The sequence below is a fragment of the Myxine glutinosa genome, chromosome 1, assembly GCF_964187855.1.
Source record: "Myxine glutinosa chromosome 1, kmMyxGlut1.1, whole genome shotgun sequence".
In the NCBI taxonomy this organism is placed as follows: domain Eukaryota; kingdom Metazoa; phylum Chordata; class Myxini; order Myxiniformes; family Myxinidae; genus Myxine; species Myxine glutinosa.
In genome coordinates, this window is record NC_136261.1 from 92,045,936 (window position 1) to 92,118,024 (window position 72,089).

Genomic DNA, 72,089 nt, shown 5'->3' on the forward strand with positions numbered 1-72,089 from the left:
AATATTATGGTTTGGGGCAGCTTTGCTGCATCAGGGCCTGGGCAGCTCACCATCATATAATCCACTATGAATTCTTCATTGTACCAGAGGGTGCTTGAGGATAATGTGAGGCCATCTGTCGGAAAGTTGAAGCTCAACCGAAGGTGGACCTTGCAACATGACAATGACCCTGAACATACCAGTAAATCCACCAAGGAATAGCTGAAAAGAAATAAATGGGGGGTTTTGGAATGGCCAAGTCAAAGCCCGGATCTAAATCCCATTGAGATGTTGTGGGGGGATTTGAAACGAGCTGTGCATGCAAGAAACCCCTCAAACATCGCACAGCTGAAAGAATTCTGCATGGAGGAGTGGGCAAAAATTTCTCCCAGTTGATGTCAGTGACTGGAAGACAGTTATAAGAAACGCCTACTTGAGGTTGTTTCTGCCAAAGGGGGCGCTACCACCTATTAGAGCCAAGGGTGTACTTACTTTTTCCACATGTGAAATTTGCATTTATGTTCATTTAAATTATACAATGGACTACAAAATGTAAATGTTTCATGATATTTGTTATATTATATCACCTATATCTATCAATATTGTTGAAATGAAGATGAAATAGCTGTATGTTGAAATATGTTGAAAAAGTCAAAACTTTACATGGGGTGTACTTACTTTTTCCACATGCGATATTTGCATTTATGTTTATTTAAATTATACAATGGACTACAAATTGTAAATGTTTCATGATATTTGTTATATTATATCACCTTTATCTGTCAATATTGTTGAAATGAAGATGAAATAGCTGTTTGTTGAAATATGTTGAAAAAGTCAAAACTTTACATGGGGTGCACTTACTTTTCACGTGACTATATATTCTTGGGAAAAATGGCAGGGGCATAGAAAAGGCCTCTCTCTCCATATCGTATGTGCTATGTGGCAAAGTAGAGAAAAGAAGGAGCATTCCATAGTTTGTCGAAAACGCGAAACAATAGAAAATAAGTTACATTCAAAAAATCTCGTGTGCATGCTCGACTTTCCTTTTTCTTAGGAGGAACCAAGCACTGCTCTAGAAAAGTTCATATAAATGGGCGCCCCACATGTCCAGGTTAAAACCCATCAGTACGTAAAGTTTTCTGTGTACCTTGAAAACGAAAACGCGTCAGATAATGTGCATGTGTGTGATAAATTTGTTTAAAAAAACTTATAAATTTAGTATGTTTGTATGTACTATGTCCCAACCAATTTCAGACATGTTGGGTGTGATGTATTCTCTGGGACAAGTGTTGGACGAGCGCGATGTGTGTACACATAGGCAACAATTGGATTAGATGAAAGAATTGTAGGGTGCAGTGCGGCCTATTTTACCAATCCCTTTTGAACCATAATTGCACATTATATAAACTTGCAAGTGTTGACATTGCAGACATATTGGACAAACGTGATATGTGCATGATGAACACTGATAATAAGTAGAGATGATGGATGAATTGTATCTGGACACCTACTCTGTAATAGAACAGAAAATTTATATCATGTTTGGCATTTCAATTTTTTTTTTTTTACTGAAAAAGACCACGAAGAGGTTCCTTTGAAACCATGAGACTGTAAGTGCATTGAAAATACATTTACTTTTTCATATAGCTGTATGAATCAAATTGGCGCCGCTTTACATGAACTTTTTAGTGCAGTGCTTGGTTCCTCTGAAGAAAAAAGGGAGTCCAGCATGCACACAAGATTTATTGAATGTCCCTTCTTTTCTATTGTTTGACATTTCCGACCAGCGATGGAATGTGGCTTATTTTGTGTAGTTTACCACATGGCACATACCATATAAAGGGGTATTTTCTGTGCTCCTGCCATTTTTCCCAGGAATTGTGTAGATCATGCTCAATAAATTTAAAACTGATCGGACAAAGCATTGTACTTGTGAAATTATGACATCATAATTAGGGCACCAATGATATCATCATTAACACTTATTCTCCATGTTGAGTTATTTACAATGAGCCACGTTTCAATTTTTTCCATTGAGCGGTTTTGGAGATATAGAGGTGCAACGTTTTTTGTTTTTTTTCCATGATGGCGACTTCTACCACATGACATTTGACGTCGTACTTATTTAAAAATGATATTGAAGGAGGCAATCTGATGATGAAAATTTCCTGTTCTTCGGACCAACAGTGGCAGAGAAACAAAATTAATACTGAGTGGATCAAGCATTATACTTGTTGAATTATGACGTCACAATGAAGGCACTCGATGACATGATCATTAACATAGTATTGCCCATTGGGACTACTTGACAATGAGCCATGTTTAAATATTTTCCATTGAGCGGTTTGGGAGATATGGAGGGTCAAGTTTAGTGATGGACATTATATATATTTTTTTTGTAAAACATTTGAATACAAGGAGGGAATAACTCTCCGGATATGACGTAACAGATTACCGCTCCTCGGACAGGAAGTGCTTGACTGGGTGCCAGTTGGACGGTGACTGTGATGCAATTCAAAGAAAAGGTGGATGAATTCGATGTTTTGCGAACTGTTTATGGTAAGAGTTTCGTTTTTACCTCGTTGTAAATACCAAACGAGTAGAGATACTGTTGAAGGAAAAACTCAAGAATACATGCAAGTTCGACCCTTACAAGATTGAACTATTTATGACAAACTGAACCATGTGCACATAAACAGGAGATGCAAATCACAATGGAAATTCTGATCTGTTCTGACGATGTCTCTCAGCGCAGACTTTATACAGGATCATGACCGCAGGTGGGAGGAGTAGGTGATAAATATTGCTTCTGGGACACCTCCGTTTAACATGGGAAATCCCTATCTAATGTCATTTACCCCCTTGTCTTTTTCAAAAATCATAAACACCTCTATTTCTCCCTCTATGAACCTATAATCCTTCTCACCTTATGAACCTATAATCCTTCTCGCCTTATGAACCTATGATTTTCTTCCTTTATGAACCTATAATCCTTCTAGCCTTATGAACCTATGATTTTCTTCCTTTATGAACCTATAATCCTTCTAGCCTTATGAACCTATGATTTTCTTCCTTTATGAACCTATAATCCTTCTCACCTCCACTCTTTAGTCTGGCTCATACTTGGTTCTATCATTTATGGCGAAACATTGCATCATCTTTTGTTGAGCCAGTTGCCAACGTGGCACAGGAAATGACAGCCTTGCCAATGACTCAGCCTTGCCTATAAAGGCTCTAACCACACCTTGCTTTTTTAAACACACGTTATGTTTCTCTGGAGGATGGAGGATGGAGGATGAAGCTTTATCAGAAGACAGGTAAGTTTTTTTTTTTGTTCTCACGATTAATTATTCATTGTCTTATATGGAACATCATTAACAGCCTCTCAATAATTATTGTTTTTTCTCTTTTACAGTTTATCTTTATCAAAGCTTGTGATTGATGTTGAAAATGAAGTCAATGATTTTCACCAACAAAGGAAGGAGTTGAATGAAACGCTTACAGAATTCACTGAAGTTCGGAGGGGTCTTCATAATGAGATGGTTGAGTGTTTAGAAAGCCTCTCTCACCCGTTAATATTCTCCAAGGTTGTCTCAACAACAGAACCAATGACTGACAACGAATTAAACACCTTGTTTGAAATTCTATGCGAGAGGTAAGAGATATAATTAATTATTCACAAACTTCAATCCATTAATTTTCTCCTTTTTATCAAAGTTGGTGGTTGAATAACTGTGTGTTAAAGGAGCAGCTGGTTGCAAAGTGAGCTGTGTGTTATTTCCTTTAACTAACTGTTTGTTTTATTCCAGCATGAAAAACCAACCAAGCAACATGAAGTTTGATGAAACCCAGGGATTTCACAACGTCGACGACCGGAGGAGTGTCAACCCATTTCCTGCTCATGTGAGTTGTTTGGAAAAATGGAGTTTCTCATTTATGGTCCTAGACTGCCCTCATGTGGTTTTGGGATGACACAGCAGGCAAATACTGTGTTTGGTGAATTTAATTTAAAATCCCTTTTGTGCCTTGCAGACACAAAATAAATCAAACCCGGTGATTGATGTTGAAAATGAAGTCAATGATTTTCACCAACAAAGGAAGGAGTTGAATGAAACGCTTACAGAATTCACTGAAGTTCGGAGGGGTCTTCATAATGAGATGGTTGAATGTTTGGACAGCCTCTCTCACCCATTAATATTACCCAAAGCTGTCTCTACAAATGAACAAATGACTGACAACGAATTAAACACCTTGTTTGGGATGTTATGTGAGAGGTAAGATATATGATTAATTCTTCACAAACTTTGATACTGTGTGTATGTGTGTTATTAAACGGTTTGGTTGATACTTGGATACTGTCTTGCGATTTTGATATCACCAGTGAGTTGGTATTTAAATGTCAACTGTTTTATTTCAGCATTAAAAGCCAACCAAACAACATGAACTTTGACGATGAAACCAATGATTATCACCAACAAAGGGAGGATCTGAATGAACCCCTTACAGAATTACCTGGAGTTCCGAAGGATGATGATAGATCAATAGCAGAGATAATAGATGAGATCGATGACTTCATAAAGACCTGGGATTTGAGGTAAGATATATGATTAATTCTTCACAAACTTTGATACTGTGTGTATGTGTGTTATTAAACGGTTTGGTTGATACTTGGATACTTTCTTGCGATTTTGATATCACCAGTGAGTTGGTATTTGAATGTCAGCTGTTTGTTTTATTTCAGCATTAAAAGCCAACCAAACAACATGAACTTTGATGATGAAACCAATGATTATCACCAACAAAGGGAGGATCTGAATGAACCCCTTACAGAATTACCTGGAGTTCCGAAGGATGATGATAGATCAATAGCAGAGATGATAGTTGGGAGGAGTGTCAACTCATTTCCTGCCCATGTGAGTTTAAAATTTCCATCTTACAATGTGTGATTGTGTGTATGTGTGTGTATGTGTGTGTTTGGTGAATTATAGTAAGATACTGCTTCGATGTGATTTGATAATGATGATCTAACGGATTTGTGTGTGATATTTGGGATATGGGCGGGTACTGTTGTTAGTTGACTTAATTTAACATCCCTTTTGTGCCTTGCAGACACAACCAATGCAATTTTTATCACCATTGGCCAAACAGCCAATAGGTGTGAAGGTGTTGGTGAAGCCAACATGGGAGACAACATTCTGTTGGACTGCCTTGGAAGAAACTGTATTTATGGAAGATTATATTTGCTTTGTATACAATTTTTAAATTCTTAATTATAAAAAGAGAATAAAGGAAAAAAGATGGGAAGCTGCGTCCCCCACCCTTGATCCCCCCCTCATCCCACCCCTCCCCTCCCCTTGTGTGTGTGTGGGGAAGGTGGGGGTGGGATGAGGGGGGGATCAAGGATGGGGGTGCACAGGGGTGGGGGATGATGGGTGTGGTCTGTGTGGGTGTGGTCTGTGTGGGTGTGGTCTGTGTGGGCGGGGTCTGTGTGGGTGGGGTTTGTGGGTGGGGTCTGTGTGGGTGTGGCTTATGATTTTTATTTATTTATTTAATATTTTTTATTACTACTAATTAAATTAGGTAATCTGGGTGGATGAAAGTATGGATGGTTGTTTAATGAATTATCAGTTTTGTTTTTTGTAATTCTTGTGAGTAAAATGAACCCAAGATTTCTTCCCAATTCATATCATATAATTTGTAAGTCCAAGGCATTGTATCCATTACATCAACGATTTTGAATAATTCATTAGTCCATCTCTTTGTATAACCTTTCTCAAAATGACTTTTCCATCTGTATATTCTTACAATATCACCAACTTTGAACTTGGGCTTTCTCAAATTAATCTCCTTTTCATATTCTAATTTTGTAAATGTTTCTGATGGTTTTGATTTTGTTGATGAATGAACTGTATTATTGTAATTATCTACAATATCCTGAATAAAATACACCCATTTTTGGGAACCGAGTTGTGTGAATTTTTTATATAATTTCTCTTTTAAAGTACGATTCAAACGCTCAATAACAACTGCTTTTCCTTCATTAAAGGTGCTGTATAATTTAATACCCTCCCCCTTAAGAAATTTCATAAATATTTTGTTATAGAACTCTGTTCCCTCATCGGTCCACAGTTTCTTTGGTTTTCTTTTACTTTTATTAAATATCTGTTGGAAGGCTAACATCAGAGTATAACCTCTCTTGTTTTTCAAAGGAACAACCCAAGCAAATCTACTCCTCAAATCAATAACGGTTAAGGCATACTTGTATCCCTTATCATTTTTTAGTTCGATTAAATCAGCGGACCATATGTGGTCGGTGTATTTAGAATAAACTTTCCTTCTTTTAAACTTTGTGATTATAGGTTTATGTAATTCATCAGCCAAAAGCTCCTCAGTCTTGATGACATCATTAGAGCCTAATAGTTTTTTGAGGGTGAATAACCAAGGCCAAGTTTCAATTTAGCATTTATCAAATTTCTCACAATAAACCTATCAACCTTCTCTCTCAAGGTTGGATTTTGTATCAAAGACATATAATACAACATTTCTCTGTCGGCTTTATGTTTTTCAGTCAACGTAGTGGTTTTCCCATAAGCAATATCATGCTTCATACACACTTCGTCAACCCTATTTGTAGGTTTAGACCAAGGTTTAGGATTGTCAGCCTCATCTAATCTTTTATCCAGGTTTGTTCTAGGACCACAGAAAGAATATCCAGGTAGATGTAGTTCCCCTGGAATTCCAGTTGTTGTAAATTTACTTCCTGACAAAAACTTTTGTATGTCTCCTCCACTTTTAGGAGAGATGAATTGGCACTTTTTAGAGCCACACACTTGACATATTCCTTTTTGATAAACTCTATTATTTTTAGCTTTAACAAAGGAGATATTTTTAGATTTAGTTTTCTTTTTACATTTGAGACAATAACTCATATTTATTTATGAGAAAAAGTCCTACATAGTGCCAAAGCCTTTTGGGTTTTCAACATATACATTTCTATCTTGATTTTTAAAACATAAAGAATCCTTAGGAATGCCTTCACTCTCTCCTCCATTTATTTACAAATAAAACTAACTAAAGTCAATAACACCAACATCATCAACTATATGTTTTATATCTGCTCTCTGAATTTATTATAGCAAATTTAAAAACCAATATCTTCATAAGAGTCATTAGTTCTTTATTTTCCTCTTCGGTGCGTTGAGATTGATTTATTTGTCGTAATAACTTCAATCTTTCATTAATCTCAGGAATGGTCATATTTTTATATTTTTCCCCCCTCTCTCTTTCCTCCCTCTCCTCCTCCTCCTTTTTCTCCCTTTCCTCCCTCTCCTCCTTCTCCTTTTTCTCCCTTTCATCCTTCTCCTCCTTCTCCTTTTTCTCCCTCTCCTCCTTCTCCCTTTCCTCCTTCTCCTCCTTCTCTCTTTCCTCCTTCTCTTCTTCAACTCCTTCCTCCTTCTCTTCTTCAACTCCTTCCTCATCCCTTGCTACCCTTGAGCTTGAGCCCCAAAGAATATTATACATATACTCATCTGGATTTTGAGATATTCTTGTATCTATAATTATTTTTCTCATAATAGGATGCCAATAAGATTTGTTGACTATTTCTAAAAGAGTTTTATATTTCATAACTTTGAGAAGTTCATTTTTATTTAATATTTTAAACAAGTCTCTATTTGTGGGTTTAGCAATATCAGTATAAGGCCAGTTTTTAATGACAAAATTTCCATGTATATGCTCCAAATCATAAGGTATGTAATACCGAGCACCCTTTTCTTGTAGGTATCCCTGAATACAAAAATTATAATTCTCTTGTAGTCTTTTTCCTGCCATTTATGTATCAGAAATATATGTGAGATTAATATTATAACAGGTAATACCACCCCATCTTCCCACTACCAAATCGGTTTGTATTCCTCGGCTTTCTATCCTTATCTCATTACCTTCCTTCTTTGTCATGTTAACCATCGCTATACTATCATATATTTTTCTTTTCTTAAAATCATGTATTTGTTGTTTACTAATTGTACTTCCACATAAATCCTTATCCTCACCAAGCGGATAATATTCTTCTTTACGAGACTGATTCAAATCATGTAGGTCTTCTAAGTTTATTGAAAAATACCAATTATACCCTAAATCAGGCATATCATACCCCCATTTATTGATTCGCATATTAACTGTATGTCCTTCTTTATAAAATTCAATTGTAAGCAGATAGTTAAATTGAATGAGGAAAGGTGTATGGTCAGTATAACCGGGTGTTGTGGTTGTAAATTTTACTTGTTTAACAAAACGTGCTGTTTTATTTAAATATATATATTGTGATAAATCACAGAATCTAATTAAGTCATTCGCATCTGTAGGGTTTGGATAATTGATTAATTTAGAAGTATTCTTCATATTAATATTTTTACTCATACTATTGTTACGGTCCGCGGATTAGGATGTTATTTTTACCGAGCGGAGGTATAACAGCGGCCGAACTGTTCTTCCCCGATTCACCCGATTTACCCAAATGTTGGCCGTATCGCGCCACCGCTATTCAATCGGGAAAAGACTAAGACGATACGGATGTGAAGAAAAGGAAGACGAAGGCAAAGAAAGGTTTGAAATACGATTACTATTTATTACTATTTACAGGCTCAAAGTAACCAAGGAGAAGGAAAGATAATAAAATAATATACAGAAGCTTTTAGTGACACGGGGAAAATACTAGCTTATCTAACAGGCTTACTTACTACCCAGGACAGAACAAACGAAGACACAGACTCACGCGGGGAATTGCAAAGTGGATTGGCTGGAAGGAGGTGTGTGCCTGGAGGGGGAGGACGGCACGGAGCTGGCTGGAGCTTGATCCCGCACGGGACGCCGGGCTGGACCTCGACGGCCGCTGATGCCACCGATCCTGTCGTGTGCGCGGGATCACGGGTCGGAGCTGCTTGGTGGAGCCGACGCGCTGGTGGGGGGTCTGGCGTGACGGGTTCTCTCCTTTCTCTTTCTTGGTCCAACCACTCTTTCTCCACCGACAACTCAACGCAACCACTCAACGCAACCACTGACCACCCCTGACGACCAACTCAGCTCTTGTCATGGACCTCTCTACGCGCCCTGCTCAGCCTTTCAGCTCATCTCTTTCTTTTGTACCTCACCACGCAGCTCAGCTCAGCCTTTCAGCTCCTCTCTTGGACTCATCTGCTTGTCTCCTCGGGGAACGCCCCGCGGCGGGTTATATAGGCCCCGCCCCTCAACCTTTTCGAACCTCCCCCAAACGCTCTTCCTCCGCCCTCTCAAACCAAACCCCTCATGCTCGGTTGGTTGTTCGGGGCTGGCTCACTCCTCCCCTCTATGACGAGGTGGAGACACGCCCTTCTCCTCCGACCCTGCCTCGTGGTCAATGGCGGCAATTGGAGGGGATGTAATTGGCAATGGCAATTGAGGCCTGGCAATGACGAAAGGGGAAATGGAGGTTTTGGGAATGGGAATGAAGGGAATCTACTCTTATTTCACTCGATGCAATGGAGTATTTAACTTAATGGGAGACACAGCCTTACCCTAAGACACATAATAAGATATAAGCGACGGAACAAGGGTTTTATCGGGTCCTGCAATGTGGTGTTTATGGAATAACTACCGAGACGCCCTTTTTATCTTTACACAACTCCGGAGGCAGGAGGCGCAGAATAAACAATAATAATAATAAAGCACACAATAAAAAAATACAGTCCTCATATCTGCAACACTATATTTTTGTCGTTCAGCCTGTGCCTTTGTATAATAATTTGATAAATCAATATCCTGAAAGGATTTTCCAAAGATAGAACCATCTTTTCCAACATAAGTCATTTATATTAGATAAAAAATGATATCATAAAAATTTTCATTATTGTTGAGTTGAAATAATACATATAAACATAATTGACCACAACATTTAGAATTAATTTCTTGAACTTGAAATGTTTGATAAACACCATTCTGTAAGAATTGTATTACTTCAACAGGCGGTGGCATACCATAACTATCAAAATAATATTTATCCTGACTATTATGAATGCAAACCCAATGAGAACCATTCTGTGTGTCTAAATTCATAATAATATTCATTGTATTCTTGGACAACTTTTTTAATTCATCTCTCATACAAATAACCACATTATCAATTTTTAGTTTTTTACAATATTTAGTAAGTTCTATATTTGACGTTGTATTCTTTCCAAATTGTTTAAACCATTTATCCATTTATTTATGAGAAAGATATAACCCATTACCCCTTTTAGTTAGTTTAACACCCGCTTGAGCGATAGAGGAAAGCATATCTCCAACTAACAATCTAGCTTTATCAGGTAGACTTTCAAGTTTTTGAGCAAAATCCACAATTACACCACTTCCACTAATTTGTTTCTCCAACTCCTTGTTATGTCTTTCCAATTCTTTTTGAGCTTTTAGTTGTGCCTTCCTTTCGTTAGCAGTTTTTACCGCTGCTGAAATACCACCAGTCAATGCTCCCGCCGCACTTAAACCAGCAAATAAAGGAATTAGAAACGGGAGAAATCCTCCCTCTTGTATTGAATATTTCTTTAACATAGGTTTTGTCATTTTAATTTTAAGTGAACCAGCATCATTTAGTGTTTTTACCTGCTCTCTTGTGAGTAAAACATCAATTCTTCCTGCTCCTTTTCTTTGAATTGTATTAACGTTAATAATACAGGGCTTTTGATTTTGAATACAAGATGTTAATTTATTAAGATTGATTTGATTAACATATACCAGTTCTTTCCTACTCATTTATTTATGAGAAAAAACCTATGTGATATTAATCATAACACCATTATCTGTATTAATCTGTAATTCTGTTTCCTCCAAAAGCAAACATTAAGCATCAACTTCTTCATTCTCTCCTCTTTCAATGTATAGAGAAGTATCCACTCTATTAGACTTTATAGTTTCCTTTTGAGAACAGGTAAATTGCGTAGATTGTATAAAGTTTTTGAAACGCAACCATATCCAAAATAGGTTCATTTTTACCGTTGCTTTCACACACCTTTTGGTAAGACTTGTAGGCTTCCGCATAATCATTTTTTTCCCAATCAATTTCCAATCTATCTCACGGATAAAATGTTCCATCAAGAGAAACCCGAAGTTGTTTCACGTTAGCATTATCACTCAGCGCATTATTCTTATCAGTACCCTCCTCTCCATCTGGTTTCTTAAAAATGAGCCATAGGTATCGTGGCTTTCCTTCAAGAACACCCAAATTCCAAGTGTAGGTAGTGTGTTCCAGTTTAACGTGTTGACATCTTCTTTTAAGGTATGATACATTTAGCGGTTTCTTTGAGTTAAGTCTTCTATTTAACATCTCTTCCGTTTTAAGATTAGGAGTATATTCACTAATATACCAACACAAATCATTAATAACAAATTTATTATTGTCGCCAAAAGCCTTTTCAGCCCCAAAAAGCAATCTATTTACATTATCATTCCTTTGTAGTTGAAATCTAATTTTAAGACCATACAAAACTTTATCATAATCACAAAATCCAAATATACCTTTCAGAGGTACTGCTACGGTAAAACTATTCTCTGCTTTTGTATCATCATTATACATTGACTTCCTTTGACTATAACCAGGGTCAGCATTTGTTCCCGTTGACATATCAGGAATAAAACCTTCAACAGCTCCCTTACCCATTCTATCACTAAACGAATATAGTGTAAATTTCATCATTTCAGATATAGCAGAGACATAATCAACCGCTTCAACCTCTTGTGTTCCAATATACAGGCGGACACTATCAAACATTTTCCAGAAGAAATCATTTACGAGTGTAGCATTAGTATTATTCGCAGCCTTAGTGAATTTAAATTTACACAGCAAGAAACTATCAGCTATATTCAAGTAAGTTTGTTGATTATTTATTTCAAAACTTTTTGTTCCGTTTGAATTCCAGTCTGTTCCTGTTATAGCATTTACCTTAAAATAGTCTTCCTTTTTAGTAGAGTTTGAAATGATAATCGTATCATCCAAATCATAGATACTATCAATCGCTTCCATACTTGTATTTATATAGCATTAAAATCGTTGAAACCCTGACCCAAGTATTTTAATGATTTTTTGTCGTTCTTGTGAAGATAGTTGAGTTTTACCTTTTTTAATTTCTTTGATTGCTTGTAATTTATGAGACTCCTTTTGAGCATCTTTTATACTCTTTATAGCACCCGCAACTGAGCCCACGGCTGAAGCAGTTGAACCAATTAGGTCTTTATGTTTATGGATGGTTGAACCAATACCCATTAGAGTATCAATTATCCCATCTCCTTTATTTCTAAATTGATGTCCCACACCCCGTTGTCTCTTTGGTTTATAGTATCCTCTACCAAGAAACATACCTTCACCCTTATAGTATGGTGAAAGGAACATCCCATCCCCTGTAATTATTTTATATTTTCCCAACTCGTGTTTTCTCACAATAACCATTATTTATTTATTGAAAAACTTCACGTCGGTGAATTCTGATGGATATAATTTCATCATTAAAGGATATCATACGATTATCTTGGTCGGTTATCCAAAAATTTACTCTGTATATGGTTTTTCCTGACACAGGTAAATAGACAAGATTTTTTGGTTCCATATTAAATTTTTAACCAATCGGGGTTGAGTATGCACTGAATGAAAATATTGTATTTGTTCTTATTCCATCGTTATAAGCACCATCAATCAAATCACAATGAATTAATACTGAATTTATACCGGAGGATATTTGAATGAGATTATCACTGTAAGACGTCCCGTTAGTTTCAATCTTTTTAGAAGAGAAACCCAATAGCTCTCTGAACGAATTTTCAATCATGAAATCAACTTTATAATTATTTTTAAGTTTAATAGTTGATTTTGAAGTGTGTTTTTGAATATCTATTACAATATTTTTTGGTTCATCACCTTTTTCTTTCATAAGGCGAGAGACTTCTGAAGATATTTGAGAAATCTCGTAAGCACCGGGTGAAACGGTTATAGTTTTATATCCACTTCCTGGATTATAACTAAACTTGTTGTTTTTCTCTGTGATATTAAAAAGGGTATTGTAAGTCTCCATTGACAACAAAGAAGCCTCATATTCTTTTGTGGGGTCAAGTTGTAGTGGGTAAGGGAATGAAGCTGTGTAATCACTCGTTGTGAAATTAAAACTAAGAATTGTGCTTCTCATCTTATTTAATATCTAATAAAATATCTTTCTATTGACATTTATTAATTATTTTCATATTCATCAACTGATCTAAAATGGCGGATGCTTCATTAAAACAATTGTTGTTTCCAGCCTTCTTACTACCTAACAACAATAATAACCTATTAACTAATTGTGATGGGTCATTTGGAAGAAAACTAACACCCGAACCAAGCTTACTTAAAGCATCAATAATATGTTTCTCCTTCTCATTCTTCTTACTTTTACCAGCAACAGAAACTCCATAATCAAGTGCGTTTAGCAACTCAATATACTCTCTATCTTCCTCTCTTTCCATATCAAGCGGTTCATCAAAATAAGGTGAATTAGCATGTCCATCTTTTGTTAGAAGAAACATTAATCTTGGGTTTAATTCAACATTTGGTTGGTCAGAACTTAAGAACACCAATTTATCATTAAATATCAATAACTTTTCTTTCACAAGATGGAACTGTGCTGGTTCTTCTGTTGGAATGAGACCTGCTCTGGTTTTTGAACCCTTCAAATATTCATTGTTTTGAAGAGCTTCTACAATATAATTGGAAAGTTTATTTACCTTCTCAAGATGCCGAAATAATCCTTCATCATCATATTCTAATTCTCTAAGTTATTGCTCTGTCATTTGACTAAAATCTTTGAGCATTTGAAATTTTTTCGGAGTAAATTCTACCGTGGGAACTGTAGGTGAAATCGTTTGTTAAGTTTTTAAAAGTGGTTTAAAAAATTTCTCTTGTTTTCTTTCAAAGGCTTCTTCACCAGTTAGTTTCTGTCTCCTTTTCTTCTTTATGTCTTCCTGTTGCTTTACAACTTTTGAAACCAACTCTTGATGTTCTTTAAACTTTCTTACTCTTTCTTTGGTATTCATTTTCTGTGTTTATTTATTGAAAAATATCATTTAGTATCTCATCTTGTTTCACAACAATATATTTATATTTTCCAATCGTGTTTCATATTATTTTCAAATTCCTTCTTACTACATAATGTAGAACAATTATCTCTCCAAAAATTATTTGTATCTATTGAATTTAACTTAAATAAAATAAAAGTATTAGCATTGTTTCTTATTGAGCGCCGAGGGAGTTGAAAATATGACTGACTAAGATAAATACAATTACAAGAAGAATGTCTCCCTCTTGTATAGTAGCTATCCATTACTGTTTGGTTTCTCTCATTAACACAATCATCAAAGATAACGAGGTTCTTTTTTGATTTATCTAAATCTTGAGGTGAAGGTATATCATCCGTATTATCACTGAGAATACAAGTTATGGGTTTTGGTTTTGATTTTTATTTCTGTGTATCACAAAATAATTGTATTATATCATCAATATTATAATCATTTAGTTTGTTTTGAAGTTTAAATAAACCGATAATGTCTTCCTTTTTAAGACCCGCATTAAAACCCTGAGAGTAGTTGATACTCGGGTTGAAAACTTGACTTTGTAAAAATTATTAAATTATCATAAACTAAAAAATTAGGACTAAGGAGCATCTTTAAAAGTAAACAGGTTTTTCCACATCCGCTTGAACCGACTATTAGACATCTCAATGAATTTGGAAGATTTTTATGGTTATTAAATTTTATCTTATTTTCCCAAACGGGTAAAAAATCATTCATTTATATATTTGGAAAACAAGTCATCTAACTTTTTTTGAGTTTTTTGAGAAACTCTATATTTTATCCTGAGTTCAGGTTTAATTTCAAAATAATCCATTATTTTGTTTATATAGTATCTTGTATTAACATTTCCATTGAAATTATTTTGAATAATAAATATCATTAAACCCTTATACATTTCCTCAATACAAATAGTCTCTTCCCTTGTAAGAAATGGTGTATTATCACCATAATACTTAACATTCATCTCTCTTATTAATCTTGTAAAGTAATTCATTTTTGGTTCTAATTTAAAAGAGTTATATATTTTTCTATATTTTTTATTATCATTAATTAAAATTAAATCACAGAAAATACATTGTTTATATGAACCCTCATTATTAAGCCCTATTCTACCACAATGGTGGCAGATTTCTAATTTATCATATGGAGAGTCTGGAAATTCTAAATATCCTTCAGAATTTATCATATTTATAAAGTAAAATTATACTTAAAACAAAGTGCCTTTTTTAGAGGCTTTTTTAAAGATGAAACTGTGCTTAAAGTAAAACACAAAAGACAAATTTCAATCAATCTCTACTTCGGTGGAAGATATAGAAAAATATGTCAAAGATGTTAAATTGAACAAAGATAAATATGGAAATTTTTGGATTAAACCCATAATGGAGAATAACATGTGTCCTTTTATTAAATTTACGGGACAAGCTATGTTAATGAATAAATCTATTAAAGTAAATTTGACAAAAGTTTCTCCACTACTACTAACAATTTACTCAAAGCTTGAAAAGGTCATTGATAAAGAAGCTTTGAAAATGAATGATAAGACCATCAACGATTCTAGAGGAAACATTTGTATATTCTTTAATAGACCCAAAGATGTGGGTGAAATTAATAATATGAATATTAGTGGTGAACTATCATTCCGTACTCTGATTATTCGAGATTATTTGAAAATAACATTTAATGTAAAAAATATTGTGGTTATTAGTTCTAATGAAAGAAAATATATAGATATTGATGGAAGTTTAATGGTATGTAAATGAGTGATATTAACAGTCAATACTCTGAGAGTTATTATACTGAGAGTCTAGGATCTGAAGATAGTTATGATACTAATAGTTTGTGTTCAAATGATAGTTATGAGAGTAGCTTTATTGATGACTCAGATAGTGAAATTGAAATTGATGAACTAGAGTATCTAAACTTTCTGGCTAATACATAGACGCTTTACTTTAAGTAAAGTTATATACATAAAACGTGTTGAAAAGCTCAAAGGTGTTTTACTTTAAGTAAAGTTATATACATAAAACGAGTTGAAAAGCTCAAAGGTGTTTTACTTTAAGTAAAGTTATATAAATAAAACGAGTTGAAAAGCTCAAAGGTGTTTCACTTTAAGTAAAGTTATATACATAAAATGAGTTGAAAAGCTCAAAGGTGTTTTACTTTAAGTAAAGTTATATACATAAAACGAGTTGAAAAGCTCAAAGGTGTTTTACTTTAAGCACAGTTTCATCTTTTAAAAAGCCTCTAAAAAAGGCACTTTGTTTTAAGTATAATTTTACTATATAAATAAATATGATCAAAGCAACGTATTGCAACGTTTGTGAACACGAATATAAACAATACAAAAGACACCTTAAAACTAACAAACACACATTTAATCTACTTCACCTACTATCTCCTATTCAGAAGGAAACAAAACACTGTTCTGCATGTAATAAAAATATCCTCAAGAAAGGCTTCGAAATACATCTTAAAACAATTCTACATTTATCAAATTTTATCACAACTAAAGACTCTGATGGTGCATTCAAAGGACATATTAAAATAAGAATCTTTAACTTCAAACCTCCTGAACCAGAGTCTATAGTTGATGCTGTAGAAATAGTTAAACCTGCTGTTCAAACGTTGATTGAAAAAACACTAAAAGAAATGAAACCACTTAAATTTTATATGGGAGTAAAATTAGAAATGACAAAGGACGAAGGATTTATAGATACACCATACATGAGAACTGAGCCACACTTTATATCTTCATATCAAGATTTTAAAACATCAGGAGTCTATGATGAACTTATTAAACAAGAGCAAGATGTGGATAATTCAATCGTAGGAAGTGGATCCAATATAGGAAAAATTATTTACATAGACATTCATATTCTTAAATCAGATCCTCTAAAAGCTTCTTCCTACATTGATTTACCCAGTGTTATCAAAAATAGAAAAGCAGTTATCAATATCAAAAATAAAGACAATAAATGTTTTCTCTGGTCTATTCTAGCACACTTACATCCTCCACATTTTCATGATGAAAGAGTATCTCATTATAAAAAATATGAGAATACATTAAATACGAAAGATCTAAAGTTTCCTATGGCTTTAAATGATATTCCTAAATTTGAAAAGATAAATAATTTATCAGTTAATGTTTATGGTCTAACAGAAACAAACAGCATTCAGGTTTTAAAGCTTTCTGACAATTGTAAACAAACTCATATTAATCTTCTATATTTTAATTCAGAGGAAAATTCACATTATACATCCATTAAAGATATTGCTAAATTAATAAAACCACAAGTATGTAAAAGAACAAATAAAATATATATTTGTTTGCGTTGTCTTAACTTCTTCCATACACAAGAAAGATTAGATAAACATTCAAATTATTGTGGTGAACATAAATCAACGGTAAACAATATGCCTAAAGAAGGATCAAATATCACATTCAAAGATGAAAAGAAAAATATCAAACATCCATTTGTTATATATGCTGATTTTGAAAGTATTCCAGAAATAATAGATACTGCTTCTCCAGATCCAAAAGAATCATACACAAATAAATATCAAAAACATACTCCTTGCGGTTTTTGTTATTATATCAAATCATCCGTTGGTGATAAATATAACAAGTTAGAGGAGTATAGAGGCTCAAATACCCCAGAGGAGTTTGTGAAACGACTAGAAAAAGACTGTCCGATTAACCAAGATAATGAGAGAAACTAATAAACCAATGTCCTTGACGAGTGAACAGAAAAGGGAATTTAGAAAAAACAATGCTTGTCATATTTGTGAGGAAAAAATTGGTGAAGGTCTAAAGGTTAGAGATCATTGTCATCTCACTGGTAAATATAGAGGTCCAGCTCATCAAAGTTGTAATATTAATTATCAACTCCCCTCTTTCATTCCTGTCTTTCTTCATAACAACGCTCATTATGATACGCATCTATTTCTTAATGAACTTTCAAAGACATCTGGACACATTTCAGCAATTCCTAACACGGATCAGAAATACATTTCATTCACAAAAACAATTCACACATCTCCTATTACTCATATCAGATTTCTTGATACATTTAAATTCATGGCAAGTCCATTGGCTAACTTGGTTCAAAATCTAAAAGAGTTTCCATGTCTTTCAGAGTATTTTTCAGATAAAGATTTTCGAACACAAAAGGGAATTTACCCCTATGACTATATGGACTCATTTGAGAGATTCAATGAAACACAACTTCCTTTAAAAGAAAATTTCGATAACAAATTAAACAAGTCATATATCTGATAAAGATTATGTACACGCACAAAATGTTTGGGAAAAATATAACATCAAGAATCTTGGCGAGTATCACGATTTGTATCTCAAAACTGATGTGCTTTTATTGGCCAATGTATTTGAAGCCTTTAGATCTGTTTGTCGCACTGGATATGGATTGGATCCTGCTCACTACTACACAGCACCTGGATTGGCTTGGAGCGTGATGTTGAAAATGACAAAACAAGTTTGGATTTGATAACCGATGTCGATATGCTTTTGATGATTGAAAAGGCAAAAGGAGGTGGAATTTCACAAGTATGCTCGAGCAGCTACGCAAAAGCAAATAACAAATATCTTCCAAATTATGATTCAACGAAAGAGAGTTCTTACTTGATGTACTATGACGCAAACTACTTGTATGGCTGGGCAATGTCTCAAGCTCTTCCTTATGGGAAACTAAGATGGGTAAAGGAAAAAGACTACACAAAGGTTTTACAAGATGTATGTATCTCTACACAAAAAGAATTGGATGATTCAAAGGTTGGTTATTATTTTGAGGTCGATTTAAAATATCCTGAAGAACTTCATATCAAACATAAAGATCTTCCATTTGCTTGTGAGAAAGAAAGTCCAAAGAAAGAATGGTTGAGTGATTATCAACGATCGTTTGATATAGGTGAATCAACAGAAAAATTACTTACTACATTATATAACAAGAAAAATTATGTACTACACCAAAGAAATTTGCGACAATATTTATCAAAAGGTTTAAGAGTAGAGAAGATCCACAGGGTTCTAAAGTTCAATCAAAGTCATTGGTTAAAGGGGTACATTGATTTTAATACACAAAGAAGAACAGAGTCAAAAACAAATTTTGAGAAAGACTTTTATAAATTGATGAATAATGCGGTCTTTGGTAAGACCATGGAGAATGTGAGGAAAAGACAAAATATCAGACTAGCAACATCTTGGGAACAAGCATCAAAATTAATTAATAGACCGAGTTTTACTAGAGCTGAGGTCTTTACTGAGAAATTTTTGTGCGATCCATTTGGTTAAAGAGAGTATTGAAATGGACAAACCTATTTACATTGGAACATCAATTCTTGACTTGTCAAAGTCATTAATGTATGATTACTTTTATATTAATCTAAAATCAAAGTATAAGGATAATGTGTCATTGTTGTATATTGATACTGATAGTTTTATTTTGAAAATTAATACTGATGATGTTTATTCAGACATGAAAAAGGACATTAATATCTATGCTACAAGTAATTACAGTCCAGAGAGTGAGTTGTTCTCTTCTAAAAATAAAAAGGTGATTGGAAAGTTCAAGGATGAATTGGGAGGAAATGTTATGAGTGAATTTGTGGGATTGAGGTCGAAGGCTTATGCTTATAAATACATTGTGAATAACGTTGAAAAGACTGATAAGAAGTTAAAAGGTGTAAAGAAAAATGTCATTAAAGAAACAATAAACTTTAAGGATTATTATAACTGTTTAACAACAAAGAAAGAAGAGTTTAGAAAGATTAATGGAATAAGAAGTTATAAACATCAATTATATTCAGAAGAGGTGAATAAGAAAGCATTGGGGGCTTTTGATGATGAGGTTTATTTTAGAAAATGGAATTGATAGTCTCCCTTATGGTTATATAAGTATATAAGTGATAAGATATATAAGTGATAAGATATAAGTGATAAGATATATAAGTGATAAGATATATAATTGATAAGATATATATATAAGTGATAAGTTAAAAAGGGGGGTTAGGGATTTTAACGCGCTACTGCCACCTTTTTTACAATTATATAAATGATAGAACCAAGTATCAACCAGACTAAAGAGTGGAGGTGTAATCAACCTTGGTATATAAATGGAAAACATAACGAATGTGAAAAATTTCAGATTCAAGAGGTTGAGAGAATCACTGGTCAGAAGGTTCTCAAGACGGATAAACGTATTCATTTGTTAAGTGGGGTAATGGAGGGCGGGAAGAAAAATATATTAGAGTGGAGTGAGAACTTTAATGGTTATCAATCGGATAATAAATATTATAATTTTAAAATGGTATGTGGGGGAGGAGGAGGTCAAACAAGAACCCTCCGTGAAACATACCACTTTATACTTTCACAACAAAAGGTTAAGGAACCTGTATACTTTATAAATATACTTGATGGGGATGAGTTCTATAGGAGAATGGAACTCTTTAAAAAGTTAGAAAGAGATAATATATTTATAGGCTCATTAGTAGAGTGGTCTAAGGAACTACATTAAGGGGCTAGTGGGGGAATAGGGTAAAAATTACATGTAAGTGAGAAGGATCATAGGTTCATAAGGCTAGAAGGATTATAGGTTCATAAAGGAAGAAAATCATAGGTTCATAAGGCTAGAAGGATTATCGGTTCATAAAGGAAGAAAATCATAGGTTCATAAGGCTAGAAGGATTATATGTTCATAAAGGAAGAAAATCATAGGTTCATAAGGCGAGAAGGATTATAGGTTCATAAGGTGAGAAGGATTATAGGTTCATAGAGGGAGAAATAGAGGTGTTTATGATTTTTGAAAAAGACAAGGGGGCAAATGACATTAGATAGGGATTTCCCATGTTAAACGGAGGTGTCCCAGAAGCAACATTTATCACCTACTCCTCCCACCTGCGGTCATGATCCTGTATAAAGTCTGCGCTGAGAGACGTCGTCAGAACAGATCAGAATTTCCATTGTGATTTGCATCTCCTGTTTATGTGCACATGGTTCAGCTCGTCATAAATAGTTCAATCTTGTAAGGGTCGAACTTGCATGTATTCTTGAGTTTTTCCTTCAACAGTATCTCTACTCGTTTGGTATTTACAACGAGGTAAAAACGAAACTCTTACCATAAACAGTTCGCAAAACATCGAATTCATCCACCTTTTCTTTGAATTGCATCACAGTCACCGTCCAACTGGCACCCAGTCAAGCACTTCCTGTCCGAGGAGCGGTAATCTGTTACGTCATATCCGGAGAGTTATTCCCTCCTTGTATTCGAATGTTTTACAAAAAATATATATATAATGTCCATCACTAAACTTGACCCTCCATATCTCCCAAACCGCTCAATGGAAAATATTTAAACATGGCTCATTGTCAAGTAGTCCCAATGGGCAATACTATGTTAATGATCATGTCATCGAGTGCCTTCATTGTGACGTCATAATTCAACAAGTATAATGCTTGATCCACTCAGTATTAATTTTGTTTCTCTGCCACTGTTGGTCCGAAGAACAGGAAATTTTCATCATAAGATTGCCTCCTTCAATATCATTTTTAAATAAGTACGACATCAAATGTCACGTGGTAGAAGTCGCCATCATGGAAAAAAAACAAAAAACGTTGCACCTCTATATCTCCAAAACCGCTCAATGGAAAAAATTGAAACGTGGCTCATTGTAAATAACTCAACATGGAGAATAAGTGTTAATGATGATATCATTGGTGCCTTAATTATGATGTCATAATTTCACAAGTACAATGCTTTGTCCGATCAGTTTTAAATTTATTGAGCATGATCTACACAACAATTCCTGGGAAAAATGGCAGGAGCACAGAAAATACCCCTTTATATGGTATGTGCCATGTGGTAAACTATACAAAACAAGCCACATTCCATCGCTGGTCGGAAATGTCAAACAATAGAAAAGAAGGGACATTCAATAAATCTTGTGTGCATGCTGGACTCCCTTTTTTCTTCAGAGGAACCAAGCACTGCACTAAAAAGTTCATGTAAAGCGGTGCCAATTTGATTCATACAGCTATATGAAAAAGTAAATGTATTTTCAATGCAGTTACAGTCTCATGGTTTCAAAGGAACCTCTTCGTGGTCTTTTTCAGTAAAAAAAAAAAAATTGAAATGCCAAACATAATATAAATTTTCTGTTCTATTACAGAGTAGGTGTCCAGATACAATTCATCCATCATCTCTACTTATTATCAGTGTTCATCATGTACATATCACGTTTGTCCAATATGTCTGCAATGTCAACACTTGCAAGTTTATATAATGTGCAATTATGGTTCAAAAGGGATTGGTAAAATAGGCCGCACTGCACCCTACAATTCTTTCATCTAATCCAATTGTTGCCTATGTGTACACCATCGCGCTCGTCCAACACTTGTCCCAGAGAATACATCACACCCAACATGTCTGAAATTGGTTGGGACATAGTACATACAAACATACTAAATTTATAAGTTTTTTTAAACAAATTTATCACACACATGCACATTATCTGACGCGTTTTCGTTTTCAAGGTACACAGAAAACTTTACGTACTGATGGGTTTTAACCTGGACATGTGGGGCGCCCATTTATATGAACTTTTCTAGAGCAGTGCTTGGTTCCTCCGAAGAAAAAGGAAAGTCGAGCATGCACACGAGATTTTTTGAATGTAACTTATTTTCTATTGTTTCGCGTTTTCGACAAACTATGGAATGCTCCTTCTTTTCTCTACTTTGCCACATAGCACATACGATATGGAGAGAGAGGCCTTTTCTATGCCCCTGCCATTTTTCCCAAGAATATATAGTCACGTGAAAAGTAAGTGCACCCCATGTAAAGTTTTGACTTTTTCAACATATTTCAACAAACAGCTATTTCATCTTCATTTCAACAATATTGACAGATAAAGGTGATATAATATAACAAATATCATGAAACATTTACAATTTGTAGTCCATTGTATAATTTAAATAAACATAAATGCAAATATCGCATGTGGAAAAAGTAAGTACACCCTTGGCTCTAATAGGTGGTATTGCCCCCTTTGGCAGAAACAACCTCAAGTAGGCGTTTCTTATAACTGTCTTCCAGTCACTGACATCAACTGGGAGAAATTTTTGCCCACTCCTCCATGCAGAATTCTTTCAGCTGTGCGATGTTTGAGGGGTTTCTTGCATGCACAGCTCGTTTCAAATCCCCCCACAACATCTCAATGGGATTTAGATCCGGGCTTTGACTTGGCCATTCCAAAACCCCCCATTTCTTTCTTTTCAGCTATTCCTTGGTGGATTTACTGGTATGTTCAGGGTCATTGTCATGTTGCAAGGTCCACCTTTGGTTGAGCTTCAACTTTCCGACAGATGGCCTCACATTATCCTCAAGCACCCTCTGGTACAATGAAGAATTCATAGTGGATTATATGATGGTGAGCTGCCCAGGCCCTGATGCAGCAAAGCTGCCCCAAACCATAATATTTCCACCACCATGCTTTACAGTTGGTATCAGGTTCTTGTGGTCAAATGCTGTCTTTGGTTTTCGCCAAACATGTCTTCTGATACTGTGGCCAAATAGCTCTACCTTTGACTCATCTGTCCAGAACACATTGTTCCAGAAGTGCTGGTCATTCCCGAGGTGTTCATTGGCAAACTTTAGTCTTGCCCTGATGTTCTTTCTGGACAGCAAAGGTTTCCTCCTGGCACACCTCCCATGCAGATCAAATTTGTGCAGCCTCTTTCTAATGGTAGACTCGTGCACTTTGACATCAACAGTGGCAAGAGCTACCTGTAGGTCCCGTGATGACATTCTGGGGTTCTTCGAGACTTCTTTCAGCATCTTGCGTCTGCTCTCGGGCTGAACTTGCTGGGGCGGCCTGGCCTGAACAAGTTGGCAGTTGTTTGGAATCTTCTCCACTTGCAGATGATCTTCCGGACAGTCGGATGATTGATTTCAAATTGTTTGGAGATCTTTTTAAATCCCTTCCCAGACTCGAAGGCATCGATAACCTTCTTTCTGAAGGCACCAGAGAGCTCTTTTGATTTAGGCATGGTGACGCCGCACACTTCAACAACAACAAGCAAACCAAACGAAATGTCTGAGGTTTAAATAAGACAGGTTCCTCCAAGATCCTCTCTAATGATGTTCTAATAATTGGCACCTGAGCTTGTGCACCTGATTCTAATTTTAGGTATTTGAAGTAGTGATAAATGTAGGGGTGTACTTACTTTTTCCACATGCGAATTTTGCATTTATGTTTATTTAAATTGTACAATGGACTACAAAATGTAAATGTTTCATGATATTTGTTATATTATATCACCTTCATCTATCAATATTGTTGAAATGAAGATCAAATAGCTGTATGTTGAAATATGTTGAAAAAGTCAAAACTTTACATGGGGTGTACTTACTTTTTCACATGGCTGTACAGCGAACGAGAATGTGCAGAATCGAGAGGAGGGACCAGGTTCCATGTGTACTGACTGTCGCCACACGCAGTTTCTTCATGGGAGAACAACAAATATGCCTGATGCTTGTGCTCATCCACTTGTAAACAAAAGACCCACACTGTGACAAACTGACCAAGAACAGTGCTGGCCAGAAGGGGAGACAGTGAAACTTTTTACGGCATCGTCCATCGGGCAAAGCCATCTAGAACAGTGTTTGTCCGTCTGTATGTATGTCCCCTCAAACGTATACCAATCAGAGCTGAGGATCTGGTCACATGACAGGGTGATGTGATTCAGCGATACAAAGCAAGCGTCCAAACAGCGGTTTATTTATGGATGTGACATACAGGAAAAAGCCCTCCGGGCGCCCAACAGGTGGCACAGCCCGGAAAAAGGATATGACATCACAGTATGTTGCAGTTCTCAAGTAAAATATGCTTTAGCATCTCAAATGTTTTCTCTGGTACATTAATCTTCTTGCTGTCGAGACTTGAATGTCCCTTCTGTGTTTCACTCCTCATTATCAAGACCACAGCCCCGACAAGGCCATGCAGCTGTGTCTCTTCAATCACATCAGCCTTTGAAGTAGAGAGTATTTAAATCGGGTTCCACAATCAGGAGGCAGAATAAATTGCTTCATGCTTTGCTCGGCGAACTGTTGTTATTTCGTCTCATGTGCACGATATTATTTTATTATTATTTGGATGCTGTCACTGTGTTACGAATAGATTGTACTTTTGAACCTATTTTGAAGTGGTTTTTCTTCGACAAGCCCCACGTTTAATATGACAGGAGAAAATCCCTGAGCCATGCGTGGAGATTTCCATGGATACCATCAGAGGAGAGTTTGGTGAGCAGGGCGGGGTACCAGACCGTATCGAAAACACAAGATATGTCAAGGGAGACGGCTCTGATTTCCTGTTTGGCATTGAGGACCTCCATCCATTGTTGAGACAGCAGATGCAGCATGTCCAGAGAACAGTGGCCTGGTCTGAATCCATATTGATGATCAGAGATCAAACCATTGGAGAAGAGGAAGGATTTAATGTCAGAAGTGATGATGGATTCCATGACCTTGCTGATGATTGGGAGCAGACTGATTGGTTTGTAGTTGCAAGGATCTGTTTTTGGGATTTTTTTTTTTGGAATAATTCTTACTGCTTGGTCTTGTCAGTGGCCACATCGACTTGAATCTCAAGCTTTTTGGGAGGGGGTGGGGGGAAGAGTTTGTTCCCCTCCTCTCTTCTTTGGACGTCTGTGTTCAAAGGATTTCCTCCATTAACAATGCATTACCATTGATGTTGAGAAACATGTGGTAGCAACCAGCTCTGTGGCCTTCCACATTGGGACCTGTGTAACCGAGCTGCTTGGCAGCAATCAGTGATGGCATGAAGTGCAGTCATGTCAAGATAGTAAATGCTATGCAACGTTTTCAACTGGTTTGGTGAACACCTCTTGCATTGTCAGGATCACTTACGGAGATATGGACAACTCCAAACTCTGCACTGACTGATAAATGATCATAATGTGCCATTACATATTCACAATAACACAGGCAGTGCATTTGTGCTTTGAGGACCTCTCTTTATTGAGAAACCCTTCACAATTTCAAGTTTCATGAAAAACATAGGCAGGAGTCTTCTTCTGTTAAACAATTTTACAACAAGGGTGTTCTCCCCATATCACACATGGCAATAAAACATGGACTACAGCAAATATCGAGTAAAAATTAATGTTCAAACTTCCATGGAAAGATGCCATCTGAGCATAACCAAAAAGGGACAAGAAAAACAACAAAATCAGAAAGAAAACAAAATTCCTAAACACCCATCACAATCAAAAAACTCAAATGGAACTTGGCTAGATACATGGCAAGGACAGAGACAATAATTGCAAACTGACAACCTAAGTTAGGCCCTGAAAGAAGCACGATGAGATCAAAGATCAGATTGAGAGATTAAGTTCTGTTACCATTTGAGTTTTTGGCATCAATTTTTCGACAATTCTCCATAATGAGAACTAGCGTGACTCGGCGAGCTCCGCACGCCTCACCACACGTCGTTTCAGAGGGGTAGGCATCTTTGACCATTTCGGTGTATTTTGGGTTTCATGGTGTTTTGGGTCTTCAGGGCCATTTGGGTCTTCAGGGTCTTTTGGATCCTCTGGGCCTTTAAGGGTATTTTGGGTCTTTGAGGTGTTTTGGGTCTTCAGGGTCATTTGGGGCTTCAGGTATTTGAGGTCTGAAGGGTCTTGGGGGGAATTAAAGGGTCATCAAAGGTCTGAGAGGTTTCAGCAGTTTTAACGCAATTAAAAGGGTGGTAATTTTATTTGAAGAATAAGAAGACGTTTTCGTCGCATATAAACATACATACATACATAGCGAACCATATACAACAACACAACAACATGCATTTTAAGGCCATTTTCCCTGCCTGAGCAGGGGTTAGCCTTGCGGTCCCCATGACAATCTTCTCCATCTTGCCCTATTTTCTGCATCTCTCCTTGTTAACCCCCTTGCCCGCATTTCTTCTTCCACCATCTTTAGCCAAGTCTTTCTCGGTCTTCCCAGTCCTCTACTTCCTTCTACATTCATTTCCATCACTCTTCTCAACCAGTCACTTTCATCCTTCAACACATGACCAAACCATCTCAACCTGTTCCTCTTCACAACATCAATCACAGGCTCTATTCCCATCATTTTTTGCAATTCATCATTTGTCTTCCCCTCTCTCAACGATACTCCGCACATCCATCGAACCATTCGCATTTCCACCCTTTCCAACCATATAACGTGATACCATATACGAACCATATACGTTTGCTCTATTATAATAAATAGATATGGAGAACCGGATTAATAAATTTTACATTTATTTTTAAAGCTGTCATTTTCTTTAAACTTGGTTTGAGGATGTGGATGGGCTTAGCATTTTGAGATTTTTCTTGCCTTCTGACACCAGTTTGCAATCATTGTTGTGGACATTCTGGTGACAGCCAACCTTACGGCTTTCATCAAGGGGCTCCCGGGGTGCCGGCTGGTTGTCAAGGGTTAAAGATGGTACTCTGAGAAGTTGCGTTTACAAGGTACATGCCCAAACCTGTACGCTTTCACTATAGCTTTCTCCCTACTGGTTCACTGAATAACTTGCCAACTGCTGTAGATCGCTTACTCCAGCATGGGTTGCACTGTGGAAGTTCAAGATCAGTTTAGAAATGAAATCCTTGTCACAAATAGAACATTTGGAAGGATGCTCTCTTCGGTTGTTATTTCCATAGGCGAGTACTAGGAGGTGGGAGGAAGTTCTCCCAGAACTCAAAATCTCCACCTTCTTTTTTGGATCAGAAACTTCATTGTCATCGTTTTGTTCCAAAGGCTCCTTTTAGAATCCTCAGTGAACAACTGACAGCCTTGACCTGCAGCTTCTTTGTCATTATATTCTCCAGAATGCTTTTTAAGTACTCAGTTTGGGTTTCCTTGATCATCTGGATTCCCTGTTGCTCTGACTATCACTGGTACAATTTCAGGTTTCTTCAATTTCGAAATCCTCTGAACCTCATTTTTCATATTGAGGTATTTCAGATTTCAGCTCTCTTGTATGGATCTTCATATGTGATTTCAAATTGCTTTTTTGAGAGAAAACTTTATCACATATCGAGCATTTGTAAAGACGCTCGCCTGTATGGATCCTCATATGTGATTTCAAATAGCTGCTATGAGAGAAACCTTTATCACATATCGAGCATTTGTAAGGACGCTCTCTTGTATGGATCCCCATATGTCTTTTCAAACTGATGTTTTCAGGGAAACCGTTATCACATAACGAGCATTTGTAACGACGCTCTCCTGTATGGATCCTCATATGTGATTTCAAATTGCTTTTTTGAGAGAAAACTTTATCACATATCGAGCAATTGTAAGGACGCTCCCCTGTGTGGATCCTCAAGTGCGATTTCAAACTGCCGCTATGAGAGAAACCTTTATCACATATCGAGCATTTGTAAGGACGCTCTCCTGTACGGATCCTCATATGTGATTTGAAATGGCTTTTTTGAGAGAAACCTTTATCACATATCGAGCATTTGTAACTACGCTCCCCTGTGTGGATCCTCAAGTGCCATTTCAAATTGCCTTTATGAGAGAAACCTTTATCACATATCGAGCATTTGTAAGGTCGCTCTCCTGTATGGACCCTCATGTGCAATTTCAAATTGCCTTTATGAGAGAAATCTTTCTCATATGACGAGCATTTGTAAGAACGCCCTCCTGTATGGATCCTCATATGTTCTTTCAAAGCATCTTTTCGAGAGAAACCTTTATCACATAACGAGCATGTGTGAGGTCGCTCTCCTGTATGGATCCTCATATGTAATTTCAAACTGTTGCTGTGAGAGAAACCTTTATCACATATCGAGCATTTGTGTGGACACTCTCCTGTATGGATCTTCATATGTAATTTCGAATTGCTTTTTGTCAAGAAACCTTTATCACAGACAGAGCACTTGTGGGGGTGTTTTCCAGTGTGGATCCTCATGTGTATTTTGATTTCACTCAAAGCAAAATCCATTCTGCACACATTACACTTATAATTTTCGCCTTTCTTGAACCTTCTTGTTTTTGTTTAATTTCATATTAATATTGGTGCTGCGAGGCCCAGACATGCCCTTGTATTTTATGGAAAGCAAGTCTTGATCCCGTGATTGTTTCTTCAAAAAAGTATTCTTCCTCACTGTCAAGCAGTGACTGGACCTTCTTTGTCCCATATTCGTTTTGAATTGTTCTACAGAAACAAAGAACACTCATAAGAGATTTCCTTTTTTGACAAAATCAAAATGCAAAACATTTAACACATTTCCTAAAATTATATATTTTCTCAACACAAAAGATTGGATGTTAATTTGTTACGTTTCCACTCACCAGTTGCAAAACAGGAAGCACTTCCGTTTGTCATGTGAATATCGTCTGAACCTTCCTTTGCAGGACATTTTTAATCTTCTGTGACAGATGAATCCTTGTTGTGTTGTCTGCCTTCCACATTTACAGGATAGACATCACCTGTGTACAAATCAACGTCAGTCTTTTGAGGGGAAATGAGATTGAGAGCCATCTTGAGAGTTCATAGAACATGTTACATCATGGAATGTGTTCTTCAATTTAAATATAATAATGAAGTTAAACATTGATAAAAAGAAAAATTCCGGATGTTAAGCACCATTGAAGCAGTCTTCTACATCACCCATATTCACCACCCTTTTCAACATGTCCAAGTACTGCTAAACTGGAGGTTAGTGGAAGTAACAAGAAGGCAATTTGTGTTCAACAGTGTTCAAGTATTTAATTCAATTTAAATGAAATAAAGATTGTAAAATTCGTCAAACAAAAATTCTGGAATTTACTGGCGTTAACAAATTCTCAAATTTCCTTTAACAAAGCTAGAACCAAGTGTGGGTCTATCCTCGGGAGAGCCAGGAAATAATATATCTCTCCTCTCAAGACTGAACTCTCAATCCTGTCTACCTCATCCAAGTCCTGGTGGCTTCAGGTCAAATGTGTTTGTGGTGTTTGTTCCCCTTCCATCCCCTCTATTGCCTCAAAAGGCTGCACACCTGCCACTGCACATGAAAAAGAAGAAAGCCTCAACTCTGTATTTGCCGAAATATATTGTGTCCCAAACCCACCTCTCTCTTTTACCACCTTAACCAGTTGTACCCAGCTGCTCCTGGATTCTGTGTCCTTCCCTCCCGACAATGTGGAGAAGTTTCTTTCAAACCTCGACTCTGATTCCACAACTGAACCAGAGGGAATTATCCCACGGGTCCCAAAATCCTGCTCTGCTGAGCCATCACACCACACCCTCTCTCTGTTCTCTTCACCCTCTCTTTTGCTCCATGTCATCTGCCATCTGCTTGGAAATCAGACAACATTACCGCTTTCCACAAAAAGGTGCAAAAACATATTCCTGCAACGGCTGACCAATCAGCCTACTTACAATCATCAGCAAGGTCATGGAATCCATCATCGTTTCTGATATTAAATCTTTCCTCTTCTCCAGTGGCTTGATCTCTGATCATCATTTTGTATTCAGACCAGGCCACTCTTCACTGGACATTCTGCTTCTGCTGTCTCAACAATGGATGGAGGTCCTCAATGCTAAACAGGAAATTAGAGACATCTCCTTTGACATATCCCGTGCCTTCGATACGGTCTGCCACCGCGCCCTGCTCACAAAACGCTCCTCCTATGTTATCCAAGGAAACTCCAACGCATGGCTTGCGGACTTCCTCTTCGGTCGCAGTCAACATATGGCCCTGAATGGAATTCTCTCATCTCCCCTTCCTGTCCAGGCTGGAGTTCCTCAAGGCAGTGTTCCGGGCCCTGTGCTTTTTTTGGTATTCATTAATGATAGGCCAACCCCCACTCTAGCAGGGAAATGGCCTTAAAATGCATGTTGTTGTTGTTGTTGTATTAATGATCTCTCCGACTCTCTGGAAAATCCTCTCCATCACGTTGCTGATGACTCCACTCTCTGCCGCTCCACATCTCAACCCTCAGATCGGCAGGCAAAAGCCTCTTCACTCTCTGCAAAAAAAACCCAAAAAAAAAACACCTTTAGAGGCCATTTTTCCCCCGCAAGCGGGGGTTGGCCTTTTTCGGGGACCGTGGTTGTTGTTTTTTGGTCCCCTTTTTGAAGCAATGTTTTACGACCAGATGCCCTTCCTGCCGCCAACCCTTTTTGTCACCTTTTACGACAAGCAGGGAATTACCAGTGAACTGGTACTCAATTAGCCGACCTCGGAAGGATGACAGGCTGAGTCAACCCCCCTGGCGTTAATTCAGCGATCGACCGGGAATCGAACCCAGGATCCTAGGATCCTAAGCTGGCACCCTAGCCGCTAGCCCAACACCAGGGTTCTCTGCAGACCTGAATAAAATCACACACTGGTCAAACAAGTGGAACACGTCTTTCAATCCTGACAAATCTCACACTCTCACGATGTCTCTCCGAAAAGACCGTCTGGACAACCACCAACCATCCCATCCACTTTCTCAACAATCCTCTCCAAGAAGTTCTGTAACTCAACCTTTTGGGTCTCACTGCCTGCCATGATCTTTCCTGAGAAAAGGAAAGATGACATTTCAAAGCTGGCCTCCAAAGCCAGTCGCCATCTGGGCATCCTCAGTTGTGCGAAGCCCTTTCCGGGCACGTCTGAGCTCCCCACCACATACAAAGCTTTCATCTGCAGCTCAATGGAATACTGCTCTCTCTCCTCTGGGCTGGTGCTCCTGCGTCACACCGAGCTCGGCTTCACGAGGTTGACACCAAAGCATTCAGAATCATTGGTATCTCCCACGATGAAGCTGCGTCTGAGGGCCTATCGCTCGCTCACCACAGGCAGGTTGGTGGTGTTTCTGTCTTCTACCGACTCCTCTCCAGCCTTGCTCCCCCTGCTCTGTCTGTGCTTTGTCCCCTTAATCTTCATGCAGGATGCACAAGATCTGCCAGCAACCCTCTGTTGGTGAAACTGCCAAAGTCAGCAAACTCCCACACTCTCTTCAAACTCTCTCCACTGTCCAGGTCTTTATAGGATCTGTCCACCACCATCTCTGGTCTCCCCCCATCCAAAACCTTGATCTTATCTACCCTTGTTAATACACCCCAAATCCACCTTTTTTCAATTTCTGACTTCTTTCCTGAAAGTCCAAGTCATGTCAGTTTGTTTTCTACCGTTTTATCCCCACTCCCCCTCCTCCACCCCCCCACCCCCACCAGCCCTCTCCCTTCCACAGATCAACCGATGTCCCTGTTCTCTACAGTTGTTGTGCTTGTGTGCTTCCCTCTCTCTCCCCGGCTCCCTTTATTGTGTTTTGTTTGATCGCACTTACACGAGCCTCGACTTTGTATTCAAAAAATAATAATAATAAAATAAAATAAAGTAGAATGGCATGCAGCAGCACATCCTTTTGACGTCAAAAATAGTTGGTGGTTGAATTCAGTTCGCTGATATGAAAATCCTATTCAAAGGTCAAGTCAATCGGATGAATATTGATGACTTTATGCGAACTTGACATTTTGTTCCAAAAAAAAACAACGATAATAAAAAACAACAATCGGCTTCCAGCTTTTCATTTCATTTCATCTCAACGAATACAGTGACCCAAAATGCAAATTCTTAAAATTTCAGGTCAATTGGATGAAAATTTACGATTTTATGCGACACTGACATTTGACCTTTGTACCAAATTATTAATTTGTCTTTCACCAACATAACTGAAATAAAGTTATGTTGAAAGCTTGATGACAAAGCTCAAATGGTAAAAAACAAAACAAAAAAAAAACATGAATGAGCAAGTACATGGATACACCCTGACGCACACATACAAGCATGTCTCATACATCAAAGAAGCTGGCACATAATCTCCTCGTCACACCATCTCACTTTTTTTTCCTTTTTTTTTTTTATACTGAATCGAGGCTCGTGAAAGAGCTGACAACCGCGAGGGAAAGACAGTACAGGGGGACCGCGATGGAAAGACAGCACAGGGGGCCCCGCGAGGGAAAGACAGCACAGGGGGACCCGCGAGGGAAAGACAGCACAGGGGGACCCGCGAGGGAAAGACAGCACAGGGGGACCACGAGGGAAAGACAGCACAGGGGGACCGCGAGGGAAAGACAGCACAGGGGGACCGCGAGGGAAAGACAGCACAGGGGGACCGCGAGGGAAAGACAGCACAGGGGGACCGCGAGGGAAAGACAGCACAGGGGGACCGCGAGGGAAAGACAGCACAGGGGACCACGAGGGAAAGACAGCACAGGGGGACCGCGAGGGAGGGGGACAGACAGGGGGACAGACAGGGGGACAGACAGGGGGACAGACAGGGGGACAGACGGGGGGACAGACAGGGGGACAGACGGGGACCGCGAGGGAAACACAGCACAGAGGGACCGCGAGGGAAAGACAGCACAGAGGGACCGCGAGGAAAAGACAGCACAGAGGGACCGCGAGGAAAAGACAGCACAGTGGGACCGCGAGGGAAAGACAGCACAGTGGGACCGCGAGGGAAAGACAGCACAAGGGCACCACGAGGGAAAGACAGCACAGAGGGACCGCGAGGGAAAGACAGCACAGTGGGACCGTGAGGGAAAGACAGCACAGAGGGACTGCGAGGAAAAGACAGCACAGTGGGACCGCGAGGGAAAGACAGCACAGTGGGACCGCGAGGGAAAGACAGCACAGTGGGACCGCGAGGGAAAGACAGCACAAAGGGACCACGAGGGAAAAACAGTACAGAGGGACCGTGAGGAAAAGACAGCACAGGGGGACCGCGAGGGAAAGACAGCACAGGGGGACCGCGGGGGAAAGACAGCACAGGGGGACCACGAGGGAAAGACAGCACAGAGGGACCGCAAGGGAAAGACAGCACAGGGGGCCCGCGGGGGAAAGACAGCACAGGGGGACCACGAGGGAAAGACAGCACAGAGGGACCACGAGGGAAAGACAGCACAGAGGGACCGCGAGGGAAAGACAGCACAGGGGGCCCCGCGAGGGAAAGACAGCACAGGGGGACCCGCGAGGGAAAGACAGCACAGGGGGACCCGCGAGGGAAAGACAGTACAGAGGGACCGCGAGGGAAAGAGTACAGAGGGACCGCGAGGGAAAGACAGCACAAGGGCACCACGAGGGAAAGACCAACTTGTAATCACGGCTTCCACCCGCTACCTCCCCGAGTCGACAGACTCCAAAGAGGTTCATGCCTCTGGAGAACCGTGTGGATCCCTGAGCGTTTATGGGAGATTCCAGGACAACGTGGCTGGTAATTTGAGATGGAGCGAGAGGATAACCAAGGAGCAGAGACAAAGCCCAACGTCCACAAACTCCCCCCTCCCCCCCCCGCCCCCACATCCTCCCCCCGCCGCCCCACCCATCACTCTCCAAGACTGTTTCTGTCCCCGGAGGAATGATGAGGACCGGGCTGGGAAGGAAATGCTGAAAAGGGCAAGAAAAAACACTTCGCTGACAAATACTACAGGCTTGGAGATCTGCGAACCCAAACAAGGCCTTGTGGTTGATTGCGTGCTGCATGCAGCCTCAGAGGAACGTTATGCAGAGAATCTATCGGCAAACAATGTTGACCCGCCAGGTCAGGGATCCCTAATGTGAGAAACTGCTTTTGATAGGCCGGAGGAGGGTGGGGAAAGGTTAGAGCCTGCGACAAACGAAATGTGTGTTGGAAATAAAGGAAAAGAAAACAAATTATTGGACACACCACGGTGTGGTGCTAATCTGTGCGGTGGCACTGAGCTCACCCCAAAGAATGAAACCTGCACCTCCTCTCCTGGGCAGAAAGACCAACTCACAATTGAATAGAGATTTGCACCAAGCCAATAGGCTATGGAGGTGCTCCCCATCTCAAAAACTAAACTCAAGAAATTGAACCTTGGAGCATGGAGGAGGAGTCCATTTACTCTTCTGAAGTCTATTCACGACATCAACAGTGGGTGATGGCAAGTAAAGGAGCTACATTAATAGACCAGCTGAAGAAGACCAGTTTGACCACCAGAGCAGAGACAAATGAATGAAAGAATGAATGAATGATCGTTTCAAGGCCATTTTTTTTTAGCCTTGTTATCCTTTAGCCTTGAGCAAGTTAGCCTTGCGGGCCCCATGACAATCATGGTTCCCTGTTTGAGAAAATGTTTTTTTTATGGCTGGATGCCCTTCTTGACGCCAACCCTTAGTCACCTCTTACGATGCGCAGGGATACGGCGTACCTATTCTAAATCTGGGTACACACCGGGATCATTCATCCCAGCAAGCTGGTACTCAATTTGCCGACCTCAGAACAATGACAGGCTGAGTCAACATCCCTGGCGTTAATTCAGCGATCGACCGGGATTCAAACTCAGGATCCTAGGATCCCAAGCCGGCACCCTAACCGCGAAGCCAACACCAGGCTCAACTCACAATCAGAGACGGTGTAGGAGGATAGAATCACTCCTCAGGATAACACCACTCGAGAGTGATATTTTCCTCGGAAAAATTCACTCTAGAGTGGTTTTTATCTTAGGATGAAATCACTCCCCCCAGGATTTTAACACTCCCCCTTGCAGGATCAAATGACTCCCCAGGATTATAACACTTCCCCAATATATTTTGTGATTTAAACAATGTTTATTGCATGGTAATGACATGCAACCATGACAAAGTTAATGAATATGAACATAAAATGATAAATGAATTGATAAACAGGGCAGAATGATGTCCTTTGTAAACGTCTCTCCCTAAAAATAAAAATACAATGTTTTTCGCATCCCTGTATTAAACTGGGTAAATCAAACAAAGAAAAGTATAAATTTAACATTCAAATAACTATATATTTCGATATTAGAGCATTCGCAGTAATCATTACGATAAATTTACGATGTTTTATACTAAAAGGATATTTTCATTTCAACATATAATGTCATTTTAAGTTACGTTCTCTAACTTTACCGCACTTTTAAGAAATATTAAATACCGTTCGGGTTTTAAAATGTCTCAAACGTTTATATATTGGCAAAGGTGTGTTCGTGTACTGATAACCAGGAAACAAGCGCTTCTGAGCAGTTCCGAGAACTGGATATAGGCGCTATATAAATGTATAGTATAATAATATTCACATATTTCACAAAATAAAGTTTAATCTAATAGATTTAAGCTATGTTAAATGACTATGTCTTAACTCAACACCTACAATATTTATTGCATTTCCGTACTGTAAACATCCCAATGTTTCAGTGCTCATTCCATTCTTCTGTATTTCATTGACATGTTTGCACTGTACATTTGTGGAAATAAATATTGTTTCAATCATTTCGATAAGAATCCAAGAATCGAACTAAGTATGTTGTCAAGAGCATATATAGTGTTCCCATGGGTGTACAAAAGAAATCATACTCATTGTACTGTTATTGAATCGAATGAATGCATTTTAAATGAGGTGACAAACCTTCTTGTGCAGCCATTTATATTGATGAATTTAAGTTATTTCCATGTATCAATGTGAGTGGTTTAATGGAATAAACTTTGACTTGACTGGACTTGACTGTACTTTGACTATACAATGGCCAGATCATGAATACATGATATTCATCTTCAATGCAAACACCATCATTAATGCACTGAGATATTTTGTCTTACAAACTATACCACATCTTACAAACCATGATCATTGGCGAAGTTATATTGCTTTCAGACAACATGAGTACGCGATTTCCTGGAGTGTTCTGACAGTGAGTATCTCAATCGAGGTCTTGTTAAGGAAGGGGGGGGGGGGTATGTATGTGTTGGAGAAGGGATGGGGGGGGGGGGTATTTTCATCTGTAATTCTATAAAAGTATGAAGCGGCTAATATTTATTTCACTCGATCTTCAATTATGGTTTTCGACGCGAAACGCACGTTCCTGTCTACTCAGGAATACCCTGCAATGTGCATTGGTGATCATGGAAAGAAGTCAAACTTTCGACAGACAGCGGCAAACTTACAGTCATCAACTCAGAGTTGTTCCACAAGCGCAAGACTAAAAGAAACAAGGAAAAGCAAGGTTTGTCCTAGTTTACTGACTATTGATGGACGTCTTTACAAAAATCTTTGTACTCATGTGATATTAAAAACATTCAATCTCAGTTGAAGTACGTCTAGCTATAGTTTATTGAATCATTTGAAAAATATGATCATAAATTAACTCATGTCTTCTTTTGTTGTATTGAAATAATGATGGGCTCAAATATAGTACATGTATTCAACAATTGAATATTAAGATCTGACAATATGATGCACATGCTCACACGGTATACACTAAAATACATAGTAAAAGCTCTGTTGATCATTGCAACGATATCTAACATCCTGTGAGTTATATTTTCAAAGTAACTAAATATATCTTTCCATTCTTTCTGGGGGATTGACTTTATCCTAAAAGGGAGTGGTTTGATCCTGGAGGGAGTGTGTTGATCCTGACAGGGGGAGTGATTCTGTCCTAGGATAATTACACTCTCGAGTGTGCCAGTCCGAGGATTAGTTCACTCGAGTGATTTTATCTGAGGACAGAATCACTCCAGAGTGAGATTTTAGGGGAGTGAGAGAATCCTGCTACAACGGTGCCATCTAAAATTTTTTTTAAAGGTGTGTGAACGGTACATACAGTCACGTGAAACAGTAAGTACACCCCATGTAAAGTTTTGACTTTTTCAACATATTTCAACATACAGCTATTTGATCTTCATTTCAACAACGTTTAGATAAAGGTGATATAATATAACAAATATCATGAAACATTTACATTTTGTAGTCCATTGTATAATTTAAATTAACATAAATGCAAATTTCACATGTGGAAAAAGGAAGTACACCCCGACATTCATCACTTCAAATACATAAAATTAGAATTAGGTGCACCAGCTCAGATGCAAATGATTAGAACATCGTCAGAGACGATCTTGGAGGAAATTGTCTTATTTAAACCTCAGACATTTAGTTTGGTTTGCTCTTTGTTGTTGAAGTGTGCGGCGTCACCATGCCTGGATCAAAAGAGCTCTCTGAGGCCTTCAGAAAGAAGGTTATAGATGCCTACGAGTCTGGGAAGGGATTTAAAAAGATCTCCAAACAATTTGAAATCGATCATTCGACTGTCCGGAAGATCATCTGCAAGTGGAGAAGATTCCAAACAACTGCCAACTTGTTCAGGCCAGGCCGCCTCAGCAAGTTCAGCCCGAGAGCAGACCGCAAGATGCTGAAAGAAGTCTCGAAGAACACCAGAATGTCATCACGGGACCTACAGGTAGCTCTTGCCACTGTCTATGTCAAAGTGCACGAGCCTATCATTAGAAAGAGGTTGCAGAAATTTGATCTACATGGGAGGTATGCCAGGAGGAAACCTTTGCTGTCCAGAAAGAACATCAGGGCAAGACTAAAGTTTGTCAATGAACACCTAGGCAAAGACCAGCACCAGCACTTCTGCAACAATGTGCTCTGGACAGATGAGTCAAAGGTAGAGCTGTTTGGCCACAGCACCAGAAGACATGTTTGGCGAAAACCAAAGACAGCATTTGACAACAACAACCTGATACCAACTGTAATGCATGGTGGTGGAAATATTATGGTTTGGGGCAGCTTTGCTGCATCAGGGCCTGGGCAGCTCACCATCACAGAATCCACTATGAATTCTTCATTGTACCAGAGGGTGCTTGAGAATAATGTGAGACCATCTGTCGAAAAGTTGAAGCTCAACCGAAGGTGGACCTTCCAACATGACAATGACCCTAAACATACCAGTAAATCCACCAAGGAATGGCTGAAAAGAAAGAAATGGAGGGTTCTGGAATGGCCAAGTCAAAGCCCGGGTCTAAATCCCATCGATATGTTGTGTGGGGATTTGAAGCGAGCTGTGCATGCAAGAAACCCCTCAAACATCGCACAGCTGAAAGAATTCTGCATGGAGGAGTGGGCAAAAATTTCTCCCAGTCGATGTCAGAGACTGGTAGACAGTTGTAAGAAACGCCGACATGAGGTTTTTTCTGCCAAAGGGGGCAATACCACCTATTAGAGCCAAGGGTGTACTTACTTTTTCCTCATGCGAAATTTGCATTTGTGTTCATTTAAATTATACAATGGACGACAAAATGTAAATGTTTGATGATATTTGTGATGTTATATCACCTTTATCTATCAATATTGTTGAAATGAAGATCAAATAGCTGCATGTTGAAATATGTTGAAAAAGTCCAAACTTTACATGGGGTGTACTTACTTTTTCCACATGCGAAATTTGCATTTATGTTTATTTAAATTATACAATGGACTACAAAATGTAAATGTTTCATGATATTTGTTATTTTATATCACCTTTATCTATCAATATTGTTGAAATGAAGATCAAATAGCTGCATGTTGAAATATGTTGAAAAAGTCAAAACTTTACATGGGGTGTACTTACTTTTTCACATGACTGTAAATCCGAAAAAATATATATAAAAAATAAGAGATAACGGTGAAGGGAATGGGGAAACAGACCCGACTTGCAATCATGGACCGAGTGAAAACACCAACACAATTGAATGTGATGAAAATGAGAACAGCGGATGATAACAAACAGAAGGACAGAAGGAAACAGGGAAGTGAAGGAGAGAGGGAGTGTAAGGATGATGAGGAAAAGCGAAGACTGGAATAAGAGTTGGCAAACAAAATAGTGGAGATGAGATTGCACCATTTGGGGAAAGACCACAAAAAAACGAGAAAACAACCGACGGACAAAAATGCTCTTTGGGTGACACCCAAATAAAAAACAAGGAATGTGGAGTAATCCATTAAACCATCTGCAAAAGTCTCAATATTCCAGTTCCAGAAAACGAATGGAAACATTATCCAAAAGCAATCACTGAAAATAATGAAGTAATCCCTGGCTCAGGTACAACCTAATTATCCCATCGAGCATAAAAAACGAAGCCTTGTGACCGGATATCATACTTGGGTACAACAACAGAAAAGAGGGCACTGCTAATTAGAGGTGTCAAGACCCAGCCAATTGGCCTCAATAGCAAAGGACTCAAGAAAATGATGAAATAGGAAGATCGCAAAAAACAAAAGTGAAAAGACGAGGAGCACTGAAATTGTACCAGTGATTATTAGAGCAATGGAAATGGTAAAAAAAAAAAGAACCATGCAGAGATCTTTAAAATGATCTCTGGGAATATTACAACAAACAAACTGCAGTCGGCAGCTGTTTGGGGCTCAGTGTCGATCCTCAAAAGAGCCCTCGGAAAAAAACTTTGAGAACAAGAAAACTTCACAACTTTGGCCGTGAAACATGGTTTTGGTTTCCTGAAGGGTGTAATACATGATTATCATGATATATGGGTTTTATATGCATAGGGGACATGATTATCTACAATTTGTTAACATCTCTGTCTATCTTGAGTAAATATAGGTGCCTGTATGTAAAATTTAACAAATTAAGAAAGATCGCGAATCGCGTACACGACGAGCCAAATTAATATGATCACAACTCTTTTGTGTAAACCTTCAGATAATAACAACTGGGCATTTCTTATCCCCAATAGTCTCCTTGGGGGGAGGGTGGGGGGGACGATATGGAGACAAAAACCAACGACTGCAAAACCCCATCTCCTGCTGTGCAGCGCAAGGGCTAATTATAGGATCCGCATCCGGATATTCCCCAAAATCGAACCGATACGTCCTTGTCACACATGCAACCTGTCCACAAAGTTTCGTCAGAATCCATCCATAATGTTTTGAGATATTCTGCTCACAGACAAACAGACATGGGTGAAAACATAACCTCCAACCACCTTCGGTTGCAGAGGTAAAAATAAAAAATAAATCAAAGAACATAAAGGTGACTTCTTGACATGCGATGTTGTATTTAAAAAATAAGTCACGTACCAGACTTGGGTGTTAATCCATCATCCTGAAAATGGAGACTGCGGAAACCACGGAGCCCGATTCCACAGAAACCAGAAACGTTGTCCCGGTGCACATTTTGGGATCCGAAAATCTTTTCACAGAAACTGGAAAGTTCCCTAATAACATTCTCCAAGTTGACGAAAATACTTCCCAAAAGAGAAGAACCTGCAATCTGGACATCTTGCGGCTTCGAAAAAGAATTCATAAATTTACAGAAGTCAGCATACATTGCAAATTGTAATTTCTCTTTGGAGAGAGAGAGGAGGTCGGTCCGCAATGCATCCGACTCAGTAAAAGCTCGAATAACCTGCCGATTCTCAATTCCAAGCTTATCGATCACTGCTTGGGCTGTTTCTGCTCTCAGGCCTTGGGACTTGAGCCATTCCAAGAAGCCCGCCATTTCACCGATGACCTGCCAGGGATACAATGCTTATGTTAATCACAGAAAAGTTATACATGTTATTTTCTTTCCTCAGTTTGGAATGTTTTGTGAGTTATTATCTTATCCAATTTGATCATGTCTCAAGCTAAATGGTAAACTTATCCAGCTTGATCACCACATTTAGACTGACAGTATATGAAAGAGACAGCCACACTCGCCTTTGAGCTGTGAAGCATGGTCACAAATAAATGATTTGCCAGTACATTATCCTGATGAGCCCATAATAAGATAAGTATAATAAGATAAGTTGAGATAAGTTGGATCGGCCACCCTAATTCCATGCACCGGTGGAGTTTGAGGGGTGCATGGCTGGGGAGTGAGGGGGGGCAATGCCCTGCCCTTAATTTGTTTCAATAGTTCACATTTAAGATAAAAACATCCCATATTTAAACGTGAGTAACAAAGCGAAACTGAACCAAAGTGCGTGAATTTATTCCCCCAGCCACGGCAAATATCGCGGTATTTGTATAGAGTGACGTGATTGGCTGCATCCTTTTTCAAATCAGATTAACAACTTTTGAAATTTGTAATTTTTCACAAAGGATGCCATTTCCAAACAAAGCTTTTCTGCAATGAGACGGATTAGAAACTCTTTGTGCTCAATCATGGGTGAAGAAAGATTTTCTTCACTGACACTTCTTCACATAAAGCCTGGTGTTGACTTAGGCCTTAGCGGTTAGGGTGCCGGCATGGGATCCTTGGATCCTGGGTTCGAATCCCGGTCGATCGCTGAATTAACGCCAGGGGGGTTGACGCAGCCTGTCATCCTTCCAAGGTCGGCAAATTGAGTACCAGTTCACTGGTAATTCCCTGTGTGTCGCAAGAGGTGATTAACAGGGTTGGTGGCAGGAAGGGTATCCGGCCACAAAACATTGCTTCAAAAAGGGGACCACGGTGCCAGGAAAAGGCCAACCCCTGCTCTGCGGGGAAATAGGCCTCCAAAGGTGGTTCTACACTTCTTCACATATAAGGCAATTTAACTGTGAAGCGCTAGGGGTATTTCCCCTATGTTTTATTTTCCTCTCACTGCCATTGTCTCAAAACGTGCACCAAAGAATCTCCACTTTCCGAGAAGTTAAACTTTTCAGGTTCAACACACATAATCCTGTCATCTCTGAAACTTAGTTAAATGTAGCTGTCCGCAGCAATGGATTAAATAAAATACAATAATCTATCTATAATTCCAGTAATCTCTGTGTGTATGTTTGTATGTTTGTATGTTTGTATGTTTGTCTGTGACCGCTGTTTCTCGACAACCACGGGTCCGATATACTTGAAACTTGCCAGGTATATTGCTGGGGACCCGAGGATGTGCCTTTTCAAGGTTTGAAATTAATCGGACAAGTAGTTACCGAGCTATGGCGATTTAGCCGTTCGCCGTTCGCTTTGGCGTTGCGAATGGACCAAACCATTTCATGTAAATACAGGGGGGGGGGGGGTTCTGTGGTCGTTGCGAATGGACCAAACCATTTCATGTAAATAGAGGGGGGGGGGATTGTCGCTGTACTCGCAAGCCATTCGCCGTTCGCTTTGGCGTTGCGAATGGACCAAAACATTTCATGAACCAAACCATTTCATGTAAATAGAGGGGGGGGGGGATTGTCACCGTACTCGCACCCACGTACCCACGTACCCACGTACGGGCATTGCACCCACGTACGGGCATGCCCTAGTAATAATAATAACAACAATAATAATAACAAAAACTTCATTTGGTTCCTTATTTAAGACATTTAAGCCTTAAATACAAAGTGCTGCTTAAGTCAGTGGGATACTTGGGTTTGCTTCTGAGAACCATTCAGATCAATCCGAGTTGAGAGGCTGACTCGCAGAGTACCATTCAAAGTTGCTTTCAGTATATTCCTGGTCTTTGATTTTGTGCGAGTCACAAGTGAAATCCCTGACTCACACAGGTATGTGGTGGTGAAAGGTAACAGGAGCTTGATTTCCCACTCCAACTGAATCCCCTGCTACCGTAAATCCAAACTTAATATATCCAGGGTCGTAATTTCTGACGATGGGTTTCACCTCCTTTTAGCAACTCAAGTTTCGCCACCATCATCGGTTTTTCTTTTCAGTTAAAGGTCCATGTTTGTCAAAATAAAATACAGCAAAAGTAAAATACAGCAGTTTACCTTTTCGTGTGAACACGAGATACCCGAGACACCCGAGACGTTCTTCATACCGGAAACACCTTCGATCAACCAAATACAGCCAATGGCGAAACTGCAAATACCGAATCCGCGAATGTTAAGGATGGAAACCCTCATGTCATTCCCTAATTCACCTTTAAACTCAATCTCTCCATATTTTCATTTTAAACAGCATCATTCCAATCACAAATTAATACAATAACATAAATAGAATTTCTTTTTTGAGGTAAATTTTGCGAACACTCATGAGGTAAACTAATCACCTACCTTCTCAGGTGGGTATGATATCTGCGGACCACGTGGTTGCACCTTCCGACCCACCGATGGTCGTGGCCGACCGGTTGAGAATCTCTGACCTAAACGACTTGTTAGAGAAATAGTCCAACTTTAGTTTTGGATGCAGTAGATGGGACCGACATTTTTTTCGATACCAACGCGACATAGATCCCTCATCTATCCATCTACAACCTTTACAACACCTCCTCATTTGAAGGTGACATTGGATATACAAGTTAATTATAAAAACTTTCTGCCAGGTTTGTAGTTAAAAGGAAGAATGAGGTTTAACCATCGTTGTATGAAGTTTCGTGATGACGTCATCTATCTATAATTCCAGTAATCTCTGTGTGTGTGTGTGTGTGTGTGTGTATGTGTGTATGTCTGTGTGTTTGTCTGTGACCGCTGTTTCTCAACAACCACGGGTCCGATATACTTGAAACTTGCCAGGTATATTGCTGGGGACCCGAGGATGTGCCTTTTCAAGGTTTGAAATTAATCGGACAAGTAGTTACCGAGCTATGGCGATTTAGCCGTTCGCCGTTCGCTTTGGCGTTGCGAATGGACCAAACCATTTCATGTAAATAGAGGGGGGGGGGGTTCTACCGTACTCGCAAGCCGTTCGCTTTGGCTTTGCGAATGGACCAAACCATTTCATGTAAATAAAGGGGGGGGGGGGGTTCTACCGTACTCGCAAGCCGTTCGCTTTGGCTTTGCGAATGGACCAAACCATTTCATGTAAATAGAGGGGGGGGGATTGTCACCGTACTCGCAAGCCGTTCGCTTTGGCTTTGCGAATGGACCAAACCATTTCATGTAAATAGAGGGGGGGGATATAATTTTAGATATATATATAGTACGGGCATGCCCTAGTCTATCTATAATTCCACTAATCTCTGTGTGTGTGTGTGTGTGTCTGTGTGTTTGTCTGTGACCGCTGTTTCTCGACAACTACCGGTCCGATATACTTGAAACTTGCCAGGTATATTGCTGGGGACCCGAGGATGTGCCTTTTCAAGGTTTGAAATTAATCGGACAAGTAGTTACCGAGCTATGTCCAAAAAACGATTCGACCAATCAGAGAGCAGCGAGCTATCACGTGTGCCGAACGTGGCGAACAGACTCTGCCTCGGACGGCACATTTGAGAGCGTATTCATTTATTTCACGTTGGCAAACTATGTTGGCGCTATGTTGGCGTTAAACTATGTTTTAAAACTAATTAAAACTAATTTGCGATTCATCGTAACTGCGATATGCGACCCTCCGGAGCTCCTGTGAGAGTGTGCGCCATTACGGATAGTAATGCCCGGCCCGGGCCCGGCCATTCGCGAACCGGTTCGCGGGCCCGGGCGTCGTACGGGCCGTTCGCTTTGGCTTTGTGAATGGACCAAACCATTTCATGTAAATAGAGGGGGGGGTTCTACCGTACTCGCAAGCCGTTCGCTTTGGCTTTGCGAATGGACCAAACCATTTCATGTAAATAGAGGGGGGGGATATAATTTTAGATATATATATAGTACGGGCATGCCCTAGTATAAAACAATGCAGTGAATAAAACAAAACGAGTGAAAAACACCTCATTATATGAACAATCAAATACCTCAGCATACATTTAATAAAAACTCGTTTAACTTATGTTCATTCCCATCATCAACGAACAGAAAATTATTATATCTTTAAATAAACGTTTTACAGATCTTTCTCAGTATTAACAATAAAATGAGAATCTCCCAACAAACCTCTACAGATCAGATTCGATTTGATCCGATAACGTGAACCTTGGTCACAGTAACAGCCACACCACGCGGTTCACAAGATCACCCGGAAGGTCTTCATATTTTGAAGACCGCATGTTTATGGATATCGTTCCTCTTCCTCTTTGTAAGAAGATTACAACGGGAAATTGCTGACGTTTGTGACGTCAGCAATTTGTACGCGCCGCCACGTTACAGTGCAAAAATAAAGGCGAAGACAAAGAAGAAGCAGGGACTGCTTCCGTGTTAGGAATGAACCACGTGCGAGTGAGCACTGCTCCGTCCGCAATGCCCAGGCCCCCAAATTCAATGGCGTCACGCAATCAGTGCAACCCGAGATCAAGAGAGATGACAGATAACGCGAGACCGGTCGTGGTCCACATTGTTGAAAGATGAGCCCGAGGGTGCGTCTCACTTTACCCACAAAACACATCACCTTGTGAGTGGTGATAAACACGGTGGAAAGGGAATGGTCCATCTCGAGGAAAGAAAGCATTGTCACGTGTTAATCGATTTTAAAAACGTTTTTCCCTGATGTTTAACTGGACGCGACTATTATAAAATGAAGGGGGTGATGTTGGTGTTGGTAAAAAAGCAGGTTAAGTGGAATAATGAAAAACTCATTGAATGTAAACAAATGCAACAATAATCACATTAATCTTACTATAATTCACCAAACACGATGAAATAACATTTACCGATATGAACAGTGATGTGGCTTTTGTTGAAATTCTACAAATACTGTTTATTCTACGTACCAGGAGAGAGAAGATCGACTCCTGACGAACTCTTCCTCTATGAACGTGCGGCTCCGAAGTAACCAGGCAGCGTGTGCAAAGCGACTGAGAAACAGGTGTAGCGGCCGCTTCCGTGTTTCAGATTCGGCGCGCACTCTTCACACATAATCGTGCGACTGAGAAAGACGTGTAGCGGCCGCTTACGTTTTGCAGAAATCAATCTTTTTTCAAAATGGGCGGCATGTACTCTTTAGATTTTGATGATTTGCATGTGATATGATTCAACGGATGTTTATATGAATAGTTTAAAATAAAAAAAAGGCTTCAATTTCTGATATTTGAACTTTTCATTTGGGCTTCCCAAATGAAGCTCCGCCCATAGGGTTGGTACCGTTGCAAGTATTCTATAATTGCTATTGTTAAGACATCGATATTGTTTATCAAATGCACATTATAATATATTGTACAATGACAAAAGAAGGTTCATTCGTAAATGTAATAACCCATGAGTTTGGCGGAACTTTGTGGTTTTTTAAAAATCAGAACTTCTGTCCCGAGGATGATGATGCAACCAAAACTACCAGAGGATGATGATGCAACCAAACTACCCGAGGATGATGATGCAACCAAACTACCCCAGCAGTGATGATGCAATCAAACTACCCGAGGATGATGATGCAACCAAACTACCCGAGGATGAATACGCAACCAAACTACCTGAGGATGAATACGCAACCAAACTACCCGAGGATGATGATGCAACCAAACTACCTGAGAGGTGATGATGCAATCAAACTACCAGATGATGATGCAACCAAGCTACCCAAGGATGATTACGCAACCAAACTACCCGAGGATGATGATGCAACCAAGCTACCCGAAGATGATGAATTCGGCGACATTTTGGGCGCGAACAAGATGAGGTCTGGCGATCTGTGAATTGAATGCAAATCGGCGCTCAGCAGGACGAGGTGTTGAGCGGGAAATTTGGCAAATATTTAATTATTTGGCATGGGGGCGGTGTACTTTGAATGTATCTTTACTTGTTGTGCACCGCACTTTTCCGATGCCATCTCCAGGCATTGCAAATCGTCATTGCCGGGCACCGAAGGGGGATCGGCAGTGACGCACGCTTAAAGGGAGTACTCAGTTTTCACTCTGGTTGTTTGTTTGTTTTCTTGCTTTCTTGTTTGTTTTTTTTCCGGACGATATCTCAGCCATCCTTTGAGCTAGGAAGCTGAAATTTCGGCACAGTAGTGAACAAGTCCTTTGTCAAAATGGTATTTTTTGTTTTTTGAATAATCAATTAATTGAGGAGTTATTTAATTATTAGCGATTAATTTATTAAGCGACAAAATCCACCCATAACTTTGCCCCCAACATCGACGGTATCCCAGTATCCACCTCCCCTCTCATCCGGAATCTTGGCGTCATCTTTGACCAAACCCTCTCCTTCGACAAATACACTAAACAGATCACAAAGACAGCCTTCTTTCATCTGAAAAACATTGCCCGTCTCCGCTCATCCCTCTCCTCCACGGCTGCAGAAACCCTCATCCACGCCTTCATCACCTCCCGTCTGGACTACTGCAATAGCCTCCTCTATGGTTCACCCTCAACAATCACCAATAAACTCCAATACATTCAGAACTCCGCTGCCCGTCGACTCACCCATTCCCAGACCCGTGACCACATCACCCCCGTCCTTTACAAGCTTCACTGGCTCCCCATCTCCCAGAGAATCCAGTACAAAATCCTCCTCTTGACCTACAAAGCCCTCCATAACCTGGCCCCATCCTACCTGGCTGACCTCCTCTCCAGACACACTCCCACCCGCAACCTCCACTCTGCTGGTACCAACCTCCTGACCCCCCCCATCCGGACCAAATTCAGATCCTGGGGGGACAGGGCCTTCTCCATCGCTGCTCCCACCCTCTGGAACTCACTACCTCACACCATCAGAGACTCCTCACTCACCACATTCCAAACATCACTCAAGACCCACCTGTTCAGCACTGCATTCAACATTCAACCCACAGCATTTAACCCCTGACTATCACTTCTCCTTCTCCCTCCTTTTGCTTTAAATATTTCCCTGTTGATTCTTGTCTTTTTGCAATTGTTGTTTTCATGTTTTGTTATGCATTATGTTTTGCACTCTGTCAAAGCGCCTTTGGGCTTCATGAAAAGCGCTATACAAAATAAATGAATTATTATTATTATTATTACTAGGGCATGCCCGTACTATATATATATATCTAAAATTATATCCCCCCCCTCTATTTACATGAAATGGTTTGGTCCATTCGCAAAGCCAAAGCGAACGGCTTGCGAGTACGGTGACAATCCCCCCCCCCTCTATTTACATGAAATGGTTTGGTCCATTCGCAAAGCCAAAGCGAACGGCTTGCGAGTACGGTAGAACCCCCCCCCTCTATTTACATGAAATGGTTTGGTCCATTCGCAAAGCCAAAGCGAACGGCTTGCGAGTACGGTAGAACCCCCCCCTCTATTTACATGAAATGGTTTGGTCCATTCGCAACGCCAAAGCGAACGGCGAACGGCTAAATCGCCATAGCTCGGTAACTACTTGTCCGATTAATTTCAAACCTTGAAAAGGCACATCCTCGGGTCCCCAGCAATATACCTGGCAAGTTTCAAGTATATCGGACCCGTGGTTGTCGAGAAACAGCGGTCACAGACAAACACACAGACATACACACATACACACACACACACACAGAGATTACTGGAATTATAGATAGATTATTATAATTAAGTACTTATTTAATTAATCAAATTTCCTTTCTCTTCTGACCATTAACTCAGGCACCTTTTGAGTTAGGAAGCTGATATTTGGACATGCCAATGACCAGGTGATTTGGCTGCAAAGGCTATTTTTGATTTATTAATTAATCAATTAATCGATTAATTATTTAATTATTTGATTAATGACTAATTTTTTTTTTTTTTTTAAGTTACAGATTCTGATGAAATGGTGGTGGTTTATGTGTTCTCTGACCGAATTGATTAATAATTTAATTTTTTAATGATTATTATTTATTTATTTTCATTATTAATCATTTATTTGTTTTCTTTCTCATTTGGCCAATATCTCAGGCACCTTTTGAGCTAGGAAGCTAATATTTGGACATGACAGTGACCAGGTGATGTGGCTATCAAGGATATTTTTGATTTATTGATTAATCATTTAATCGATTAATTATTTATTGATTAATCAATTAATTATTTAATCCATTAATTATTAAATTATTCGAATAATTACTAAAAAAAAAAAAAAATCAGTTACAGATTCTGATGAAATGGTGGTGGTTTATGTGTTCTTTGACCGAATTGATTTATAATTTCATTTTTTTATGATTATTATTTATTTATTTTCATTATTAATCATTTATTTATTTTCTTTCTCATTTGGCCAATATCTCAGGTACCTTTTGAGCTGGGAAGCTAATATTTGGACATGACAGTGACCAATGATGTGGCTGTCAAGGATATTTTTGATTTATTGATTAATCATTTCATCGATTAATTATTTAATTATTCGATGAATAATCTAATTAATTAATTTTTAAAGTTACAGATTCGGATGAAATGGTGGTGGTTTATGTATTCTACGAGGCAATTGATGAACTATTTAATTTTTTCATGATTATTATTTATTTATTTTCATTATTAATCATTTATTTTCTTTCTCATTTGGCCAATATCTCAGGCACCTTTTGAGCTGGGAAGCTAATATTTGGACATGACAGTGACCAAGTGATGTGGCTATAAAGGCTATTTTTGATTTATTGATTTATCAATTAATGGATTCATTATTCAATGATTTGATTCATTACTTAATTGTTTTTAATTTAAATTACAGATTCGGGTGAAACGGTGGTGGTTTAGGTATTCTATTAGCCAATTGATTAATTATTTAATTATTTTATGATTATTATTTATTTATTTTCATTGTTAATCATTGATTTATCTCCTTTTTCATCTGGGTAATATTTCAGGTACGTTTTGAGCTGGGGAAGCTGATATTTGGAAAGACAGTGACCAAGTGATGTGGCTCTAAAATATATTTTTGATTTTTTGATTGATCAACTAATTGATTAATTAATTATTGATTTATCAATTAATTAATTTTTTCGATTAATGGCTTTTTAAATTAATTTTCAAAAAGTTACAGCTTCGGATGAAGCACTGGTGGTTTAGGTATGCTATTAGCCAATTGATTAAGAAAACATTTTATGATCGTTTATTTATTTATTTTAATTTCACAATTAATCAATCAATTATTGTACTCCTCTCCCTCCCAATTCCGTCTCCATGTGGCTGCCATATTTACCCCTGCCACCGAAGGTGGATGGAGGTTGTGTTTTTGCCCATGTCTGTCTGTCTGTTTGTCTGTGAACAAGATATCTCAAAAAGTTGTGGACGGATTCGGACGAAATTTGGAGGAGAGGTAGCATATGTGACAAGGACGAAATGATTAGATTTTGGTGAAGATCCGGTTTCGGATCCGGCTGGGAGAATTTTTTTTAAATGATTCTGCACCATTGGGAGATAGGATATTTCAAAAAGTTGTGGACGGATTCGGACAAACTTGGTGGAAAGGTTGGATGTCTGACATGGAAGAAGTGATTCAATTTTGATGACGTTTCGAATCCGAATACGGATCATATAATTTTAAAGTGATTTTTCACCATTGAGTTGTAGGGCTAAAATCGATAGATATCGATAAACACGATATCTCAAAAAAGTTATGGACGGATTTGGACGAAAATTGATGGACAGGTTGGGTGTGTGACAAGACAGAATCGATGCGATTTTGGTGAAGATGTGGATATGGATTCGGATACAAGTATTATTTAATTTCCAAAGTAATTCTTCACCATTAAGAGATCGGACCAAAAGCGATATATAACATGTTATGACTAAACTAGGTGGATGAGTTGGTTCAGTGACAAGAACAAGCCGATTCGATTTTGGTTCAGGTCCGAATCCAGATCTGGTCTATCAGTGCATACAAACATAAACTGTTTAGCCTGGCAGGGGTCGTTCTACCAAGTGCCGTTCTCGTTCACCATATTTTGGATAACGCAGCCTTAGGCTCAGGCATTATACATGGAAACGCAAATCGATTACAACCCGCCACGGAGGGAGGCAAAACGCTGATGCAGAGACCGGAAAGGACGTTAATGACACCACCCAGTCGTAGTTATGGTGAAGCTCGTGACTGAAACACGCGAGGAAATCGTGGGAAATTGTGAGACTGCAGCCAAGAGGCAGGCTTGTCTTCGACTACGGGAAAGGGGTTTCCTGCAATAAGTGTCTTCAATTAGGTAAATTTGTTTCACCTTAACAGTTGATGAAGCACACCTGCAAAGAAATGATCTGTAAAGATGACACATCAGAAATGCTTTTACACACATTCACGTCAGAAATGCGTTTATTTTTATAGGCCTACACATTCACCTCAGAAATGCTTTTATACACATTCATGTCAGAAATGCTTTTTTTTTTATAGGCCGACACATTCACCTCAGTAAAGCTTTTATACACATTCACCTCATAAATGCTTTTTTTTATAGGCCTACACATTCACCTCAGAAATGCTTTTACACACATTCACGTCAGAAATGCTTTTTAACCGCGTCGCAGACGCTGCGCATAGAGTGCCCTCTGCTGTTATTCTTGTTCTTGTTGTTCTTGCAGAGAAGACAAAACCTCAAAGCTCCACCCATTCTGGGAACCATAGCTCCACCCATTGTGGGAGAGGCTTCATATAAACAAATATCCACCATTTTATTAACTCGCATAGCTTTGAGGCCTGTTTTGTAGGCCCGTGGTGTCTTGCTCTCTCACACAGTTTTCTTTCAAATCAAATTCGATATATCATTTCATTTTTCACAGTCGCTAACATAGTTTTAGACTCGGTTGAAAAAAACCGGGAAGAAAATCCGATGAAAGTTGCCCTTTATAGAACGAAATGAATTCTCAAAGGCCTGTAACGTCAAGTCCATTTAGATTTTTTTTTTTAAATCGCGGCATGGTCAGTCATACACCGCCCGAAATAACAGACGGGAAAATGCCGAGATATATATATTTTGTTTAAATCGCGGCATGGTCAGTCATACACCGCCTGAAATAACAGACGGGAAAATGCCGAGATATATTAAAAATTCGTCCATTTGATGACAATCGTCACGATGAAATATTTAATTTATACGTCGTCACAATAATGTGGAGAGAGGAGCATAGCTTCGTTCACATGTCGCCACACACGGGAATTTTGACGAGATTTTTTTTTTTTAAATCGCGGCATGGTCAGTCATACACCGCCTGAAATAACAGATGGGAAAATGCTGAGATGTATTAAAAATTCGTCGCCACACGGGAAATTGCCGAGATATATTTTCACTTTGCACAAAAATAACATCAAGTAATCGAATCAATAGGAATGTCCTGTGCCTATAACATCGACGTTATAGGCACAGCTGCATCTAGGCATTGTGTAACATCGACGCGGCTTTTGTTTTAATTAAAACTTTTTGTACTTGTTTTTTTTATAGGCCTACACATTCACGTCGGAAATGCTTTTTTTTTGATGAAATTGTGGTGGTTTACGTGTTCTCTGACCGAATTGATTAATAATTTGATTTTTTATGATTATTATTAATTTATTCTCATTATTAATCATTTATCTTTTATTGATTTTAATTATACAATTAATGAATCAATTAGTGTACACCTCTCCCTCCCAATGCAGCCTCTATGAGCTGCACTGCGGTATTGCCTGGCGCCGGAGGCACCCCGGCAATGCCGCGCTGTAGGATATTTAATTATTTGGCGTGGGGGCGGTGTACTTTGAATGTATGTGTACTTGGTTTTCTTTCTTGTTTGTTTGTTTGTCCGGGCGATATCTCAGCCATCCTTTGAGCTAGGAAGCTGAAATTTCGGCACAATAGTGAGCAAGTCCTTTAATCAAAAAACAAAAAATACCGTTTTTGACAATCAATTAATTGATGAGTTATTTTATTATTAGCGATTAATTAAGTACTTCTACATTTCCTTTCTCTTCTGCCCATTATCTCAGGCACCTTTTGAGCTATGAAGCTGATATTTGGACATGCCAATGACCACGTGATTTGGCTGCAAAGGCTATTTTTGATTTATTGATTAATCAATTAATCAATTAATCGATTAATTATTTAATTATTTGATTAATGACTAAAGGTTTTTTTTAAGTTAAAGATTCTGATGAAATGGTGGTGGTTTATGTGTTATATTAGTGAATCGATTAATTGTTTCATTTTTTTATGATTATTATTTATTTATTTTCATTATTAATTATTTAATTATTTTCTTTCTCATCTGGGCAATATCACAGACCGTTTGAGCTAGGAAGCTACTATTTGGACATGACAGTGACCAAGTGATGTGGCTACAATGGATATTTTTGATTTATTGATTAATCACTTAATCGATTCATTATTTATTGATTAATCAATTAATTATTTAATTTTTATTAATGATTTATTTAATTAAATTTCTAAAAGATACATCTTCGGATGAAGCAGTCGTGGTTTAGTTATGCCATAAGCCAATTGATTAAGAAAATATTTTGTGATAATCTTTTATTGATTTTAATTATACAATTAATCAATCAATTATTGCACACCTCTCCCTCCCAATGCAGTCTCTATGAGCTGCACTGCGGTGTTGCCAGGCGCCGGAGGCGCCGAGGCAATGCCGCGCTGTAGGATATTTAATTATTTGGCATGGGGGCGGTGTACTTTGAATGTATCTGTACTTGTTCGATTAATGAGTAAATTTTTTTTTTTTTTGGGAAGTTACAGATTCTGATGAAATGGTGGTGGTTTATGTGTTCTATGACCGAATTGATTAATAATTAAAAATTTTAATGATTTTTATTTATTTATTTTCATTATTAATCGTTTACTTATTTTCTTTCTCATTGTCCCCAGTCTTTGGCCAATATCTCAGGCACCTTTTGAGCTCGGAAGCTAATATTTGGACATGACAGTGACCAAGTGATGTGGCTGTCAATGATATTTTTGATTTATTGATTAATCATTTAATCGATCAATTATTCATTGATTAATCAAGTAATTATTTTAAAAAATTATTAATGGCTTCCTTAATTAAATTTTAAAAAGATGCATCTTCAGATGAAGCACGAGTGGTTTAGTTATGCTATTAGCCAATTGATTAAGAAAATATTTTGTGATCATTTATTGATTTTAATTATGCAATTAATCCATCAATTATTGTGCACCTCTCCCTCCCAATGCAATCTCTATGAGCTGCACTGCGGTGTTGCCGGGCGCCGGAGGCGCCGAGGCAATGCTGCGCTGTAGGATATTTAATTATTGGGCATGGGGGCGGTGTACTTTGAATGTATCTGTACTTGTTGTACACCGCTCCTTTCCCACGCCATCTCAATGCATTGCAAAACGTCATTGCCGGGCACCAAAGGGGGCTCGGCAGTGACGCACGCTGAAAGGGAGTACTCAGTTTTCACTCTGGTTGTTTGTTTATTTGTTTTCTTTCTTGTTTGTTTGTTTGTCCGGGCGATATCTCAGCCATCCTTTGAGCTCGGAAGCTGAAATTTCGGCACAATAGTGAGCAAGTCCTTTGTCAAAAAAGATATTTTTTGTTTTTTGATTAATCAATTAATTGATGAGTTATTTTTTTATTCGCGATTAATTAAGTACTTATACATTTCCTTTCTCTTCTGCCCATTATCTCAGGCACCTTTTGAGCTATGAAGCTGATATTTGGACATGCCAATGACCACGTGATTTGGCTGCAAAGGCTATTTTTGATTTATTGATTAATCAATTAATCGATTATTTAATTATTTGATTAATGACGAAAAAAAAATTTTTAACGTTAAAGATTCTGATGAAATGGTGGTGGTTTATGTGTTATATTAGTGAATCGATGAATTATTTCATTTTTTTGGATTATTATTTATTTATTTTCATTATTAATTATTTATTTATTTTCTTTCTCATCTGGGCAATAACACAGGCACCTTTTGAGCTAGGAAGCTAATATTTGGACATGACAGTGACAAAGTTATGTGGCTACAAAGGATATTTTTGATTTATTGATTAATCATTTAATCGATTCATTATTTATTGATTAATCAATTAATTTTTTAATTTTTTAAATTAATGCCTTATTTAATTACATTTCTAAAAGATACATCTTCGGATGAAGCAGTAGTGGTTTAGTTATGCTATTAGCAAATTGATTAAGAAAATATTTTATGATAATCTTTTCTTAATTTTAATTATGCAATTAATCAATCAATTATTGCGCACCTCTCCCTCCAAATACAGTCTCTATCAGCTGTACAGCGGCATTGCTGGGCCCCGGAGGCACCCCGGCAATGCTGCGCTGGAGGATATTTAATTATTTGGCCTGTACTTTGAATGTATCTGTACTTGTTTTCTTTCTTGTTCTGTTCCTTTTTCAACTTTTCAATAACATCGGCTTTCATCAAATGTACTTTAATGACATTAAGAATTTCTTCAAACATTGCTATTGTTTTTGTTTCCGCCGTCGTCATGGGTACTCGAGAATTATACATAACAAGGCACAACGAATATGATTCAACTATGCTCCCCTTCGCACAATTTTTATTTCCAATAATACCCCATGAAAACAACGTTGGTGTTTCGATAAACAGTTTTCTAATGTCACCTTGTGGGCGATTATGATCGTAATTATATTTAATCACAATGCGGTGAAAGGTAACCCCCTTGTTCTTATAATATTGTGGTTTTTCAAAAATAATATTCTTTATATCAAAATTCGGGTAAGTCAATGCCATATACAGTCACGTGAAAAAGTAAGTACACCCCATGTAAAGTTTTGACTTTTTCAACATATTTCTACATACAGCTATTTGATCTTCATTTCAACAATATTGATAGATAAAGGTGATATAATATAACAAATATCATGAAACATTTACATTTTGTAGTCCATTGTATAATTTAAAAAAACATAAATGCAAATTTCGCATGTGGAAAAAGTAAGTACACCCCTACATTTATCACTACTTCAAACACCTAAAATTAGAATCAGGTGCACCAGCTCAGGTGCAAATGATGAAAACATCGTTAGAGAGGATCTTGGAGGAACCTGTCTTATTTAAATCTCAGACATTTAGTTTGGTTTGCTCTTTGTTGTTGAAGAGTGTGGCGTCACCATGCCAAGATCAAAAGAGCTCTCTGAGGCCTTCAGAAAGAAGGTTATAGATGCCTATGAGTCTGGGAAGGGATTTGAAAAGATCTCCAAACAATTTGAAATCAATCATTCGACTGTCCGGAAGATCATCGACAAGTGGAGAAGATTCCAAACAACTGCCAACTTGTTCAGGCCAGGCCGCCCCAGCAAGTTCAGCCCGAGAGCAGACCGCAAGATGCTGAAAGAAGTCTCTAAGAACCCCAGAATGTCATCACGGGACCGATAGGTAGCTCTTGCCACTGTTGATGTCAAAGTGCACGAGTCTACCATTAGAAAGAGGCTGCACAAATTTGATCTACATGGGAGGTGAGCCAGGAGGAAACCTTTGCTGTCCAGGAAGAACATCAGGGCAAGACTAAAGTTTGCCAATGAACACCTCGGCAAAGACCAGCACTCCTGGAGCAATGTGCTCTGGACAGATGAGTCAAAGGTAGAGCTATTTGGCCACAGTACCAGAAGATATGTTAGGCGAAAACCAAACACAGCATTTGACCACAAGAACCTGATACCAACTGTAAAGCATGGTGGTGGAAATATTATGGTTTGGGGCAGCTTTGCTGGATCAGGGCCTGGGCAGCTCACCATCATAGAATCCACTATGAATTCTTCATTGCACCATAGGGTGCTTGAGGATAATGTGAGGCCATCTGTGCGGAAAGTTGAAGCTCAACCGAAAGTGGACCTCGCAACATGACAATGACCCAAAACATACCAGTAAATCCACCAAGGAATGGCTGAAAAGAAAGAAATGGAGGGTTCTGGAATGGCCAAGTCAAAGCCCGGATCTAAATCCCATCGAGATGTTGTGGGGCTGTGGGGCTGTGGGGCTGTTGTGGGGGGATTTGAAACGAGCTGTGCATGCAAGAAACCCCTCAAACATCGCACAGCTGAAAGAATTCTGTATGGTGGAGTGGGCAAAAATTTCTCCCAGTCGATCTCAGAGACTGGTAGACAGTTATAAGAAACGCCTACTTGAGGTTGTTTCTGCCAAAGGGGGCAATACCACCTATTAGAGCCAAGGGTGTACTTACTTTTTCCACATGCGAAATTTGCATTTATGTTTTTTTAAATAATACAATGGACTACAAAATGTAAATGTTTCATGATATTTGTTATATTATACCACCTTTATCTATCAATATTGTTGAAATGAAGATGAAATAGCTGTATGTTGAAATATGTTGAAAAAGTCAAAACTTTACATGGGGTGTACTTACTTTTTCACGTGACTGTATATATATATATTTTATATAGGGAAAGTATTTCTTTAAATCAATTTTTTATTTAAAAGTATTAATTTGTAATAGTAAGGAGTGAGAGTTCCTATATGGCGGGTCTACCGACCACGTGGATCTCGGATTGCGATGAGGTTCCTTGTTTGTCCACACCATGGGAGCTCTCATTCACCATCACAAATGTTTGTAAACGTTCACAAGCTTACAATAATTCAATGTTCGCAAAATATTTTTTTAACCATTTGGTTAAAAAATTGGTTGTTGTAATTATTTTAGAAATTTTGGAAAATTGAGAAAATCATGAAAATTTGGAAAAATGACATCAGAAATAGTGTGAAGTGTGCACAGAGGGAGCTGCAGATGGAGGAAATGTTGAGTTGGATGTTGGAGACGGCGTGAAGCTGGAAGGTGTGAAAACATTTTGTTACCTCGGAGACATGCTGAATGGAGAAGGTGGATCAGACTCGGCAACGGTTGCGAGAGCGAGATGTGCATGGAAGAAGTTTCGGGAACTGAGTGTTGTGCTGATGAGGAGGGGAGTGTCGTTGAAGCTGAAGGGAATGGTGTATGCTGCATGTGTGAGAAGTGTTATGATTTATGGGAGCGAGACATGGGTCATGAATGTAGAGCAGCAACGAAGGCTGGAAAGGGTGGAAATGCGAATGGTTCGGTGGATGTGTGGAGTATCGTTGAGAGAGAGGAAGACAAATGATGAATTGCGAAAGATGATGGGAATAGAGCCTGTGATTGATGCCGTGAAGAGAAACAGTTTGAGATGGTTTGGTCACGTGTTGAGGAAGGATGAAAGTGACTGGTTGAGAAGAGTGATGGAAATGAATGGAGAAGGAAGTAGAGGACGGGGAAGACCGAGAAAGACTTGGCCAAAGATGGTCGAAGAAGGAATGCGGGAAAGGGGGTTAACAAGGGGAGATGTAGAAAATAGGGCAAAATGGAGAAGATTGTCATGGGGACCGCAAGGCAAACCCCCGCTCTTGCAGGGAAAATGGCCTTAAAATGCCTGTTGTTGTTGTTGTTGTTGTATAAACCACACGACAAACAGCGTTTCTTACCTGTTATGCACACGAAGCCAAAACTACTCCTCACTGACACATCCACAGTGATGCTTTATCACTCATATCGGTTTAACTACAAACATTTGATGTCGATTCTCGAGGTAAAACAAGTGCATAAAAAACGGAGTGTCAGGTATTCCCACAATTTGATGTGTAATGTTACTTCATTCCATAAATACTACAATGTATATCGGGAATAACAATGTACGAAATGGACAAACCTCAGTGGCAGCTCACAGCAAGTGGTTTGCAGTCTTAATAATCTATCATGTAGTTTATATTACTGATACATTCGGCATGAACATGGCATCTTAAACACAATTACGGTGATTGCAGCATGATAACAGGTGATCTGGTTTAACATCTACGTGTTTGAAACTGCTGTAGTTATCTTGTAAATTGATAACCATTTCACATCCCAAATGATACTCGGCAGGACACCTGCAACATTGTGTTGGTACACTTTGGCCGACACGTCCCCATGACTAAATTACATTTCAACACGATGCGAGAACAACGACAAACTAGAAAAAGCAATCAGAGATTGCAGACCTTCGCCATGACGTGTTTTTAAAGCTTTTGTGTTAAAACATATATGACGGTCGAACCACGTGACCGATGACGTCATCATTATATATTTTTTTCTCCACCAATTTATCCATAGATGACGCTCAAGAAATTTCATCTTGACCGAATGAAATTTTGTACTTGACGAATTATGACGTCATAATGGAGGAATCTATGACATCATAAACATATTTTATTCCCCATGGAGTTATTTACAATGAGCCCGGTCTCATGTTTTTCTCTGAAGCACTTTTGCAGATGTCGAGGTGCAGTTTTTCGGTTTTTCCAAGATGGCGCCCGTACCACGTGACCTATGACGTTATAATTATTATTTAAAATTATACAGGTGGAGTTGCACCTGTGGTGAAAATTTCTTGTCAATAGGACCAACGGTTGCAGAGAAGATCATATTTATTCTGTGCGGACAAATAAACAGACAGACAGACAGGCAGACAAACAGACTCAAACGGAATTCCCTCTCCTCAAGCGAGGGTAATAAATCACTGAATAACGATCATCCATCCATGGAAATAATATCAAACAATGTCATGTTTAAACCATTCGGTTCATTTGTAAAGATATTAAATGGATTGATTCATCTGTACGATGTCAAATAACGACACAGGGAAATCTCGTTACGTTTGTGCCTTTAAAAAAAATACTCATATATCGAGATAAATGTTTTTATTGGGTTAAAATAAATAAGTTTTAGAAAGGTATTGATGTAAAGAGGAGTTTTTGAGATAAACAATATGATACAGCTGGGGCCAGGTTGTCTGACCCTGTAAGGAAGTTTTAAAACCGGTTTAACATTTTCATTGTACCTGGTAATTATAATCTCCATTGAGACAATACAAAGCATTGGCAATGATTGTTTGTCTTTGGCTAAACAAGCTGCGTTTCATTATACCTGTTCCAGGTGGTCAAATCAACTCAGTGTGTGGTCTGGAACAAACATTGTCAACTCTATCCAGGTTATCTACATCACAGTAAGACACAATAAACTGTTTCTAAATTACAATTTTAGGGAGACGACGTGTCCCTCCCACCTATGGGAATGAATGGTTTTGCTCACGTGACCTAGGGGGGATGGGCTTACCTGTGTTTCTTTTCCCTCCCACCTGCGAAGTCATGATCCTGTATAAAGTCTGCGCTGAGAGACGCAGTCAGAACAGATCAGAATTTCCATTGTGATTTGCATCTCCTGTTTATGTGCACATGGTTCAGCTTGTAATAAATGGTTCAATCTTGTAAGGGTCGAACTTGAAATTGAATGTATTCTTGAGTTTTTCCTTCAACAGTATCTCTACTCGTTTGGTATTTACAACAAGGTAAAAACGAAACTCTTACCATAAACAGTTCGCAAAACATCGAATTAATCCACCTTTTCTTTGAATTGCCTCACAGTCACCGTCCAACTGGCACCCGGTCAAGCACTTCCTGTCCGAGGAGCGGTAATCTGTTGTGTCATATCCGGAGAGTTCTTCCCTCCTTGCATTCGAATGTTTTACAAAAAATATATATATATAATGTACAACACTAAACTTGACCCTCTATATCTCCCAAACCGCTCAATGGAAAATATTTAAACATGGCTCATTGTCAAGTACTCCCAATGGGCAATACTATATGTTAATGATCATGTTGAAGTGTGGTGCTGCGCACACACAACTTGCTTGCCAAAGAGGTAGGCCACAACGCGTTTGTGAAAACAAGAGTCTTTATTTCGAAAGCTCGAACTGCAGCACTGGAAAGGCTCGAGCTTAGAGCCCGCATATATGTGCCGAGGCCACGCCTAGTCCCCGGGCGTGGCCAATCGGTCGAAGGGCGGGGCATGTCCCTTCGGTCCCCGCCTGGGCGTTTGCGCCACCCACTGGTGCGCGGAATTATTGCCCCTTGTGCCCGCCACACGCGCCCCCCAGAATTCCCGCGCACCTGAAGGGTGAGTTTGCGGGGAAACCGGATGACCCGGCTGAAACGCCCCCTGGCGATGGGTGCACGGCTGGGGGGTAGCGGGCCGGCGGGGCTGGGGGGTGCCGGGGGTCCGACCGCCGGGGCGCGGCCTCGACGTGGAGGCAGAGCTGCTGGCGGGGGGTGGTCCGGATCGAGGTGGGCCGGCTTGAGGCGGTCCACGGAAATGCGATCCGGGGCACCGCCGATGTCGATGGTGAAAAATTTGCCCCCGGTCTCCAGCACGCGGAAGGGCCCGTCGTACGGGGGCCATAGCGGTGCCCGGTGGGCGTCGTGCCGGATGAACACGTACTTTGCCATGCGAATCTCCGGGGCGATGTGGGAAGGCGGGCAACCATGGTGTGCCGTTGGCACCGGGGCGAACCTCCGGGCGGTCTCCTGAAGGGCGGAGCGCTGTTGCGCCGTGGACCAAGGAGCCGTGGAGTCGGGGATAAATTCACCCGGTACACGCAGTGGTTGCCCGAAGACCAGCTCCAGCGAGGACGCGCGCAGGTCGTCCTTGGGCGCCTTCCTGAGGCCCAGCAGGACCCAGGGGAGTTTGTCGACCCAGCCGCCGTCGCGGAGGCTGGCCCGGAGCGCGGCCTTCTTGGGGCAATGAAAGCGCTCGCACAGGCCATTGGCCTGGGGGTGGTAGGCCGTGGTGCGGTGTAGTTTCACCCCGAGCCCTTGCGCCACCGCGGCCCAGAGCTCTGAGGTGAACTGGGGGCCGCGGTCGGACGAGATGTCCGAGGGGGCACCGAACCGGGCAACCCAAGTGGCGATAAAGGCTTGCGCCACGTCAGCCGCAGATGTCGCCGCCAATGGGACGGCCTCCGGCCACCGTGTGGTGCGGTCGACCATGGTGAGGAGGTGGGTGAACCCCCGCGAGGGGTGCAGAGGTCCCACCAAGTCGACGTGCACGTGGTCGAACCGACGCTCGGGCACCGTAAACGGGGCCAACGGTGCCTGGGTGTGGCGGTGGACCTTTGTGCGCTGGCATGCGAGGCACGTCCTGGCCCAGTCGCGGACGTCTTTCCTGAGGCCATGCCAGACGAACTTCGCCCCGACGAGTTTCTGGGATGCCTTCGTGCCAGGGTGGGACAGGCCGTGGATGGCGTCGAACACTGGGCGCTGCCAGCCAGCGGGCACGATGGGGCGAGGCCGGCCGAGGGAGACGTCACATAGGAGGGCCGTGCTCGCGGCGTCGAACGGCACCTCGGTGATGCGGAGGCCCGTGACGGCAGTCCGCAAGGCCTGGACGCCGGGGTCGGCGGTCTGGGCCTCCGCCATCCGGGCATAGTCGACCCCGAGGTGGACCGCGTGCACGACGGACCGGGAAAGGCAATCCGCCACCGGGTTGTCCTTACCCGCCACGTGACGGATGTCCGTCGTGTACTCAGACATGGCAGAGACGTGGCGCTGCTGCCATGCTGACCATGGCTCGGCGACCTTGGCCATCGCGAACACAAGGGGCGTGTGGTCAATGAAGGCCGTGAACGGGCGGCCCTCCAGCAGGTGGCGGAAGTGTCGGACCGCCAGGTGGAGCCCGAGCAACTCGCGGTCGAAGGTGCTATAGCGGCGTTCGTGCGGGCGAAGCTGCCGGCTAAAAAACGCCAGCGGTTGCCAAGCACCACGCACCCATTGCTCGTGCACCGTGCCCACCGCGTAGTCCGACGCGTCGGTGGTGAGGGCGATCGGTGCATCGGGCGCCGGGTGCGCCAGCATGATGGCGTCGGCCAGAGCCAGCTTTGCGCCCGCGAATGCGAATGCCTCTCAGTGAGCCGCTCAATGAGCCGCTCAGTGAACAAGCGAGCGAGCTAAAGGTTTCGGCCTGGACGAGCCGTCTGCGCTTCACGCCGACCAACAACCCATTCGCACATAGGAAGTCGACCCCCCAAGCAATGCCATTGGCATGCTGCCGGTCACGAACGACCATTGAAAGCGCTGCCCTCTGAACCGCAGGGAGAGGCAGTGCTTCCGGAATGTGCGGATGGGTGTACCGTTGGCGGCAAGCAACGCGGGGCCCGGCCCGATATGTGAGATATGTGAGAAAAATTTCTCTCGTGGTGGCAATTTGAAATTGCACATGAGGGTCCATACAGGAGAGCGACCATACAAATGCTCGATATGTGATAAAGGTTTCTCTCGTGGTGGCAATTTGAAATTGCATGTGAGGATCCACACAGGAGAGCATCCTCACAAATGCTCGATATGTGACAAAGGTTTCTCTCAAAACAGCGATATGAAATTGCATATGAGGATCCACACAGGAGAGCAACCTTCCAAGTGCTCGATATGTGAGAAAAATTTCTCTCATGAAGGCAATTTGAAATTGCACATGAGGGTCCATACAGGAGAGCGACCTTACAAATGCTCGATATGTGATAAAGGTTTCTCTCGTGGTGGCAATTTGAAAATACATATGAGGATCCATACAGGAGAGCATCCTCACAAATGTTTGATATGTGATAAAGGTTTCTCTCAAAACAGTAAATTGAAATTACATATGAGGATCCACACAGGAGAGCGTCCTTACAAATGCTCGATATGTGATAAAGGTTTCTCTCAAAACAGTAAATTGAAATTACATATGAGGATCCACACAGAAGAGCGTCCTCACAAATGCTCGATATGTGACAAAGGTTTCTCTCAAAACAGCGATTTGAAATTGCATATGAGGATCCACACAGGAGAGCATCCTTACAAATGCTCGATATGTGATAAAGGTTTCTCTCAAAACAGGAAATTGAAATCACATATGAGGATCCACACAGGAGAGCGTCCTCACAAATGCTCGATATGTGACAAAGGTTTCTCGCAAAACAGCGATTTGAAATCACATTTGAGGATCCATACAGGAGAGCGACCTTACATATTGTTGCGGATATGAGGACTGTATATTTTTTTGATTGTGTGCTTTATTATTATTATTATTGTTATTCTGCGCCTCCTGCCTCCGGAGCTGTGTAAAGGTCAAAGGGCATCCCATAATTAGTCCACAAGCATACACGTCAGCCAATAATAGAATACCCCTGTTCGATAGTTATATCTTATTCTGTGTTTTAGGGTAAGGCTGTGTCTCCCATTAATAGAAGTACTCCATTGCACCAAGTGAAAGAGATAGATTCCCTTCATTCCCATTCCCAAAACCTCCATTCCCCCTTTTCGTCGATTAGAAACTACCTCCGCTCCAATTACCGCCATTGACCACGAGGCAGGGTCGGAGAAGAAAGGCGTGTCTCCACCTCGTCATAGAGGGGAGGAGTGAGCCAGCCCCACTCGACCAACCATGAGCCAGGGGTTTGGCTAGAGAGGGCGGAGGAAGAGCGATCGGGGAGGTTCGCAAAGGTTGAGGGGCGGGGCCTATATAACCCAAGGCAGGGCGTGTCCACCGGAGATGAGCTTTTACCGGCAGACGAAAGGGAGCCCAAGCCGTTGAGACGAGAGGAGGTCCAAGGCAGATGAGCTTTTACAGAGGAGAGACGAGTACAACGGAAAGAGCTGGGTCGTCAGAGCAAGAGCGCGTAGAGAGGTCCATGACAAGAGCTGAGTTGGTCGACAGGGGTGGTCAGCCATTGCGTTCAGTGGTTGCGTTCAGTGGTTGCGTTCAGTGGTTGCGTTCAGTGGTTGCGTTCAGTGGTTGCGTTGAGTGGTTGCGTTGGAGAAAGAGTGGTTGGACAAACAAAAGAGAGAGGAGAGAACCCGTCACGCCAGACCCCCCACCAGCGCGTCAGCTCTGACCGTGATCCGACCCGAGATCCGACCCGTGATCCGACCCGTGATCCCGCGCACACGACAGGATCGGTGGCATCAGCGGCCGTCGAGGTCCAGCCCGACGTCCCGTGCGGGATCAAGCTCCAGCCAGCTCCGTGCCGTCCCCCCCCCTCCAGCCACACACCTCCTTCCAGCCAATCCACTCTGCAATTCCCCGTGTGAGTCGTCTTTGTTTGTTCTGTCCTGGGTAGGTAATTAAGCTTGTATAAGGAATTCACTGTGTCACCTGCGTCTCGTGTCCCTGTACATAATCGTGACTGCTCCTTCTTGATTATATATATATGTGTAAATAAAAAATCCCATTACTCTTCTGTCCGTCTTCTCGTCTTATTCCTTTTCCTCTTGGCATTCGGTCGTTTTAGAGTTTTCCAGATTGGGCAGCTGCGGTGCGATACGGCCAAAGTTTGGGGTGAATCGGGTGAGTTGGGGAAGAATCGGGGGAACTGTTAGGTCGCGGTCATACCAACCGCTCGGTCAAAAATAACATCTTAACCGCGACAGTAACAATTGGTGTCAGGAGTGTCGGATTCGGACCTGGGACTAAATTTGTTAGGCCCAAATTTTGGAACACCAATTGTGTTATTACCGTAACAATTGGTGTTGGGAGTGAGATACGGACCCAAAGCACGCTTAAAAGTTAACGCGCTCAAAATTACAAAGTGCTGGAAATTTGTGTTGTTGTAAAGGAAAACCCGAATTTTGAAATCGCACCATGGCTGGTCAAGGCGATCGGATGCCGGTGGGGGAGCTAGAGGAGGGGTTAGGAGTAACCCAGGATCAAATGGAGGGGAGCAATGAGGAGGCGGTTGAGGGTGTATCAGACGCACAAAATGGCGCTCTCGCGCACGTGGTATCAGACGCACAAAGTGGCGGCTCGCACGAGCGCGGGGTAGCCGCGCCCGCTGCGCAAATAGCGGGAATTGATGTGCGGGACCTCATGGCGCAGATTAATGCAACCATACTAATGGCAAATATGGGGCTAGAAGCAAAAATGGATGCTCAGGGTGAGCGAATGGGACAAATGGGGAACCGGATGGATGCTCAGAGTGAGCGATTGGAGGGCCAAATGGGGGTAATGGGGAACCGGATGGATGCTCAGGGTGAGCGATTGGAGGGCCAAATGGGGGTAATGAGGGACGAAGCGAGGGGTACCGGTGAGGGATTAGACAAGAAATTTGAGGGGTTAGACAATGGGATAAAAGAGGTGAAAAATGGGTTAATGGGGTTAGAAAATAGGATGGAAGACAAATTGCGGGAAATAGGGGAACAATCTGCCAGGGAAATCAAACGAATGGGGAACCAGATAGAGGAGGTGCAAATCGGGTTAGAAAGTAAACTGGATGCTCAGAGGGATGAATTGGGACAGATGAGGGTGGCATCTACAAAAGAGATGGAGGAGATGAAAGAGGGGATACGACGAGGTGTAAGTGAGGAGGTTTCGGGGCTACGCGAGGAGGTAAAGCGAGGGGAGAAGCGTATGGAGAAAGAGGTGAGAAATAATACGGCGAGGTTACAGGGGGGAATAGAGGGTCTGACGAAGGGAGTAGAACAGCTGACAGAGGGACAAACGGAGTTAGTGGAGCAGGTTCAAAGGAACACTGCGGTACTAGGAGGGTTAAAGGCGACACAAAAAGAAATTAAAAATGACTTAATAGCGACACAGAGGCAATGTCAGATGGTACGTGAGGGACTGACAATGAGGGTGGACGAGGTGACAGAGGTAATGGAAACGAACGACCGGCAGGTAAGGACGCACATAGAAACGGTCACGGTAGCCTTAGAGGACGAACTTGAGGAGACGCACCGGGAAATAAAAGAGGTGAAGCAAAAATTAGAGGAAGTGGAAGAAGAGGTGAGTGAAATTAAGAAGGGACGGACAGAAACTAAGAGGGAGATAAAGGAGGAAGTAATGGAATTGGTACAAGGTCTGTGCTCGAATCGTGATGTGCTGCTCACTAACCAAATAAAGAGTTTGCAGGTCGCAAAGGAGGTGCGGAGACGAGGTGCCAAGGTGAGTGGCGATATAATCGGAAATGTACATGATGTGAGGAAAGCTTCAGTCGGCTTGGGGATTGGTTTGGATCCGGGTGTTCGTGAAAGGCCGTTGGTGAAGTGTGTGACAGGTCAGGTGTGCGAAAAAAGAGGTGTGCGAGAATGTCCGACCATGGGGTGTGTGAGGAAAAAGTGCGCGCCGACCAGTGAGTGTGCTGTCGAGAGCGAGTCGGTCGTAGCGCGTGTGCGAGGGGGTACATGGAAGCGCGGTGTGGTAAGTGTTACGGAGGAAGTAACGAAAGAGTGTGCGCAAGAGGATGCGCGAGAAAGGTGTGTAACGGACAGGTGCATGGGGAAAGAGTGCGCTGTCAAGAGTAAGGGGGAATGCACGCCTGTGGTGAGTGTTACAGAGGATGTAACGAGAAAGTGTACGCCTGTGGTGAGTGTTACAGAGGATGTAACGAGAAAGTGTACGCCTGTGGTGAGTGTTACAGAGGATGTAACGGGAGAGTGTGCGCGAGAAAGGTGTGTAACGGACAGGGGCATGAGAAAAGAGTGCGCTGTCGAGAGTAAGGGTGAGTGCGTTGTCAAGAGTGGAGGTGAGAGTAGTGAGAGTGACACGGAGCGTGAGTTGGTTGTGACAGGTGAGCGAGGATGTGCACCTGGAATGGAAGGATGCACACCTGGAATGGTAGAGCGTGTGTGGGAATGCACACTTGAGTTGGTCGTGAGGCACGTGGTTGGGTGTGCGAGTGAGAGCACACCTGTGATTGTCACAGAGGAGGTGACCGAGGAGGGGGCGCGAAGAGGTGTGTTGGTGAGGTGTGCGAGCGACGAATGTGTGCCAAGGTGTTCGGTGGTCAGGTGTGTGACCAAGTCTGTGAGCGGAATGAGTGTACCGAGGTGTGTAAGGAAAGGTACGAGGAGCATGGGAACAGCTGGAGGTATGGGCAAGAAAGGGGTAGCGTATGCGTGTAAGCATGCAGGTGAGGCATCGACGGTAACCGGGTTAGCGGTTAGAGCGACTTTTAGCCGAATCGGGCCCTCGGTGCGTGCCGGGCTTCGCGTGCCGCGAGAACCAGCAGGGATCCGAGCCACGGCGGGTTCGAAAGGACCGCCGTACGCGATCCACGCTGGGCCTCGCTTGGAACGGCCGCGTTCGTGCTCAAATAGGCGGAGCGGGCAGCTCGATAGGAAGGGTCGTCATGGCGACCACTTTTTGTTGAGACGTGCCGGCAGGTCGAGATCGGGACATTGGATGGCTCCACGCCGAGGTGGTGCGTGGGATCTCGGCCCGGGTAAGCCCCCGTCCCTGCCCCGAATGCGGGACGTATCCAGCCGCTGGCACAAAACAACCCGCGTTCATTGCTCGGCTGTACGAAGCCGGGCTGTAGACGTGAATTGGTGCACCGAGAGGATCTAATAAGTAGACGGGTGATGAGGTTAGTGTTTTGGACCCAAAATTAGAAAAAGGCAAAATTTGATGATTGGTACGGTGATTAGCAGTAAATGGCAAATTTTTGATTTGTTGGATTTGGACGAGCGAAATTGATAGTAGGACCTCCCCGATGTGGTGGGATGGCAAATCCACCATCCCTCACAGACGGGGGGCAAAGGAGCACTAGGTTTATGGGGTTTATGGCAGTGAAAACTAGCCCGGGTGGGTTAGGATATTGTGTGTAGGGATCTAGAAGAGATTGACATTAGGTAACGTTAAGGTTAGTTAGTGACGGATACCTGTAGTGCGGACGCAGGTAGATTAGTGTGGATGATAATGACGTGGGAGCGCAATAGTTTAAAGGGACGACTGGGAAGCGCAAGTTTCAGAGGGGAGTAGTTAGATGAGATGATGCCGTGTGTTTGAGGATTGAACAGGTGTGATTGCACAGGTGTGCAACTGAACAGGTGTGTGGAGCAGTGTTTGAGTGATGGTGATGGTGATGTGTATTGACTATTGTGATGACCCAAATGGTCCAGGAAGAGGAGGAGGGTGCAGGTGGCACCAGGTGTGAGTGCACAGGTGTGCAACAACAGGTATGGAGAATGGTTGTGTGGAATAAATGGTATGGGATATATGGAGTATTGGAATGAGTGGTGTGGAGAGAGTTGGAGTAAGTGGTACGGAGTGGTGTGCATGGTGCGAAGGTGTGGATGGGGGAAGAGTGGACCCCTTTCACGAGTACCCGGGGCGGGTAGTGTAAGTGTTAGGTAGAGGGTATAGGTAAATTGTGGTTGGATATTGGCATCTGTGGTACGGGTGGAAGAATGGTATTTGGATGGGTGCATTAGTGTTGTGGAAATGGCTGGGCGTGTAGCCTGTTAGTGTGTGTAGTTGGTTTGGGCACTCCACCACTGTGAGGATGTCGGCCAGGTGAGGCCGCAGGTGGGCTCTGGGAGCCGGTAGTTGTTGTGGATGGGGCCCGAGGATCCGGAGGACGGACCCGGGTAGCCCAGTGCCAGAGGGCACCAAGGGGTGACAGAGCCAGGAGGGGTCTTCCCTAGTTAGTTAGGTTAGGGTGAGGAGCTAGGTAAGCTCGGGTGGCAACTACAGTGGTGGAGGTGTGCAGGTGGGTAGACCTGCTGGGAGAGCTACACGTCACAGCCCAGAAATTGTGCAAGGGCACCGGGAGATGAATCGGGGGAGTGAGACCCCAAATTGAGAAGCACCACAGTTTGGTCAATGGGAATTGGTTGTTAGAACCCATAGTGTAAGTGGCCAATGGATTGGCAGGGAAAGACCCCGGGTAGTGTAAAGTGTGTTAAAATCATTTAGAGGATAGTTAGGATGAAGGATCTCCTCGCACCATCTGCATCCACTCACCTGAGGTGACAGGTTCTCCACACCATGCCATGTTTTGATTATTTTTTATGATGCAAATGTTTGGATTGTGAGACGCATCATGACGTGGGTGTGACATTGTGCTTTGATGTTCCATCTCTTCCTTCTTATGAGGATTGATGATGAATTTGGTGATGGCAAATTTTGAAGTAGAGGGATTGTGGAGACGAATTTGGTATAGGAGAAATATGGGGAAGACGTGACAGTAGTGACGAATTTGTAAATGGGTAGATTTTGTAAATATGGGGTAAGGGCAAGGGTAGTGTAGGTGACAGGGGGGTGACGTACGGTAGGGACGAGCTTTCTCACTTCGCCCTCCGTACGCATTTCGCCTTGCATTGCCTTATTGATGTGTACCCTTGTGACCTTACCCCTCGCTCACTTGTCTCTTTTGTCTCCCACATGACCTGTGCGCCATTGGGCGCCGAGGGGAGCGTGCGTGAGTCGGCCATTGTGCGCCCGGCACTCTCAGAACCAGCTGTCTGCATCGATGCACCACATTATGGACCACATGTCTGTGGCCGAGCACCACTTATGGACCCCATGGGTTGGGGCATGGCCCCTCTGCTGGAACCGGCCATGAGGGCCCGAAATCTTGCTGGCGGACCTTGGCCACAGGGCACCGATGCCCCACAGGTGAACCACACGTAGTCGGCCCTGTGGGCCATAAATAAAATAAATAAAATGGACACGTTTGGGCAAGCTTTATTGCAAATAGGCCGCCAGTAAGAAAATGAAAGAGAGACAACAGGAAGACAATAATAATAACCAGCAGAGGGAGCCGAAGAGCAAGAGATCACCTGCAGGGTTAGGGGTTGTTGATTTATTTTTTTTATTGTTGAACATTGATGAACAGTGATGACTGCACCGATTGGTGCTTGGGTGTGTATTGGTGCGTTTTTGGGTGCTTTAATGGTGCATTGATGCAGAGCAGACTGTCTCCCCCCCAGAAAGAACAATTACAGGTCCTGGGTTAGTTTTGTAAATAAAAATAGCGTCATTGTAAATAATGCTCCCCACCGTCAGTGTATAGTTTGAAGACAATTCCGCAATTCGGTTAACTGTGGGCGTAAGTCTGTTAGGCAGGGTGCAATGGAGCAGCGGGACACATTTATTTATGTTTTAAAACTGTCGCACTCAGGGTCAGGTTAAAAGTAGAGGGAACTACACCTACGTGTCACACTAAATAAAAGTTGTAGGCCCGGGTGGTGCCTAAGAGGAGGGGGGTGCAGTGTTGCGGATATGAGGACTGTATATTTTTTTGATTGTGTGCTTTATTATTATTATTATTGTTATTCTGCGCCTCCTGCCTCCGGAGCTGTGTAAAGGTCAAAGGGCATCCCATAATTAGCCCACAAGCATACACGTCAGCCAATAATAGAATACCCCTGTTCGATAGTTATATCTTATTCTGTGTTTTAGGGTAAGGCTGTGTCTCCCATTAATAGAAGTACTCCATTGCACCAAGTGAAAGAGATAGATTCCCTTCATTCCCATTCCCAAAACCTCCATTCCCCCTTTTCGTCGATTAGAAACTACCTCCGCTCCAATTACCGCCATTGACCACGAGGCAGGGTCGGAGAAGAAAGGCGTGTCTCCACCTCGTCATAGAGGGGAGGAGTGAGCCAGCCCCACTCGACCAACCATGAGCCAGGGGTTTGGCTAGAGAGGGCGGAGGAAGAGCGATCGGGGAGGTTCGCAAAGGTTGAGGGGCGGGGCCTATATAACCCAAGGCAGGGCGTGTCCACCAGAGATGAGCTTTTACCGGCAGACGAAAGGGAGCCCAAGCCGTTGAGACGAGAGGAGGTCCAAGGCAGATGAGCTTTTACAGAGGAGAGACGAGTACAACGGAAAGAGCTGGGTCGTCAGAGCAAGAGCGCGTAGAGAGGTCCATGACAAGAGCTGAGTTGGTCGTCAGGGGTGGTCAGCCATTGCGTTCAGTGGTTGCGTTCAGTGGTTGCGTTCAGTGATTGCGTTGA